This window comes from Abramis brama (assembly GCF_963993115.1).
Source record: "Abramis brama genome assembly, chromosome: 4".
Taxonomy (NCBI): domain Eukaryota; kingdom Metazoa; phylum Chordata; class Actinopteri; order Cypriniformes; family Leuciscidae; genus Abramis; species Abramis brama.
Genome location: NC_139966.1, coordinates 22,013,951 through 22,086,039, shown reverse-complemented (window position 1 = coordinate 22,086,039; position 72,089 = coordinate 22,013,951). Strand labels below are relative to the sequence as shown.

Sequence of the window (72,089 nt, the reverse complement as noted above, 5' to 3'; positions counted from 1 at the left end):
TATTTCAGTTGTTTTCCTCTGTGAACATGCACTAATGGATGTCTGACAATTTCGTTGCTTTTTGGAGTTTTCAAATTTAAAAACGTCAATAAAGGCTTGTTCGTTCTGTTCTCACGGAACAGATAGATTATAATATGCTTATGTATCGTCAGATGAAATCATGCAGGCGTTGGCGCTTTCTCCGTCCATGCAATAAATGCACATCCATGAATGAGCGCGGATTTTCTAGCGCATTTACTTGAACTTCATAGGCAATATATCTATGGTTTAACCCATTTGAGAGGCGGCCAAAATTAGAATTTAAAATGGACTGAAGCTCTCTACGAACTTGACGAGCGATGCCGCGCTGACGGACCATAGACTATAAAAAAGTGACTGACATGTATGCATAAATCACTGTCACACACACTGTCAGAGTAATATTAAGTTACTGCATAATACATTTTCAACTAGCAGAATAATACACAGTCTCACTTGTAGCCATGTCTTTTAACTATTATAATATTTCGAAGGGCAAAAACAGGAACTTTTAATTGGCTTTACATCATCAAGTGTCACTTTAGCGCGAGGCACTGTGCAGTCGCAGACTTGGTACTGTCAGTAGCATAACCTTATAGCATTACCCAGAGCCGTTAACAGCCTGAGCTAACTCGATCACGTCGAGCTATTTGGGCGTGATTTCTCAGCCTCTTTGCCCATTTTCTGTTTTCCGGGAGTGACGCAAGGCCAAGATGGCGACGGCCGGCTCCGCCCACTTTAGGCTTCAAAAATGCTCTTCAGAAACCTACGGGTGACGTCACGGACACTACGTCCATATTTTTTTACAGTCTATGGTTTAAATGCATAAAAAGTAGGAGGCTAAAGACTGCAATCTCTAGCGTCAGTCACAAGAGCGCCAATTGGGATCAGAGGAGTGAGGTTTACTCGTACAGCGACTACTAGCTGGCCTCTGTTTAATATACTGTATATGTAGTACCACTCCCATGTATGTACTCACTTTAACTTTTCAAAAACAATTAGTTATGTATAATTTTTTTGTTATATAAAATGTCAAAATATCATGTGGTGCAACCATCCAGAAACGTTGTTAAAATCACTCTAAATGTATTAGATTTATTTTCTGCACTATTTGGTATGATTTCAAAAGTGATTTGTAATCCTTTACAAAATTGCAAACCATTTGTATTTATATTTCCGCCATAATATACAAACAAACGTTGTCCAAAGATGTCCATTATATGAAATATCAATTGGCAAGGCAAGGCATGTTTATTTATATAGCACATTTATGGATAATAAATGTATATTTACACGGCTACTCTCGCCGATTGGTTACATCCAGCCGCAGCCAATGTTGAACACACCTTAAGGCAGGCATACACTGTGCGATTTTGAGCCGAATTCTGACCAGTGCGACTCTTTTTCGGGTCTGATTTTCAGCTTTGTCGTGCGTCGTTTGTCATATTTTCACTGATGAATTATTGCAGTGTTCAGACCAGTGTTGGGTGAAACGCGTTACAAAGTTACATGCATTAAAGGGACAGTCCACTTTGAAATTAAATTTTGGTATGTTTTAGCTTACCTCAAATGCATCCAAGATGTAGGTGTCTTTGTTTCCGCAGTAGTTTAAATTTTGATATTTTTAAGTCAAAGCGTTCTTGTCTGTCAGTCATATAATGCAGGTCTATGGTCACCACCTCAAAGAGCATGCACAGAGAAGTCCAAATTAAACAATTCCCCATCGTAAGTACACATTGATGGCCTAAGACACGAAACGAGCGGTTTGTGTGAGAAAACAAACAGTAATTATATCGTTTTTACCTCTTGTACACAAACACGTCCAAGTGATCTGAGGGCGCGCGCGCTCCTGGTGTGACGTGTGTGCGCGTTCTGGCTTAGTCTGCGCAAGCGCTGGAAAGTGTACAAGAGGTAAAAACGATATAAATACTGTTCGTTTTCTCACACAAACCGCTCGTTTCGTGTCTTAGGCCATCAATGTGTACTTACGATGGGGAATTGTTTAATTTGGACTTCCCTGTGCATGCTCTTTGAGGTGGTGACCATAGACCTGCATTATATGACTGACAGACAAGAACAGTCTGACCTAAAAATATCAAAATTGAAACTACTGCGGAAACAAAGACACCTACATCTTGGATGCCCTTGAGGTAAGCTAAAACATACCAAAATTTAATTTCAAAGTCAACTATCCCTTTAAAATACTTATCCACTGAAAAGGTAAAGTAAAGGATTCCCGCCCTCGGGCGTGCCAGCATTGCCCGAGTCAGATCCCGAGCCGACGTCAGTGTCCATCCCCAATGCCTTTTTTCTCGGACGTGCATAAGGAGGTCTCGAGGTCCTGGAAGGCACCACTGTCTTCCCGTAATCGCTCGACGGCCTTCTCCGCCTTTCCTCCCCTCGACGGGGCCACTGCCAACGGGTACACTGGGGTTCCCCCGGTTGAACATTCTGTTGCGATGCAACTGTGTCCTCAGAGCACTTCTTCTCGGGGTGACCCTAAGCACCCTTCCAAAGCCTGTAGGTTTTCGTTCATTCTCGTGGCAAAGTCCTACAGAGCAGGCGGACAGGCAGCTGCCTCACTGCATGCCATTGCCACTCTGCCGGTCTACCAGGCCCAGATGCTCAGGGACATGCACGAGGGTAGGACTGACCCAGGGCTCTTAGATGAGCTGTGTGCCGCCACTGAACTCGCTCTCCGGGAGACGAAAGTGACCGCACGCTCCCTGGGTCAGATGATGGCCACTAATGTAGTCCAGGAGTGACACCTCTGGCTGAACCTGGGCGATATGCGGGTTGCCTAGCGGACCCGGTTCCTCGACACCCCCATATACCAGGCCGGCCTTTTCGGCGGTGCGGTTGAGGACTTCGCCCAACAGTTCTCAACCGCTCAGAAGCAGACTGAGGCGATAAAAAGCATATCCTGCCCAACGGCCCGCTGCTGCCGAGGGCGCCCTCCCGCACGGCCCCAGCAGCAGCCTCCACCTGGGCCGCGTCGTGGAGGAGGCCGCAGGAAGGCCCGCCCTCTCCAGCCCCACGCCCCACTAAATGCCAGGCTAAGCGGCACTCCTGAGACGGGCCACTCAGGGATTACAGTCAGTTCTTCACAGGTGGTAGCAGGACCACTCCTTCCCCCGGTGGAGGGCCAGGGGAGAATCTTTTGTTCTCACCCCCAGGTGAGCAGCGCCATAATGTGGTTAAAGAAAGAACTGACTCCCCTATCCTTGAGCACACAGAGTTCTCGGACGATAGTGCGCGCCGCCCGCAAGTCCCGCCACTATCGCCCCCCCTCTGTCACAGAGTTCTAGGATGACAGTGTGCGCCGCCCACGGGCCTCGCCACTCTCGTCCCCCTTTGTCGCCAGACCCCTGGCAGAGCAGACCCCCGCGGAACGCTGGTCCTTCCCTGGTCTCCTTTGTCAGGACGCGACTAATGACCGTGCCCACACACCGGAGTGGTCTGCCAGGGGTCCGCTATGCCACCCACATCCGGGCCACAGAATTACAAAAATAAATAAATTTGCCACCTAAAAGTTAAAGATTTTTTGTGTGTCACGCATGTTTATTTCCCTCATATTAAATATGAAACGCATGTAGACCGATATTTTTCTAATGTCTGGACTCCTTTATTAAGGGAGTAGCTTATGGATATATAAACAGACGTTTCACTATTGGTATTAATGCATTTTCTGAGAATTTATATTTCAAGTTTTGACTGCAAATGTCACGTCCAAAACGCTGGAATTGACCAATTTAAAAAAAATTATCTTCAACTAGTTTTGTGGTGTAGGTCTACGTATTTGAAAAAAACGTACTTGAAGATGCTTCTTCAGGTTGGAGGTGGAGTCTTTGGACGCTGAAAGGAGGTTGGTTGCTGGCAAGCAGAGGTTGCACTGCATAGTTATATATTTCGTTCTCCCTTCTCCTGTGAAATAATGTGAAATGCTGTTTGAATTTCCAAGATAGAAACACATTTTTGCCCTGGCTCTGTTGTTCCGGCTCCATCTCTACCTCTAGCTCCCGCTGCTCCTCTTCCGACTCCATTGTGACTGATCACGCAAACCGCATATTTTTTTCGTTTTCATATTGGGGCTTCTGGGAAATGCATGGAGTTGCCTTAATTTATTTAGAGAGTGAAACAGAGAAGTATCGTCATGTAATCCATTGATTTCAACAGTGTAACTGTATTATAAATACCAACTATTTAAATTGTAACTGTAACGGAATACAGTTACTCATAATTTGTATTCTGAATACGTAACGCCGGTACATGTATTCTGTTACTCCCCAACACTGGCTGTGCACCTTAAAACTTGAACTACAACGGAGACACTTGGTGCATAGATCATAAACCATTACTATTGTTTATTTTAGGAAACTTTTGTCTCTGCTTAACTCGGGAGGAGAACACAAAAATGAGAAAGATTTGTTCATATGGAACGTAATGGTCTAAATAGCAATTAATATAGTCTAAATAGAATTCAATTGATCGTACTATTCAACAGCGGAGAATTATAGACGTATACTTAGCTATAATAATAATCATAATCAATGAACTTTACACAGTTATTGAATGGATTTGAATCAACACTGAGCGGACTTCAGCTGAACAATGACACTAGGCGCGTTTCCATTACAGATTTTCGCAAAACTTGTGATTTTTTTTCTAAATGTCAACAAAAAACTATTGCGAAATGACGCCGTTTCCATTAACCGATGTTATGCAACTAAAACTTCATTTTTTTCCTCTCGCGATGTTTTCCAACGGACATTGGTAGGTTTATGTACTAATCCCAGCCACTGCACTAGCCATTATTATTAATCGAAGGAGATGTATGTGTGTTTTCCAAGCATTAATGGTAAGGAACGACCCTTATAGTGAGCGGCACATATGCGGTGTTTCTGGGTGTTTCTCCCTCATATCTGCTTCGAGGTCTTGATTGTGGCATTTTTTTGAGGTTTAGAATCCATTATTCCTGTAATTCTTTTGTCTTATATGAATTTAATAAAGAACTCGGTCTCGTATTCTGTCCAAGCACACTTCGTCATCTACATCAGGTGACTGTAAATGCGCAAAAACTGTTTCCATTCCAGTGTTGCGAAATATTTCTTTTTCGAACTGCCTGAAAAACCACCTCATGCGAGCGTAAAAACTTTTTTGCAATAAATGGGAGGTTTTGCGAAAATTACGTGTTTCCATTAAGCATATTTTCAATTCGCAATTTCAATTTGTGCAATTTGTAGGGTAATGGAAACGCGGCTACTAATTTCTTGTAAGTGGTTGTTTCAGTCCTCCTGATGTTCTCCTGATATTTTACCTTTGTGGGCTTCTAGATCGTAAGTACCTTTATTTGACACGTACTTGCCAGCTTTGCAGGTCATGCATTCTGCTTCACACGGATCCCGACTGAGATGAAAACACAGGAATTTTCTCTGTAAATCATCTGTGAATTTACATTTGGGCTTTTTTTACGCTGTTCAGGAGCCATTTGCCACTGTTGACAAGCAAGCGCTGCTCTGTCTCTTGGCTGTTGCTGTGGTGCTGAGGGTAATGACTAATGATTGAGATGCAGTTTGACCAATGTTTGCGTTACGCACATGACCGACCAATGGTGGCGTGCGAAAAGGCGGGACCTAAAGCAATGCGGCGACTGTAGAAAGCAAAAGCCGAATCCTGGGCTTTTTTTTAGGTCCAAAAAGAGGACATGCTCAGGAAAAAGAGGATGTATGGTCACCCTAATATAGTAGGAGTTTAGTAGTATGCCATTCTGAACACAGCAATTCCTTGTGTTTAGCAAATGCTGGCAAATATAGTATTTTTATAAATTTTATAAATTTTTATAACATACATTTTTAGGAAGTGAGAAGAAAGGAAGTCACAATACCATCATAATGTGTTTGGGGCTGTTGTGTGTTCTTCTGCTGGTGGCCGTCACAGTCCTGTGCATAAAGCTCACAAAAGAAAACAAACCGCTCCAATCCGAGAAAGAGGAAAACTACTGGCTAAGTCTGAGTAAAAACTTGACAGAAGAGAGAGAGAAGTTAAGGAATGACTTGGCAAAACTCCAGGCCGAGCTTCACGAACATGGTAATCATTTTGGATTAATTGCACAAGCTTGAAATGTGCACACAGTCTTTTTTTCTTTCTTACATGTTAAAAAAGTTACTGCATTTATCAGGAAGTGTTTGCACCTGAAGGTTCCTCACAAACTGATATTTGACAGACTTCTGAGCCAGCATAACGATTAATTAATCTAAAACAAAATAGAGCGAACTTGGGTGATAACTAATTGAATATTTAAATAGTACAATAGTAATTTATTGCTAGAAATGACATTAATAGTAGGGATGGGCGATACCGATTATTTTCCTTTCGATACGATACCAAGTACTTTCAAGACCAGTATCGTCAATATCAACACCAATACTTTCTCTGAGTGATTGTAATGTATTGTGAAAGCCATCATTATTCATATTAAATAAACTGCAATCGACTTGACTACCTTTTTGTTACATTCATTGAAACTGACTGAACATTACTCATCAAATAAATTAATTTTATCAAAATAAAATATAGTCCTACAAAGCTATTATTACCAGAGCATGTGATCAGAGCAGGTCATTTAACCATTGTTGCCCAGCATGGCTATACCAGCTCAGCAAACAGAAGTCTACTACTGAGAAATTTCAGTTATTTGAGTGGACTTTGCTTTTCCAGTGCGTGATCGGAACATGATTGGAGCGTTTGGGCCGTTAACGACAAAGCAGAACGCGCAGCACAACCATGGAGCGGAACATTGAGCAGAGAGCACAGTGTGCCGACATGCACGCACACACACACACAGAACGGCCGCACACACGGAGCGGAAAAGACCCGCTCATGAAAGTTGCGCGAGAATGAAACCTGATCACCGAACACGGAGGGGCGGGACGGCATATTTTCGGCCTTTTCAATAGCAGGAAGTCATTAAAACGAGGCAAAAAAAAAGTGCTGCATTAATTGCGTTTTTTTTTTTACGCGTTAAACATCTCAAATGAATCGCAAAGATTAACGCGTTAATTCCCCCAGCCCTAAAATAAATATTTCTATGCGGCCTACTACTAGTATATAAATATTCTAAAATCATGTTTTGTTTTGTTTTTTTCAAAAAAGAAATCCCTTGAGGATCGATACTTCAATTTGAGAATTGATCCTTGCGATACAATGCCAGTATCAAAAATATCAATACTTTAGGATCGATCCACCCATCCCTAATCAAAAGTAGAAAAATTTGGTCAAAAACATACATTTATACACAAACTGATCACCAACAGCAACTTTCAGACGCGCCTTTATTTTTTAGTGCAACTGTCACGGAATCAAACGCACAGGATTGTGGGATATCCAAGGCAGCGAAAGGGTACACACTGTATAGGGACATGCCTTGTTGGATGTCCTACAGAGACAACATTTTTCAGCTTTTAAATGCAACATAGGTGTCCATGATTGTCATAATGGTGCGCCCAAAAAAACAACAACAAAAAAAACAGTCTGCTCTTTATTTACAGTGAGGAAAATAAGTATTTGAACACCCTGCTATTTTGCAAGTTCTCCCACTTAGAAATCATGGAGGGGTCTGAAATTGTCATCGTAGGTGCATGTCCACTGTGAGAGACATAATCGAAAAAAAAAAAATCCAGAAATCACAATGTATGATTTTTTAACTATTTATTTGTATGATACAACTGCAAATAAGTATTTGAACACCTGAGAAAATCAATGTTAATATTTGGTACAGTAGCCTTTGTTTGCAATTACAGAGGTCAAACGTTTCCTGTAGTTTTTCACCAGGTTTGCACACACTGCAGGGGGATTTTGGCCCACTCCTTCACACAGATCTTCTCCAGATCAGTCAGGTTTCTGGGCTTTCGCTGAGAAACACGGAGTTTGAGCTCCCTCCAAAGATTCTCTATTGGGTTTAGGTCTGGAGACTGGCTAGGCCACGCCAGAACCTTGATATGCTTCTTACAGAGCCACTCCTTGGTTATCCTGGCTGTGTGCTCCGGGTCATTGTCATGCTGGAAGACCCAACCTCGACCTATCTTCAATGAAGGAGGTTGTTCCCCAAAATCTCGCAATACATGGTCCCGGTCATCCTCTCCTTAATACAGTGCAGTCGCCCTGTCCCATGTGCAGAAAAAAAACCCCAAAGCATGATGCTACCACCCCCATGCTTCACAGTAGGGATGGTGTTCTTGGGATGGTACTCATCATTCTTCTTCCTCCAAACACGTTTAGTGGAATTATGACCAAAAAGTTCTATTTTGGTCTCATGACTTTCTCCCCTGACTCCTCTGGATCATCCAAATGGTCATTGGCAAACTTAAGACGGGCCTTGACATGTGCTGGTTTAAGCAGGGGAACCTTCCGTGCCATGCATGATTTCAAACCATGACATCTTAGTGTATTACCAACAGTAACCTTGGAAACGGTGGTCCCAGCTCTTTTCAGGTCATTGACCAGCTCCTCCCGTGTAGTTCTGGGCTGATTTCTCACCTTTCTTAGGATCATTGAGACCCCACGAGGTGAGATCTTGCATGGAGCCCCAGTCCGAGGGAGATTGACAGTCATGTTTAGCTTCTTCCATTTTCTAATGATTGCTCCAACAGTGGACCTTTTTTCACCAAGCTGCTTGGCAATTTCCCCGTAGCCCTTTCCAGCCTTGTGGAGGTGTACAATTTTGTCTCTAGTGTCTTTGGACAGCTCTTTGGTCTTGGCCATGTTAGTAGTTGGATTCTTACTGATTGTATGGGGTGGACAGGTGTCTTTATGCAGCTAACGACCTCAAACAGGTGCATCTAATTTAGGAGAATAAATGGAGTGGAAGTGGACATTTTAAAGGCAGACTAACAGGTCTTTGAGGGTCAGAATTCTAGCTGATAGACAGGTGTTCAAATACTTATTTGCAGCTGTATCATACAAATAAATAGTTAAAAAATCATATATTGTGATTTCTGGATTTTTTTTTTTTAGATTATGTCTCTCACAGTGGACATGCACCTACGATGACAATTTCAGACCCCTCCATGATTTCCAAGTGGGAGAACTTGTAAAATAGCAGGGTGTTCAAATACTTATTTTCCTCACTGTAATTATATAGAAAAGGCAGGAAATCAATGAAATTAGTTGATTTTTCAGGATTAAAGAGCTATTTTTCTAACATTAACAGATCAGAGCCCCAACCCTAAGTGGATGATAAATGACTTCAGTTCCTACTACATTTCCTCTGAGTGGAAGAACTGGACTGATAGCAGACAGGACTGTTTGCAGAGAGGAGCGCATCTGATGATCATAAACAACAAAGAGGAACAGGTGAGTGAGAGATTGTGTTTGAATCTTTACTGAAAACGGTTTAAGGTCTAAATAACATTTCATTCTACAGGATTTTATTGCAAAGTTTACCAGTGGAAACGTTGCCTGGATTGGTCTGACTGACAGTGATGAAGAGGGAGTCTGGAAGTGGGTTGATGGCAGTAACCTGGCCTCTGGGTGAGCAGTTTGCTTAATAATAATGTAAACCATACCTTTTAAACTAGCAGTGCGTAATGACGTAGCCACATCTGATTGGCTAATACAGAACACATTATGTATACATGTGAAATAACTGTTACAAACAATGTATTTACTTACCTAACACTAAACAACATGTGACACAAACACAGGCTGTTCTGTTGTTGTAGGTTTTGGTGGCCTGGGGAACCCAATAACTACATTCCAGAAGAGGACTGTGGTGTATTACAGTTTAAGTTGGCTGATTTTCCATGTCATTACACCTTTGTATGGATTTGTGAGAAGGATTTAGAGGTTTAACGAAGCTGTCAAAGCATCAAATCTGTACATCCAAAGTAATGCAGTAACCAAATTGATTTGTTGTACTGTGCAAAACAATAAGATAATAATATTTAATAATTATTTTTATTTGTATTTGATGTTTATTTCAATAATATTCATAGAAAAAAAATGAGATGATTTGCACTCATTTGTCAATGCCTTTTTTGTGTAATAATTCTCATATTGTCCTTATGAAATGAAAAGGGAAGTCAGATTTGATCAAAACAGCGGAGGTATCTTATTTTTGCATATAGTTTTACTCTGACACTGTGTCTGTGGTGTTTATTTGGCGTGCCTAAGAATTCCATTGGATGTCTCCGATGGACCCGATTTTTCCCTAAAATCGGACAGGAGGAGCTCTAGGACTGACCTCGTGTTCACTGCCCCATCAGTCCGCACCCCACAGAACCTCGAGTTTAATTGACACATCAAACTCACTACTCCACCACAGACCCAGGCCATCAGCATGGTTTCATCTCTCAATTTCTCCAATTAAGTAATTTATGTTTGTCTCTTATCCAATTCTCAGTGCCATTTGAGATTAGAATCAAAAGGAGGATGCAGAAATAAAATACAGTGTAATCAGTCGGACGCACAGTGGCACAGTGCTCATTCAGTAAATGCACAGCTAAACTGTCTTGAGTCTGGATTTGAATGTGACTACTGTAGGAGCACGTCTGATCTCCTCTGGAAGCTGGTTCCAGCATAATAGTTAAAAGCAGACTCGCCATGCTTAGAGTGAACCCTTGGTATTTCTAGCTGATGTGATCCTAATGATCTGAGCGATCTGTTGGGTTTATATTCAGTAGGGGTGACCCCGAATAGTCAAAGATTCGATGCTTCGATTGGAGGAGCCTGATTCGACTACCGATCTCACGGTCGAATCTTCGCAGAGGTGTTATGAAATGAGGATCATGCCACTTTGGCTATATGAGGGCGCTCAATGTCTGATTTCACATAGAACTACTGGTTTTCTGTCAATACGTTAATATTCAGCCTATTATGATAATGCTGTATACAGTGTTGTGTACTCGAAACTCGGACTCGGTCTCGGACTCGGTCTCGAGACCATATTTTAATGGTCTCGGTCTTGTCATGGACTCGTGTGCATTTTGACTCGGAATTGACTCGTACTCGAACATATTAGGACTCGGACTTATTCCCGAGTCCACTCGAGTCCCATTCAAAATATTTCATGATTGTTACTGTATGTTAATATTTCTTTAAATTGTTGTTTGATTGAAACGTCCAATGATTGCTGACTTTCTTGTGCGCAACTGCGCATGACTTGAGACTAACGTTCGCGCCACGCAAATGCAGCAGGAGCCTGGTCAGATGTGATGTGGAGCCTCTAGCTCAACTGGTAAACGTTATGTGGTCTTACTGTATAGAGTGGTACAACAATGTTTTGTGGACAAGAGCACATAAGCTTAAAGGCTAAAAGTTTTGTTACAGTTGAACATACAGGTATAGTGGTACAGTAATGTTATTTGTACTAGAAAATGTTATGTGGTCTTACTGTATAGAGTGATACAACAATGTTATGTGGACGAGCACTTACTGATTGTAATAATTGTAAGTAATAATTGTAATAAAATGACCTTTACACCACCTACTATGTGGCCTTTTTTACCATTACAGTGTACATGATTCCATGGCATATTTGATTTACTGTTTGAGTATGGTGCCAATTTTATTGTTACCACCAAAATATTTTACATATTCTTGAAGAAATATTAAAATATTCTTTAGGTCTGGTTTTTAGACCCAACCTTAGGTTATCCAACCTCTCTGGTCTCGGTCTCGACTCGACTCGACTCGGACTCGACTCTCTCTGGTCTCGGTCTCGACTCGGACTCGGACTCAACTCTCTTTGGTCTCGACTCGGACTCGACCCTCTCTGGTCTCGGTCTCGACTCGGACTCAACTCTCTTTGGTCTCGGTCTCGACTCGGACTCGACCCTCTCTGGTCTCAGTCTCGACTCGGACTCGAGTGAGCTGGTCTCGACTACAACACTGGCTGTATATAAAAAATATTTTTTAATGTACGTGAATAAATCCAGACACCCCGTGACAGATTTAAGTTTCACTTTCAATCCGTGACGACAGAGCGCGTCTTGGCGGCAAGGATTTAAATCTTTAACAATGTCTGGGATAAGAAAATCTAAAGTGTGAATGTACACCATCAGAAAGGATATTCTCCAAGGCTAGATTTAGCATCAGGAAAACCATGATCGCACATCGAACGTTAGTTGGTTTTCCACGGGACATTCTAAAATGCTTAACGTGAAAAAAGCTTTTTAGAATGTCCCGTGGAAAACCAACTAACGTTCGATGTGCGATCATGGTTTTCCTGATGCTAAATCTAAGGATGGCTGACGCGAAACAGTCGTTCCGAAGCTTTGCGAGATCCCGAAGCGCAGATGTGTCGAAACACTGATCCGAAGCGTGATTCGAAACACCCATGTCACGTGACTATGGCCAAACGAAGCCTCGAAGTGTTTTACTAAGTGTTTCATCAGGTGTGGTCCGCCGAATCAGCGTTTGATTGACAGGGTCGGGAACAGACAACACAGTCGCACATCTGGGTTTTTGTGAGAGGAGTTTGATTTTGAGATAGCGGATTTTTGATGATATAGTGACATAGTGCGATTTGATTAGTTATAGGCTATTTAGGCTTACATTTAAATTTACACAACACATTGACTGATAGGCTAGAGACAGACAGAGTATATATATATAGTGACACATTAGATACATAGATATAAATATATATAGACAGCTAGATTAATAGATAGATACATATATAAATACATAGATTATATATAGATACATATAGATACATAGATTATAGATACATATCTAGATAGATAGATAGATAGATAGATAGATAGATTTGGATAAACAGATAAAATGGAAGCTCCCCAGAAGAGATGCCATACATCTGTGGTGTGGGAGCATTTCCATTTAGAAACCCCAAATAAAGTGAAATGTGTGTATTGTGATCGGCAGCTAGCCTACTGCAACAATACATCCTCCATGATGCGCCATTTGAGGAGCACTCATCCTGCCATTTTGCGGGTGCAGAGGATGGCATTCCCCCTGTACCTAGGCCTGCTACTGACACTGCTGGGCCATCTCAGCAAGGTATGCGTTTGAAATATATTTATAATTGAAATATAATTACAAACTTTTGGGACACTGTTTAGAAAGTCCATAGCCCTATGCCCTACAACCTAATGTCCCAATCACAACTGCCAATCATGTTAAAAATAGCTTCAATGTGAATATAATATAATATAATATTGTGTGAATATACATTTTATAGGTCTACATATGAGTACCCAATATACTGCCAGTGACAACATCATTTTGGTTTTCCCATTTGTTGTAGTTCTACATTCCATTACATTTTTCTCTGCACACTGAGCATAAACTTAAAGCATAAACTGACCTTACTTACTGGAAAGAGAGAGCAGTAATCTTTCCTCATTTGTATGTCCTTGCTAAAAAATATCTTTGTATGCCAGCAACAAGTGTCCCTTGTGAGAGGGTTTTTTCAAAGGCTGGAGAAATTATCTGTAAAAAAAGAAGTAGGCTAAGTCCTTCCACAGCAGAGAAATTAATATTTTTGAATAAAAATCTCTAAAAAAGTGAGACATTGTGGCTTGATTTCTTTTATTAATATTCATTTTCATGACCAAAATAACATTATGCACAGTGAGGAGCCTACAGGTTACAAGCTTCACATATTAGAAAATTATAATAATAAAAAAACAACACATTTTTTTAATGGCTCGTCAAGGTTGTTTCAGATCAACACCTGCAAGTGACCACTAGGTGTCACCGTTGAGACGGGCGTCGGATTGATTCGAAGCCTCGAAACAATATGGCACATTTGGTTCAACTGTTTCATTGCTTCACGAGGCCTCGATCTGGCCATCACTAGCTAAATCCAGCCTTGGAGAATTGTACACAGCCGCTGTACATTGCGGCTTTGAAATGTTAAAGCTATTTATGAAAAATAAAGATATTTTTGCAGTGTTTCATCAGCAGAACAATTTCAGTTTCTCTCAATTGCTTAACCCTTGTGCATTGTTCAAATTCACTACCCTTTCGTTATGTTCGTGGCTGAAAACAGCCACTACTTTAAACTGCTGTAAAAATCAGATAAATATTTTCTTCAATTTTTTTTGCATAAATCTATTAAATCAACCTCAGTCCTGATCAAAACTACTAAATGTAAAAAAAAAAAAAAATCAGCTCTTTAATTTTTTTTTAACTCTTTAATTGCCAAATTCATAAATGTCACTGATTTGGGGAAAACACACAAAATGACTTATTTTCAATATAAAATGTGATTGTGGACTGGATTTTTTTTTTTTAACCTTTTATCACAGTCTTGGACATGTCAAAGATTAGAAACAACATTGGTTTTGATGCATTGTTAGTTTTTGTGCAGCAGATTTTAACTTTTTCTCTCTCATTTACTGTTTGTGGCTGTTTTTGCCCCATTGACTTCCATTATAACCACAATTTTTGATTGCAAAGCCATGACACCATATAATCATGCATTTTTGATTGTTGGTGGTTTTCCCTGTTGGGAAGAGGTAAAATTTGTCATTTGTACTGTTGATAACCAGGTGGCACCATTAACCCTTTAGATAGGCCTGTGCAAAAAAAAAAAGCTTAGTTTCTGGCTTTTACATGGAGTTATATGGAGTATAATAGCGCGTGTGTGTGTGTGCGTGTGTGTGTGTGCACGCGCCCGAGAAAATGAGAACTCACCTTGATGCGTCTGAGAAAAATCAAAATATGCACCTCAGCTCTCAGAACTACATGGAGTAAACAAAAGCAAAGTAAGTGTATTTATGCATCTGCTGCCTTTTGATGGTGAGAAATGCAGACTAAACAAAAACAAAGCAAGTGGATTTAAACACTTGCATGCAAGCCTGCTGGTCATTTGATGGTGAGAAGAGCAGCAAGCAACATGTTATGAATGCTCCGAGACACGAAGATTGATCCAAACACAGCTTTATTAAATAAGGGTAATCCAAACTCGTAATCCAGTAAACAGGCAGTGGTCAAGGCAGGCAGCAATAAACAGAGTCCAATAAACAATCCAGATAGGGGCAGGCAGAACAGAGTCAGAAACGGTAAACAGTCCAGGGTCAAAAACAGAAAACAAACACGGGAAAACCGCTCAGAAATGCAGACTAACCGTACAACAAGACTTTGCGATGAGTGAATGTGAAAACCAGGTATTTATGGTGTGAGTGAAACAAGGTGATGAGAAACAGGTGAAAGAGATGAGTGCTGATGAGTCCGGGCAGTGTGTTATGGGAAATGTAGTGTTTGAAGGAGTGATCACAGTCTAGTGTGGAGTGGCCTCTGGTGGCTCTTGAAGGCACTCCAGCTGGTGACCGTTACACAACATGAGAAAGGGCTTGACTTGAAGTGAAGTTTTAGAGATGATTATGCAGCCTGACCCCTCCATTCATGCAAAAAAAATTGAAAAAAATATTTATCTGATACATTTTTACAGCAGTTTACAGTTTTTCTCGATTGTTTACACACATTTTCTGAAAGCATGCCTCATACTCTACACACAAAAAAAAAAACACACACACAATGGGCAAAACCCCTCAATTCTCCTGCAAAATGAAACTTTACATTCAAAACAATGTTATTTCTTCTCAAAATGGTATTTTGTTTTCAAATGACACACACAAACCATCATATGAATAGACATTTATAAGAACCAGTTGAACACTGATGTGCTCAATGTAAAACACTGATGAATGGAAAACACTTCTTCTCCATTCATCATAATGACTTAGGCCTTTTTTTTGTTCAGTGTTACACTTACTACATACAGTACATACATAAGTGTGTTGTAAAATATTTGAGAATATTGTTTTTATACTCAGAACACACAAATACACGGTAACAAAACAATGTACACAGTGTACATCCCAACCAACACAAAGTTGTACATACAGTGGTCTACATACAAAGCAACAGAAGAATTGACTGTATACAGTTACAGTAAAAAAATAATAATAATCCAGTGTTGGCATCCATTGCTCCATTGAAGAGCTCACCTGTTGCTCTTTTATGCTAAAGCTCTGATTGCTAATTGTAAAACTGTGTGACGGGTGTTTGCCCATGTAATGAGTGCATATTTGAATGGCAGTGTGTTCCTTGTGAAAACAAGAGATTTTCTGCATGAAAATTGTGCCAAAAGCAGAGAATTGTGTGTAGTGTTTTGAGTGTAAAGCAGGAATTGTGCTTGTAGTTTAGCAGAATTGGTTCAGGGGGTTGGTGAATGAGTTACAGTACATGTTGTGGTCATTGTGTCTCAAGTACCAGTATTTGTGTGTAAACAATTGAGAAAAACTGTAATGGAATTTTTCATTTGTGCAACTGAAGTTGAAGTTTTTTCATGTAAAACATTAACATTATCCATGAATTAGTAAAAAAAATGTATTAAAAAACATGTTCTTATTATAACATGTATACAATAAATGCATTGTAAAAAGTGTAACTGTCAACATAATATAATACAAATCTCATAAAAAGTAAATAAACTAATACAACAAAACATATGTAAAAACATAATTAAAGCTGCAGTCCGTAGCTTTTTTGGGTTAAAAATTATCCAAAATAATTTTTTGAGCAATTACATAACCAGCCAGTGTTCAAAACTATCTGCTTGCCGTAGCTCGATTCAAAATGGTAAGCTTGTAATAATGTTTTTAATTCCAGTGGCACTGGTGGATTTCCGCGGGAAATCCTTTGCGTCATTACGTCACATCTGTACACATAAAGAAGAGTCTCGGCTCGTAGGCTATATTGAGTGTGAGGATGTTGGCGGTGGAGTGACAACTGGAGATTCACCCATTGTAAAACGCGAAAGACTTCGAACTTGGGAGAAAAAAAGAGACTGCAACCGGCCCATGCGAAAACAAGGACAAATATCGGAAGGGCATTAAAGCTGCCATTGGCAACATTTTTTTGATCATATTCAGTGAAATCGACACTATAATCCGACAGAACAACATAAATAAGGTGGTTTTAGAAAAAAACCTGAGCTTCTAACTCCACCTGGAGCGTGTTATTTGTTTTGAAAAATCCACCGCTCCCGGATCATTGGGTCCAGTCAGCGCAGGGGGGTGTGAGATCTGACTGTCAATCACAGGTCGTGCACGCCACAGATCCCACTCCCCCCTCGCGCACGTTACAATCACATGCACACACCTGAAGTTCGCGCAGTAACGGAGAGTGATGGCGGAAAAGATTCCAATTCCTCGGTTAACCTCAAGAGCTAGGAGGTCAAAAACAACCCAGGAAAAGAGAACACCTGTTGAAAAGAAAGAAGTAAAGAAAGAAAGCGACAGTGCCCGTAATAAAACCAGGATCAACATCGGATCGTCATTTGAAAGGTGGAGGGATTTACGTGATTTTATTGGGTTCAAGATGGATGCAGAGCTTACAACATTTCTTCTCAACAGGTAATTGTGCTTTAAATGACGTTGGCAATTGCAATCTATGGGTAGATTAGCCAGGGCAGCATACCTCCGAGTACTCCATGGTGTTGATCGATGCTGATGAGACGGGCGCGTTCACAGAAAATCTGGTACACACGCACTGACGAGCACGAACTCGATGGGAGGGTATTCTTGATAGTGGGGGAGGGGCATGAGAGTTGTAAACATTCAAAATTTTGGCTAAGTCCACTCAATCTTCCAGGGTTGCCGACTGCAGCTTTAAATGTAGTCACGCAATGCTGATGTTGTTAACATTAACAATTTGAGAACAAAGTATAATTTGCACGGTTTGATGTGATATGATATGATAAGTGATCGTTAGATTTAATCGGCGCTATTTACTGTTGGTAGAGAACAAAATTGGATGTTACTTACTTTTTCAGATGACATTTTCCGGTGAAAATTCTTATGTTGGTCATACTTCCAAAAAGTAAAATCTGTGATTGCGAATGATACACACCAGCAGCGCGGTGATTGACAGCCGTACATTCTCATAGTACATTCTCCTCAAAACATTGGATTCATCCACGCTGTGCCATGCTGAGGCACAACGCACGTAAAGTTGATAATTCCGCGAATAACTGCAATTGCAAATTTTGAACAGAGATGGCGACAAAGAGGAAAAAATTTGCGGAGTGCAGCTTTAAATAATAAACGATAATAAAAATAATAAACAAAGTAATTATTAAATAAAATTTCAAACAATAAACAATAGATCTAGTGACAATCTGTATAAAATTTAAGGTAAAAAACAAATAGTCAATGTAATATAATAGAATGTAATAAAACTAATTATTGCTATGATATGGTAACAAGGCATTGTTTTTTGTTCAAACAAAGGAATCTCATCCTTAGATTAGATGCATTTTAATATTTTGATTATATTTCACATCCAATGTACAAACGAATAAATTGGAATAGAATATCAAACACATACACTATATGGACAAGTATTTAGACACCCGACCATAACACCAAAAGGGACTTAATTCTAAATAAATAGACATTAATATTGAGTTGGTCTCCCCTTTGCATCTATAACAGCTTCTACTCTACTCAGAAGGCTATGTATTTAGTTATGGTCGTGTTGCCCAGTTTACCCTGTGTTCACTAAAGCGTTATAAGCCAGCTGAAAACGATAGGCGCTCTGCTGAAAACGCCTAGCTATGGGCAACTATCCCTCACAGCCTCGCTTTCATCCCTGTTAAATATCAAAGATGCCACAGCTGTGAATAAGGTCTATAAAGAACTTTTATTTTTAAGAGAGTACATCAACATTCTATGATAAACTCTGGCACAACTGGGAAAATAAATTTTGGGTCCTTGAAATTTCCGAACCAGATCATCTCTAAATGTTTGTGTAGTGGGTTCGAACGGTTTTCTGGCTACACACTCTTTGTAGTGTTAAGCTAAAACAGAGCGCCGGCGCACTGAATCGTTCTTTGTTTAAATAGTTAAAAGTTACTATTAGATTTAATGTTATTACCTTGACAAACTATACATCATTAAAAAGATATAAGACTCAAGTTTCAGTATTTCTGAGAAACTTATAGTGACAGTTATGTCTTAATTTGTGTCAGGAGTTATGTAGTAAAAAAATGAGTCGATACCTTTAATATGAATTATGAGCGTCAGCCGTTCCCATTCAGAAAAAAACTCCTGTGCTGTCGTCATGAAAGCGCTTCACAAAACAACGTCCCTCAGGGCTTTTAGCTCACAAATGTGCAGATTTGGAGAAATATTGATAGATTCACATAGGTTTATGTCAGATTTCTATAGAGAGGAATAATATTTATTGAATTTATACCCAAATGTGCCGATGTAATCATTATGAGCGCTAGATACTCTGATGTACTGTGTTTTCAATACACACTGGCAGCCTGAGGGCGCCCTATGCACATTTAGTCCATATATGGAACATGAAGAAGAGCCATGATCATGTGACATTCCAGGAAGTCCCTGACACAAACAAAGCTAACAGAGATCGTTGTAACATGCAGATAAAGACGTTTTAATGTAATGCTAATCGATATAGACTTTATCATTTTTCAGAATACTATAAAATAATATATTTTCTGTCTGATTTTTTTATTCGAGGCCAAATCAGATCACAGAAGGTTATTTAAAACACTCGACTTGCGTTATAAAGTAAGTTTGGAGCAAAAATATGGTTTTAATCTAAAAAATGTCATGTGTTGACACATTTGCGTTGTGGCAACGTCTGTGGCACGTTGCATTTCAACTATGGCAACGTCGCTGTCTACGTGCTCACAACATTAGGGTACAAGTGATTTCAAAATTTTTAGCAGGTTCTAATTTGATTTTTGGATGCTGTGAACATGTTTAGCTGAAAAGACTGCCACTCCAGTTTAGCATTTATTGTGTTTAGCATTTATAAAGTTGAAAATTCTGGCTACTATCGTTATTTTAATAATTTCTTTATTATTATTTTATTTATTGATCTGTCAGGGTTATCTAATCTAACTATTTGTGGCTTGTGTTTTGAATACATGTTCCCCTGCACTAGGCATTTTGCACACATTTGTGTAACGTGAAGTAACAGAGGAGACAATAGCAAGTAAAACTGGTTCTTTATTGAACAATACGAGGAACCAGACTCAGAAAATGTAGGAAGATAACAGGAACAGTCTCAGTCAATTGCAGGCAGGTCTCACGATCACTCTCAGCATCAGAAGGAAGAAACACAGGAATGGATGTGTTGGCAGCGCAGGCTTGCGTGGGCAACTCGAAGATGCATGGTCAGATGAGTGAGGTGAAATCCCAGTGAAGATGAGACGTGAAGACAAAACTGCAATGGTGAATCTCCCAAACTTAAAAAAACACAGGCTGGAGACACGAGGAATCGAGGAGGAACAGGAACAGTACGGGGAAACATCCACAAACAACGATCTGACAAACACAAGACGCACGAGGTGAGTATAAGTAGGCACTGGAAATGGGAATCACCTGCCGCTGATTCTCCCAGAGGATAATCAGCGACCTCGCCCACACACACACACGCACACATAACACAACGCAAGGAAGAGTCAATGAATTCATCAACCGTGACAATTTGCTCCTCATCTTGTGACTTGATTCTGATTTATTTCGTTTTGTATTTTTATTTATTAGAAAGGTATATTCTGTTCTAATTTAATATTGTAAATTAATTGTTTATTTTTTCGGTGCATCGATGTTGTGCTGTACCTTGAGCCTGCTCACACAGGTAGCCGATTTAATTTGATTTGCATGTGAAATGCAAATCCTGTCTGCAGTGTGGCCTTTCTGGAGTTATGTTATTTCTTAGTTTTATTGATCCAAAATGTTTTTATACATTTTCTTCTATATCTTTGTGTGATTTTCTATACATCGCCACTTTGAAATGTTAAAGTGTTTGCTGTCATGAATTGATGATTGGAAGAGTTTGATGCTGTGAGACGACTGTGTAAGAGAAGATGTAGGCTTTCCGCCTTTGTAAAGCCCAAGTCCAACAGCTTTTGTAAGCAGGTCCTCTTACTTCCACTTTGAGCTCATCCACAGCAGATCAAATTGCTCTTCTGACGGCTCCTCCAAACTGATCTACATCAGGTGTTTACTCCAGTCTTGTTGAAAACTTGATGCGGTTTTGGCTGAAAAGCCTCTTTCACACTGGGCAGCTGAAATAGGGCACCAGCATCATCTGAGAGAGAAGAAATTGTAAATTTGTTTTGTTCTGTTTTTTCAAATAAAATTATATAGTCCTGCTCGTAGGGGTCCTTTGTCAGCAGCCTTTCCCATAAGCCATGTGGGTACGTAGATGATCCCACAGTAGCTCCACAGATCTCAAGCTGCCTGGCGGACATCTTGGCATGGATGAAGGAACATCACCTGCAGCTCAACCTGGCAAAGACTGAGCTTCTCGTCCTCCCTGCCAATCCATCTCTACAGCACGACTTCACTATCCAGCTAGAATCATCAGCAATCACCCCATCAAGGTCGGTCAGAAATCTTGGAGAAACATTTGATGACCAGCTGACCTTGGACATCAGGAAGATCAGGCCTTTCCTAACTGAGCATGCAACACAACTTCTCGTCCAGGCCCTGGTCATTTCTAGGCTTGACTACTGCAATGCTCTTCTGGCTGGACTTCCATCATGTGCAACTAAACCTCTACAAATGATTCAGAACGCTGCAGCTCGTCTTGTCTTCAACGAGCCCAAAAGGGCCCACGTCAGTTCTCTGTTCATCTCTCTGCACTGGCTACCACTCGCTGCTCGCATCAAGTTCAAGGCATTGACGCTTACTTACAGATCTATCACAGGCTCAGCTCCCTCCTACTTTCACTCACTACTACGAGTCTACATCCCTACGAGAAGCCTACAATCGGTCAACGAGCGACGTCTCGTGGTTCCATCACAGAAAGCCACAAAATCACTTTCCAGAACATTCTCATTCACAGTTCCATGCTGGTGGAATGCTCTCCCCACCCTCATCCGGAATGCAGAATTCCTGGCAACATTCAAAAGACAGCTGAAAACCCATCTCTTCCGTGAGCACTTAACCTAAAAAAACAAAAACAATTCCTTTTCGTTTAAACCCTCGCTTATCGGGCTTATTCGTATTTTGAGCTCTTCTTGCGTTGTTTTTTTTTTTTTTTGCCTCTTCACGATGACTCGCTTAATTTGGTCCTAATTTGTAAGTCGCTTTGGACAAAAGCGTCTGCTAAATGACTAAATGTAAATGTAAGCCAGTGTTTGTCCCTGAAGTTCTGGCTTAGTGGGATTTTGAGCCCTTGCCATTGATCCTGAATAGTAGCTACGTATATTGACCCCTGCTCAAGGAGTTTTTGTTCCATTCATATATATATATATATATATGACAATACAGCCTGTAGTATGACTATAATCTGGACATTCTACATTTGCTATGCTGTCATTATCACGTGATCCACCAGCGTCAGTTGCGTATGATACACAGGTCTTCTACTCAAGCTGAGAATTTCATCCACATGGTTCATGACTCCCAGACTGTCACGGAATAGATGATCATGAGACGAGGATACAGATGCAGAGGAAATTAATTGATGACATGCAGACAGGGTAACAAACTCAAAACTCAGAGACTCCAGGGGCTCGTTCTTCGTACGTTGCTTATTACATCCGAGATCAAATGACACATCCAAGATGATTTCATCGTGCTAATCATAATCCGGCTAATTGAGTTCTTCGAACACACTTGCCGGATATGATTAGTATCGCTGGATTGAGTTATCCGAGATAACTGCGCGTTCATGCGCTGGCTTAAAAGGGGATATGTATCGATAGTAGAAACATTGATCAGCAACGCTGCTATTGGCTGCTCAGTGTGGCCAAAGAGCGCGCACAGTTTTTCTCCTCAGCAGAGCAAGAACTAATAGTCGAAGTTTATTCGGAATTTTAATGTTTAATCAAAACGCCAGGGAACACCTCAAAGTCTACAAAAGCCAGGAGAGAGGGCTGGCAAAAAGTAGCAGACAATTTAAATCCGTTAGAAGTGGCCATGTTAGATGTTTTTATCACTTATTAGCCTATGTTTTTGTATTTTAATAATTGCATAATTACTTTGTTCATTGTAATGTCAGAGTCACCACACTAGAACATGGGAACAAATAAAAGTGAAGTACAAAAATATTCTACATAATGGTCTATAAAAGGCACTGTTAAATAAATGGTTGTCTGTTTATAATAGCAACCAAGAAAAAAGCTGAAAAAAAGAAAAGATCTTAGTAGCCTACACTGTAAAATATTTTTTGCTGCATTAAATTAAGGCCATATAGTCATTTAATCTGTTGAATCTTGAGCAATGATGAATTGCTTTGACTTGTGAAAGTGAAAACTGATAAACTTATGTTAATGTAAAATATTTATTGAAGAATAGTTCAAAAAGAGTTATTGATCACATTTTTCCCAAGTGTAGTTCATTGTAATGACATTGTGTTTTCCTCTTTTGTGCACTTTTACAAAATACACCAACACTTGTATCTGTTCCCAAGAAAGTGGTGGCTGAAATATGTGCAGTAAGTGGACATTTTCTAACTTTCCAAAGGAAAGAAAGTATAAGACTTTGTAATGTCCATTTGTTTCCATTGCACTGGACAGTAAATAAACCCTCTCAGATAACTGTCATATTGAGGAACTAGCCTACCTGCAAGTGCATAAATAACTTTACTTAATTTACACTTGTATGCTTTATGGCTGCAATATAAGTTTAAGGATTCCACATCTACAGAAAGGCCTACAGAAGAGTCTGCACAGACAGAGGAGACATAGGCCTACAGGTGGGCAGTGTATAGCCAACTTTTCCTTTTTATTTGTTGCATGAGGCATGTGTATAATATCTCTTGTTGCAGGCACTTGACCACTGGCTTTTCTTTACAAAGAACAATTGAAATAAAACTCAAGGAACTAAGCATATTTGTCTTTTATTAAACATTTAATGAAAATGGTGGGGTTTTTTTTTTTTGGCAATGTTGTGTAATATGGCACATGCAACAATGTCACAGACCCTGTCAGGTGTGCAACCCTCAGACTTTTCAGACACTGAAATCTTCCCTTTAGTTAGCCAAAGTTAATTTCATTGTGTGCCCTTGTCCTGGCTAGAGCTGCATTGTAACTGTTTTGGGTCAGGGAATGGGGTCATAAAACACCTGTCTGCAGGAACATGTCATAATCACCTATGAAAAAATGCAGTTCTGTTAGGATCAGCATAAGTGTGTGTAATACAGTGAGCTTGATATTTAATTGTGGAACTTTCCTTACCACTTTCAAATAATGTGCATAAATGTGAATCTCTGAAAATTCTTAAGTCATGCACAGATCCTGGCCATTTTGCTTTCACATTTGTGATATGGAAGATTTGTCAACTGCCTTTTTTTATTTGATATAATATTATTAATCTGGAATATTAAGAATCACAATAACTGGGCTGCACATTTACATTGTGAACCCCCTTTCTGTTCACATAATCCCCTTCATTGAGGCCTTGATGGCAGTCTATGGTCTAGCCTATAAGCCTGAGTGACATATACTGTAATCAGCATGGTCATGATTGCATGATCTTCATAAAAAAAATATTTAAATAGTCTAACAAATAGTATAGTCTAATAAATAAATAAACTGCTTTACAACATTGTGGTCTAAAGTGGCTTGGAAATGCCACAAAAAAAACCTAAAACTGTTTTTTAAACCTAAAAGCACCAGGTAAACTCCTAATGACACGACAGACAGCACTTTCCATCAAGTTCTCCGCATCTCCAATAGTGTAAAGGAAAGAGCCACTCGCAAATAATCTTAGGGTACAGTTTGTGCTGTAGTTAAAGCCCAACTCCAACAAGTCAAAAATAAATGTGCGTTTCCAACAAATTAATAATGTAAACGACAATCTCACGAGAAAAAAAAAAAATATATATATATATATAAGATCATGCCAAATCGTCAACAATCAAATCCAGCTAACTGAGTTAGCGACGTACGAAGAACGGGCCCCAGGAACAAGAAACTCGGACAACAAACCAGCACAAGACTACAAACACAAGGAGGCTAAATAGGGGAACAAACAAAGGAGGGTAACGAGACAGACAGGTGGGACAAATAAACCAATAATCAGATAACAAGATGGGAGGGGCTAGACAATAGACACGAGCACATGGCCCAAAATAACAAAACACCTATGTGCAGCACAAGACAGGACAGACATGTGACACAGACATTGCCTCCATCTTCTCATTGCATATGCTTGTGATGTGGTTATTTGTGAGAAATTAAAGTAATATTGCCTATAAATTCCTAAACACCCAATATACAATATATATCTGCATTAATTCTGAAAAACTATTTCCAGCACAGTGGAAAATATTCCAAGACTCAGGGTTAAGCCTTACAAAAATGGAGGCAATGTGCCCTTTTTGCCTTACTTGAGCAAGAAAAAAAGAGGAAGGAAAAAGTCTTCTTTTTTCTCTCTCTCTTCAACCTGCCTCAGTTTTTGTGTGGTTTTCTGGGCACATGTTGTTTGGGTGATTTCACCATTTCTTGCTCAACCTCAAGCCAATAACTTTCAAATGAAAATACAGCTCTTTCTTCTCACGAAGGGGTTAGGCAGGAGATGGTGATCAAAACTTTTATCAAACTGTTTTATAGTGGAGATTGCCAGAGGCAATGTATCACTATTGTAATCTGCTGTACTTATTATTATTCTTTTTATTAGTGGTGCTTGCTATATGCAAAACATTACTAATGAAATCCCCCATAATTCTCCTCATTTCAGGGCCTGAGTTAGGCCACTGCTGATACTGTGTAAAAGTGGTTATAGAAAATGCCCAGTCTGATGAAAGTGTCTAACAGGAGTCAACGGTCAGTCTGAAAACATGCATAAAACACTTAATCAGTTTACCAGGCTTGTCATGATAACAAATCACAGGCAAGTTAAATTCCTAATTAAAACTACTGATTTGCAGATCTGCACTGAAAGCACAGTGGAAAATAGTCCAAGACTTAGAGTTAAGCCTTACAAAGACGACAGGAATGTGCCCTTTTTGCCTTACATGAGCAAAAAACAGAGGAAAAAGAAAAAATTTCAGTTAAATTCAGCTTGTTTCTATCCTGTCTTGATTCTCTGCCTGTTCTCTCGAATTTCTCTCTCTGCCTCAGCCCTTAACTGTTATGTTGTGTATGACCTTTAGCTGGATTTGGATTACAATTGTGGATAACCCTTTAAATAAATACTGCACTTGGATCCTCAACCTTTGTGTCTCAGATCAGTTTGTAACAATGTTCATTCATGTTTATTTACTATTAGCTAATAATAAGAAATAATCGGTTCACGTGCCGCTTGAACTGAGACGCTACAGTTAAGAGTGCTAAAACAGTATTTATTGTTTGATTTCGTAATAAAATTGCCAGAATTTGAAAGCTGACACTTCATATTAAGGAAACCGGCTATGTTTTGTCTGTCAGTGTCTGTGTCCTCTTTGCTTTGCTCTTTTTCACTGTGTGAGAATATGGTTGTGTGGCATGAGAGTAGGGTCAGTTGCGTAAGTCTCACATCACATTGAATGTGTGAGAGTTTGCAGTCCTACAGATGTTGTTTCTGTAATATCAGCTTGACTTGCTGAACCACAACCTCAACCCAACACATTTCAAATGAAAGTACAGCACTTTCTTCTCACCAAGAGATTAGACAAGAGAATACAACTTTTATCAAACTGCTTCATTAGCGGTGCTCGCCAAAGGCAAAACATCTCTATTTTAATCTGCCATACTTATTATTATTATTATTTGTGGTGTTTGTCATAGGTAAAATATCCCTATTGTTATCCACCATACTTCTTTCTCTTCTTCTTCTTCTTCTGCCCCAAATTCCCACGCCGTTTGTGCTATCGACATGAATGAGGTGTCAAATCGAGCGGCTCCTCGAGAAAAGGTCTTTAAATCAGGCCAGCAAGCAGTCAATCAGTAACCCTATAAAAAAGCCAAGCCCTAACAAACAGTTAGAGCCACCTAGTAACCATATAGGAAATGTCTATGCCATATCTTGGCACCAGAATGGCAGGTAGAGACATGGAGGTGGGCTTGTTTGACTAATGTATTGAGGGAAATATCAGGTGGCATGAAGCCTCTGTCATATCTCAGCACCAGAATGATGTAGGGATATGGGTGCGAGGCCTTTGTACTTTACTCACATTATCTTCACTTTAGAATTAATTATACATTATGCATTATTGACATTAATTATGAACCTTTATACTACAGGGCCGTTGAATGCTTGAATCTGATTGGTTGACGAACGTTCTAAGGTGTGCATTATTTTCAGGGAAACGCACGGCTAAAGTAGTTCCAGGCAGGTCTTGACCGCATTACAGTTCCATATCACTTCGCGTAGTTAACCGTAATAACGGAAAATAGGATACAATTCATAACAAGAAAAAAAACTTAGCCCCATGCGCTTGATCTGCAATTTTCAATGTCTAGCTTCACAATCAATAGAAACATGCAGTTTAATTTTAATAAATAAAGTATATAGTCCTATCTATAATCAATAGAAAATTAAACTGAATATAGGCTAAATAAATGGATAGTCCTGCAGCACGGATTTTTATTGCAGATAATATAACAAATAAATAATTATTGATAGGCCTACTTGTTAAAAGGGCTTTGTGTTTCATTTATTTGGCTATAGTCTACTGTCATCTGTCAATAATGAAAAAAAAAAGAATGAACGAATTAATTAAAACGAATTGAATTAATAAATAATAATATTGACGCACATGCTTTTCTGTCTCATTATTGCAACATCTCTCTCTAATAACTGCATTAATAACTGCATAATGAATGTAATTTGATACTTATGACTGATCATGCCCAAACGCGTGTTCAGCGTGTTCAGTCTGTGTTCAAAGTCGGTGTTTAAAATCTGCTGCAGTCGATGAAAACAGTCAGAGAATGTGTCAGCTAGTCGTGTGTGCCCAGCATTAGTCTGCTATCAGTGGCTCAAACCTCCGTTACTAACTCTAAAATGACGTTTTGGAATTAGCAACGGAGGCATGCATTAGATGCGTAAGAAATTAGTCCTACATACAAGAGCATTTTAATGACAAAAACTTTACAAACGTCTTGAAATACATGATCTGAACAATGTTTCGAGGTGTGGTAACTGTAGTATAAGCGGAATAATTGACTTCAGGCCGTTGAATTATTAGAAAAATAATGCACACCGAGGTGTAACGGCCACTCCGCTTCGCGTTGTGACCGCATTACCACCTCGGGTGTGCATTATTTTTCTAATAATTCAACGGCCTGTCGTCAATTATAAATTACGTATATAGTAGTTCTAGGAGGTATGAAATAAATAGTAGTTACTGATTCGCTCATAGTGAACTCTTGCATTCAACTGAGCGCTATAGATAGATTTCCGATGACGTCACATTTCTCCCGCAACTCCTTACGGCGCCATCTTGTGTGTCAAGTGGGTCAAGCGTTTGTGTTACGGAGCATGATAATATCCTGAATCGGCATTATTCTGAACATAAAAATCATACGATTATTCTCCGTTTGGCTGGAGTTAATGTTCAGTGCTGCTCTTGTGAACATTTAGAGGTTTTGTGCTCTGGAGATGTGACACTTTATCTAATCATTTCCAAGATGGGCTAGCTAAATGCGCTAACGTTAGCTCTCATCGGCTGTCAAATCGCTGTACCCAGGCGGCTACTATCGACACAGCCCTTGAGAGGTGTTGGCTGGGCAGAAGCACACTCTGACGATTGTCCACCTTCATCACTTTCTCTGTGGCCACATCAGCTGGTCGAGCCAGAGGCAGAGGCTACACCTGGAGCACATCGCTCCGTGCCTCTGCTCTCCATCTCTCTCCTAAGTTACACTAAATTAGTTCGGAGCGTTGTGTTGTTGTTGTTTTTTTACCCAGATGGTGTTGTCTTGACACTGAGTCTAAATGTACCATATAATAAGGGCTGTGCAGATATCAGCCGCCTGGCTACAGCGATGTGAACCGTCAATGCAGGGCTCCAGACTAACATTTCCACGAGGGAGAGAAAGCAAGACAGCGCTTAGTTTGGAGACGGTGAAGTCTTGTTTACATGTTCGCCTGGCTCCGAAGAGAGAGAGAGAGAGTGCGCGCGCGCGCGACCGGCTCTCTCTCTATCTGCTCGTTCTTTCAGTTAAACATGCACCCAGTTCATCTACATTACTCACCGATCAAATAAGACTTTAGCGGGACAAAAAATCACTTTGGCGGGCGCTAAAACAAGTTCAATGCAGGAGAATTCATGCGTGAATTTAACTGAGTAGTGTATGACCATGCACTCGCACAAATGCGACCACATAAAATTTTAACTCGCACATTCTAACAAAATAATTGTATGCTTCCAGAGACTTTCTTCTTCTTAATTCGTCAAAAGTGTACGCACTAACGGTGTGGATGAGATACTTGCCAATGTCCATTTCCTGAATATCGGGGTACACCGCAGAATTAGCCTACAGTCCTCTTTCGACATTGTGTAAGGATCCTTTCCATCGATATAACTCAATTTCACATCATATCTTGCCTTGCAAACATCGTCTAATGTGTCCCTGTAAATAACCTTCACCTTGTCGCCAGGTTTGGAGGAATTTGTCATCGTTATCTCAACACAAAAGAGTCAAAAATACTTTATATTAACTGGCTTTCTATTAATGCAGCACAGTGAATGAGCCGTGTCTCCCAGTGGCTTACTGACAGCTTTGACACACAACATGGCGGCGCGCCGCAGAGGATAATGGGTAATTCGAGAAACGGAAACCCATCTATTGCTAATTTGTTAATCAGGTTCTTGTTAGTTAATGTAATGTTAATATTGTGTCACTCCTTTGTTCCTCTGTAGTTATTCATTAATGACGGATCAGTATTCTAAAGTATTACCCAAAATAGTTTCAGTCTGATTTAATTTAGGGAACTAATTTCATTATAACTCTTGACTTGAGATCATCCACACATTAGACACTGTTTCACGGATATGGCAAGCAGATTTGATATTTATTGCTCTTTAATGCTCCATAATTGGATTTTGACAACTCACAATTTAAAGCTGCAGTCGGCAAGTCTGGCAGATTGAGTGGACTTAGCCAAAATTTTGAATGTTTACAACTCTCATGCCCCTCCCCACTACCAACGAGCACCCGCCCATCGTCAGTGCGTGAGTACCTGATTTTCTGTGAACGCGTCCGTCTCTTCAGCATCGATCAACACCATGGACTCGGAGGTAGGCTGCCCTGGCTAATCTATCCATAGATAGCAATAACCAAGGAATTGGAAGCTTGTTAGTAGATTTTCTCTCCGCCATCAGGCTTCATACAATCTTCAGGCGAACTTCAGGCGTGTCTTGTGCATGTGATATTGTAATGTGCGCGAGTGAGGGGGATCTGTGGCGTGTGCACGAACTGTGATTGACAGTCAGATCTCACACCCCCCTGCGCTGATTGGACCCGATGATCCGGGAGCGGTGGATTTTTGCAAACAAATAACACGCTCCAGGTGGAGTTAGAAGCTCGGGTTTTTTTCTAAAACCACCTTATTTATGTTGTTCTGTCGGATTATAGTGTCAATTTCACTGAATTTTATCAAAAAAATGTTGCCGGCGGCAGCTTTAAATGGTAAGAAAGATGATTCAAGATACCTGTAAAAACATCCTGACTAGTCAACAGTTTAAGTTATATGTAATGAAGTCAAATATCTTTAATTGCCTCATCACACACACTCAAAGAAAATTCAGTTTGAACTAGTCAGAATTACTTATCCATATACCTAAATTGTTTGTCCGTAATTAAATCTGCTGTGAATGATGTGCAATAGAGGTTGATGCCATTTTTTTAATCTTTCAAATTGAATCTCCAAAATAATGTAGAAACAACTTAGTATATTTTCAATATTTGTTTATTGGCATCTGTTTACTAAACACTATGAATGAAGGCCAGTATCACTGATACAGATCTCTATTACATGGATTTCATTCTCAATTTTTAATTTTAAGTGAACCTAAAACAATTTTCACATAAACCCATTGTAATAAATGTCATATTTAGCTGTGCCTTTAATTTATCAGGGCTCAATGATAAGTTTTTTTTCTTTTATTTTTTATAACCTGTACCTGCCCTGCTAAAATGCAAATTTCTTTTGTTGTTGTTGTTTTTGACCAATATTACCTTGTAAACAGATTTTCAGGTAGCTCTAACAGGTCTAACACTGTATTCACTGCATACATTATAAATTATATATAGATTCACCATTATTAAATATACAAAAGTGATTCAGTCAAGAGCAGTGAGTTAGTGATGGGCATTCCGGCTCTTTTTCGTGAGCCGGCTCGTTTGACTCAGCTCACTGAAAAGAGACTCACAAACGACTCTTTAAAAAATATATGTTTTAACTCGCTGAAAGTCCACCGCACAACTGTGCAATGTGAATATTCACATTTTTAATTGTCCATAACAACCCAAAAACTTGTCTGCTTGCCTTGCACTACTAATTAATGGGCAAAGTTATGACTGGCTATTTTTCTTACTATGTTTTTTTTATTTTTTATGTGGAAGTTATTGAGCTTGTAGAAGTTTAGCTCTTGCGTTCTTCTGAACATCTTGCGCTGCAATTGTCACAGGTTGACTAAGTATTTTGTTTGTTTTTGATCAGAGACATTTGGGCCTTACTGTGTGCAGTGTCATGTGTGATGGTGTTTACTGTGTGCATTAATATATTGACACTCTGAATTGTAGTGGTTATTTACTGTGCATGTGCATCAAATTTGTAGTGGGTTTTGTTATTTCTTAATCTGCCCTGCTTGACTCTTTATAGACACCTATTCATGGACAAACCTGGCAACCCGCTTCCTGTTTTATTACTATGCCCATATTTGGACTGTGCTTCCTCCCTGCTAATGTGACTTAATTAATTCATTAGAACTTGTCACCATGCTCCACCTTTCTGCCCATATTTGGACGACACTTCCTGTGATTTGAGTAACTTTATTATTGCCTCTGCATTGCTGCTGATAATGGCAATTAGTGACTAATTCTCTAACAGCTGGCCATGCCTAGTTTGAAGGAGATAAAAACTGGCTCTTTGGAACAGAGAGGGGTCTTGCCTGGTGGCTGCTGATCTGCTGCCATTTTCCATGCACTTCCCTGCTCTGCACATGAAGCCCAAGTTCCCAGTAGTGATGGGAAGTTCGGATCATTTTACTGACTCTCTCGTTCGATCTCGTTCATCAAAATGAACGAATCTTTATTTGAGTCATTTCGTTCATTTAAGTGGCTTTAAATGTTATACTTTTAACAGCCAAATTCCCCGAAAACATCCACCTACGCAGAAGAACCACCTACACACCCACCTGAAGAAATCATTATAATGCAGCCAAAGATAATTTACAGGGAACATAAATATTTAATTTACCTTCCGAGTCTTTGGTTCATTTGTCATGTGACGCACGCAATGAACGGATCGTTCGCGAACGACACATCACTAGTTCCCAGGCATCTCTGTTTGACCACCGGTATACTGCAGCTGGATTTTCTCAACGCTCTCTAATGTTGCCTAAAGGGCCGTAATTATATTTTATTACCACACATTGTGAATGTGTGTCCATTTTCTGTGGTGTTGGTGTTCATTGTGGTCGTTTGCTTTTAGCTTCAGCAATACCTATCTTATGGTTCCAGTGGCTGGCATTGTCCTGAAGACTGTGGCTATCCTCGAACCTCCCTCAACGCTCTCTGATCCTCAAACCTCCCTCAACGCTCTAATGCTGCCTGAAGGGCCGTAATTATATTTTATCGTACTACAGTGTAAGTGTGACCTGCTATCTGTGACGTTGGTGGTCATTCTTGGTGCTCTCTTCTAGCCTCTGGATTATCCATCTTGGGCTCCTGGGCCCAGTGTTGCTGTGAAGACTGCCTTGGTTACACCAGAATCTCCCTCAGCGTTTGCTGCCGAGAGTACCGTAACTTTCTCCTGTGGGTCGGACGTCTGCCGTGACCTTCTGGACGTGTTTGCTTGACTTTTTGGAGGGAGGACAGCTGGAGCGAATTTCCCCTACGTAACACTATTTCTAGTTAGTGCTTGCTGTCCCAATAAAGACTATTTGTTGTATCCACACATTGACTGTCTGTTTTGTTTCTGTGGCTGGGACCTGATTTATTTCATTTAACGTTGGTCAGTAGGTGACACAATTGCCCGATGTCATATCAGACCATAATCTGTCTCTCTTTTAAATGCCTATTCCACGAGTGGTAGTCTACGATTGGCTGTTTTAAAATATAACTAATATCATAACAAAATAACCCAGGCAGTCTCATCTACGAGACGTTTAGGCCTCCTCCAATACTGACAGCTGGGCTCATAGTTTGCAGGTTTGCTTAGTGGTAAACTTTTTTCGTTTGACTGATTCTACCGCCACCCGCCCGAATTTAATAAAAATATTATTTTTCGCCATGTCATCTGCCCGATCCGGGGTTTATCCGCATCTCTATTGTGTCAGTTGGCTCGGCCCTCCCTCAAGCAGTTTAATTGGTTGACATCGTGTGTATGATTGACAGGAACAGAATATGAGACTAATCAGACAGTCAAAACAAATGTGTGTGCACCTTTAGGCCTATATAATTATTGTTTTGTTGGTCTTTGAATTAGTCAATTATTTTAAATACAATTAAAATCATTCATTATTTCATTATTAGACTACATAATGATTTCATTTCTATAGGCTATATTTTTAAAAATAGAGTCGGCTCTCAGATATGCGAGCCAGCTCCTGACGTTCACCTACAAGAGGCGGCTCTTAGATCCGGCTCATTCGCAAACGACCCATCACTACAGTGAGTGATTTTCTCTTTATCTTTTGTTCTTTGTTTAACATTAAAGTGCCCCTATTATACTATTTTAAAGTTTCCTAATGTTGTTTTGGAGTCTCCTATAACAGGTTTACATGCATCAAAGGTCAAAAAACTGTTTCATTTTCTCATAATATACATTTGCACATCACCAGATTTTCAATGATTCTCAAACGACTCGTCAGATGAATCATTCTCTATAAATCCCTCCTTTCCATGAGCTACTCTGCTCTGATTGGCCAGACAGCTGTCTGTTGTTATATGTTTACCGCGTACTGCATGCATCGAAAACAAAAACTCCCATTGCCATAACAACGTCAGCTCTGCATGTCCTGAGGCTTCCTATACCGTAAACTAAAGACAGTAACGAACAATGACGTTGATTTTACCATTATGAATGTGAGCGCGAGTCCGAAAATGAAACACTGGAAGAACTAGTTATTCAGCCCGAACCTCCATCGCAAGGACGACTCGAGCAGGACGTTTCTCAGTGATACACTAACGTTACTCAGTTTGAGGTACATGAGATGTTGCAACTGTAATTCCTCAGCATCAGCATTAACAAGTGCATGTCCATCAACTGATTATTTTACTTGTACTAATTTATTTACCGAGTATTTTTCTCATATATTGCGGTGAAGACGTGGAAACTGTATCAATAACAGTGCATGTAAGTTATGCAATACATTAGCCGAACTCTAGAGTTAATGACTGATGTAACATAAACGTTGTTAAAACAAATCTTGCTCCATGCTTAATCTTTACTCAAACCAGTGAGATCGACAGACAATCTGCATTAATAGACACAGTTTTAGGTAATAGTGGCCCACAGCTGATTAGCAGAAGTATTTCAGTTAGACAGTAATAATGTGAGTTAGCCAGATAGCTGGAGACCTACACAATATAAAACTCAAAACTAAGTATTTTGAACACCATCTTTCAAAAGCAAGCGGTTTGCGAATCTTGCATTGAACTCTGAGATTTGAGAAGCAGTCGTCAGTAAAATAAAGGGAACACAGCAAAAGTTTAGGATTATACTGCTGTGGTATCATGGTAACGATGAATTTTAACCACTGATTCTTCACATGCTCGTCCTTGGGCAGTGAAAAAAAACTGGCTTTACCTTCACATTGTAGAGTGTTTGGGGTTTCAAGTTTTCCTTGGTGTCTGCGCACGCAATAAGTGGGCAGGCAATATGCTAATGTTTCGTCTTGACGTCACAACGAAACGGCTTATGACTCGTTTGAAAAACAATTCATTTCATTGACTCAGAGTTGACTCTTACTTTTGAAAGACAACAACTTTATATACGGTGCACTTTCAGATTTAAAACTTCGCAGGATGTTTACATTTACTTAGAGCTATGTTACACACTACATGAAAGGTCATTTTCAAAAATTCATAATAGGGGCCCTTTAATAACAGGCAGCAGTAGGTTTATTAGGCTGCTGTCACTTTAAGACCTGTCCCACATGACCCGGATCTGACGCACATCACATTTTCTCAACTCTTAGCGTGTATTTAACATTTTTTAACTCATTTAAGACTATGTTTATGAGTATACTCAACAAAACGGGCATTTGACAATTTTGTGTTTGTCTTGTCAATGCAAGCGTGAAAAAGAACTCTATGCAGCTCATTAGATTATTTATGGCAACATTATTTTAAATTACCCATGGACCATCATCAAGTAAATAGTTGCATCATACGCATTTTATTCTCTCGATTTAAACACATGTACAATGTCAACAACAAAATATTTAACCCACAACCATTATTTTGGCCTGTAACACTGACGCAGACATCCAATGTGAATTTATTAACATTCATTGAAGCATTTATTTGTCATTGAAATTTGCACACTGTCAAATTTTACATCATGATGGCAGCAAAGCAGAGTTCATAGTAACTGTGCAGAGAACATTGGATTTTACTTCAAATGTACATAACATCCTGTAGGTGGAAATGTACTCCACTCGCTCACTCATGAAATTTTAATGTCTAATACTTTTTAGAACTCTTTTTAATCCTTAAAAGATCCCACTGCAAAACAACTGAATAAAATTATGAACAACAACCATATGCGTTTGTAGCACTTGCATAAATGTTTTGCGAGAGTTGGCTACTCCTTTCCATCTGTGTGTGTAGGTTCAGTCTGTCTTTCGAAAGATGAATACAGCACCTCCACCAATCCAAAGGTTAAAATTTAACTAGAGAACTTAAGCACTGAAGAGTGAATCACGGTGAAGTGTCTTCAGAGACATGGTTGTGGAACCAGAGCATAGAAACTTCCATCTCTAGTACCTCCATTCCTGGGAATATGGCACATAAAGCCATTTCGCGTGTTGAAAAGCTTCCCTACAAGCCCATCACTCTTTACACTGTTGGGTGACAAAGAGCACATTAGAACACCAGCAGAGACGTGCACAACGTGACAATTCGTGAGCTTAGAATTATAAGGTTCTATCTCCGTTTAGGTTAGTTCTGAGATATTGAGCATCAAAGTTTTTACATCCCAGCTGGCAATGGAGAGATGGAACCTTTTTATTTTATTAATAACTACTAACAACATATTTTTTTACAAAAATAACACCACACAGGCATTAATAAACACCTAATGGATCAGATTATGTCAAAAACTCAATTTCGACCAAAAGTGGAGATAGAACCTTATAATTCTAAGCTCACGAATTATTGTAATCTCAATAAGATGTGTCATTTCTGAGATGGATTCAATTATTTTTCAGTTATCATAAAGATTTACTTTTCTTCAGATTGAGAATTATGAATTGCATTTGTATTGGCACTAACCTACACACGTAGTATTTGACTCCTGGAAACCTCTTTGATTCATCATACGAGACCATGTTCCCTTGTTCCCCATCCACCCATATCCAACCACGTCCTCCACACGGATCAACCAGAACCTGCAGATTATTAATACAGTCATTTCTGAAGAAATAGGAGAGGCGTTATCTCCTCGACTACAGTCTGTTAACTGTCCTGCGTGTAATTGTTATCCGTAGTGTTTTAAATATAAATATAATGTACTGCACTGAGTTACCTCATAGCTACTGGCCTGATTACTTTTCCCATCATATTCAAAGTTGCAGCTTTGAGAATTTACATATCCACTGTGCCACCCACCGTCTGGTCCGATCGCTTTGCACACTGCAAGTTGGGTTTTAGAACGAACAGCATCTGTAAAAAAACAAGGATTTCTGGGTTAATCAAAGTTTTTTGTAGCTTGAAGATATAAGGCTGTTGTCTTAGATGAGCAAAAAGATGAAGTGCACAACAACTTTAGTTTTCCGTGCTTATCAGTCCATTGCATTGTAATTCCATTATATAATTTTATAATTCCATTACATGGGATCAAATACAGAATTGAACTGTAAGAAGAAGCTCAGTCATAAAAATCTTCAAGCACATTCAGATTAAGAATCAGCCTAATCTAATGTGAGTGTAGAGTAAAAGAGTTTTCATACTGCTGGGCACATCTCTGGTCTGAACCCACTGGAGGTCCTGACTCTTGCAGCCACTGTATGGGTCTCCTTTCCATGGGCTCTCACAGGTGCAGCTACTGCCGTGATTGGAGGAGGACGAGCATTTGGCGTTCACTCCACAGGGTTTGACCTGACATGTGTCACGACATGTGCCAAAGGCTCCAGTGCAGACCTCATTGTCCTTACAAACGCTGTTTTGTGTGCAGTTGTTACACTGGTGTGGTATGAAGGAAGGACAGGGCGGTTGTGAGCATTTGTACTCAGATGGCTCAGGGTGTGTGGCGGAGCCCCAGCCAGATGAACATGTGGCCTTGCAGACAGTGGCTCCACCTTCAGATCTGCACTCGACTCTCCCGTTCACCTGCTCCTCGTAGCACACAGGTGAGGCACTCCACTGTCCGCCAGAGCACACCACGATCTCGGGGAAAGGCTTGTGTGATCCACCACATTTCAGTTTCACCTGCTGCTGGGCTGTGCTGTGGTAGAGCTTCTCGCAGTGGCTGTTCTGAAGATCCCCGGCCTTTAGAGGGCCACATCCATTTTTACTGAAGAGTCTCCACTGCTGTGAGACATAATCCTGGAAAATCTTCTTGAGTAAATCAATATTCTCTGATTTTCCAGTGACCAGTAGATATTTCGACCAAGCTAAAACAGCTTCCTTTTCAAGAGCAAACATGTAGCGCACAAAATAATCAATCTGATCACTGTAGTATTTTGTGCACTCTACTGGCTCTCCAGACTGACTTTGTGAGTCTTGGACCAGTGACTTGCGAAAAATATCCAGAATGTTGTGTTTGTCTCCAAATCCAGTGCCCATCATCATGTGGTGAAAGTCTGTGAGATAAAGTTGGAAAGAGCTTCCCCCTGTGAACTCAGCTCCAACTTCAGAAACATAGTGGCGTTGGGTTATTGTACCGTTTTTAAGTTGTGTATGCAGTGTGCTGATGTTTCGAAACTTCTCAGTCACATTGCTGTATTTCACAAAGATTTGTGTCCACTGGATGTCATGTCGAACAGACTCAACTATTTCTTTAGTGAAGTCCTTCAGCTCCTTCACACTGAAATAAATTGCTGTCAGATCAGGGACTGGTTTATAGACCATACCATTGATTTTATCTTCAAAATCTGTATAGTCAATAATACATGCTGGACCGCGGAACATCTTATGACACTCGCAGAACACTTGTGTGGTGTCCTGGATGGGTTTACAGTCTCCCTGCTTACAATTCACATCTGAGCCGAAACAGCTGTATTGAAGCAGATAAAGGACAGTGAGGATCATCTTGACAGTAGCCATGACAGCTTAACCTGTTCAAAAATGAAAGCATTAAAAGTATTATTAGAAGCATTGAACATGTGGCCTAGTGTCACTTGATTCACAATCTGCTTATAATGTCACACACTGTCTGTTCTTTGCTGTTAAAGTTGCACTACTGAAGATTTATTTTATTGAACCAGTGCATTAAAAAATCTTTTCTTAATTTACTGCAAAACAGACATAAATCATTATCATCATAACCCGTATAACACATTATGTACTAGATAATATCTACAGTTAGTGTAATGTTTGCTTCCCTTACTGAGTCTGCTTCTGCCCAGTGTTTTTTTCTTTTTCTTTACATAAATATCTTAATGGATCTGCCTATATTGTAATATTGCAGTAGAGGAGCAAATGAGATTTGAGCCAACTGTGCAGCATCTTCATTCAAGGAGTAATCCAAGGCAAAAACAGCATAGACTTACTCAATACCAGACAATGAACTGAGGAAACTAAGGGCCATAACACAAAGGTAAAAGAGAAACTAAACAAGACTCAGGTGAACATAATGTTAGTGTTGTGTTTCTGTTTAGTTTGTTTTTTCATTGGACTTGTCTTTCCATCATTATCAGTTCAGTTAATTCACCTGTGTCTAGTTAATTATCTGTTCCACCTGTGTTTCTGTAATTAGTGTTCATCAGTGTCTGTATTTAGTTCTCTCAGTTCAGTTAGTCCTTGTCCGTTCTCGTCTATGGTTAGTCATAGACAGAGTCATAGTCATAGTCATAGTCACGTCACGTCGTGTTTGGTGTATGTGAACCTTCTGCTTGTATGTGCCTATCAGAGTGAGTTAGTAAAACGTATGTATTGGAGCCATTGGCCTCTTTGTCTTCTTCGACCTACACCACACCCTGACACATAACTGGTAACCATAGAAACAAACAAGAACAGACCAGACACCATGGAAACCAGTCAAACAGTAACTACAGAAGGAATGGGAAAACAGAAAGATCAGGATGGACATAACATCAAAATAAGAGTCCTAAACCAAAAACCAAGACAGGATTTACCATTAGGGCAACTGGTCACTTGCCCAGGGGCACAGGACATCTAAAGGGCCCTGGGCACCGTCAAATATTATGTTAGATCACGTTTTAAACGCAGTCCTCACTTTCCTAATTATATACAGATTTTTGCAACCCGTTCGATCAAAATACTGTTAAATCACGTCAAAAACAGTCTGTAGCTTCCTGCGCAGCGAGCAAGGGCGAGCTGTCACGTCGACTCACGTGACTTGACGCTCTGAAATTTGAAATTAGTGGGAAGATGGAGAAGCAGTTAAGCGGGAGCGCTAAAAGAAAATTAAAAAGAGAAAATTTAAATTAGTCTACAATTTGAAACATGTTCCAAAAATAGCCAAATTTTTTACTTCAAATCAGTGCTCTCTGAGAAAAGGTGATAATGCTGAAATCCCTCCTTCACCTGTGGCCGTGGAAACAGCTAACGTTAACGTTAGTGCTAGCAGTCAGGCTACCACCAGTGTTGAAGCTAGCAGTGAGACATGGAGAACAACCAAGAGCAAGAGTTTAAAGACTCCTTGACGCGATTGCAACGCAAAGTTGATTCTGCACTAATTTGATCTAGTTATATATACAGGAATGATAATAAACCGGTTAACCATTAACCAATCGTAAGAACTATCGTTTGCTGCATGCTTAAAAAATACACTAAAAATATTCCACAATAAATTTGCCACAAATTTCCACATTTGGATCCCTCATCTCTGCCTGCCGTTTTTGATTCCTCCGTCCCGTGACACTTTCAACATTCGCCATGTATTTGGATGGTAAACTATTCTTTATTATAGGCTTTGTACTTCACTTACGTTCCAGTATCGACAGAAAAAAACATCCTCTTCACATGCGCAAAAATGTGCTTGGAAACATCACAGTGGAACGGTGCTTGCGCTGAATGGTACGAATTGTAAGGGAACAGTGGAAAGAGTTATTCACATATAGTCTGGAACAGGGTGGGAATTATGTAATTTTAGGGGCAAGGCCATTTGGCCTCCACCTTTTTTTTTTTTTTTTTGGGGGCACCAAGGCCATATGACAGGGCACAAAGGCCATCATACAATTCGATGGTTTTCCCATTCAGATTGATAGCATAACATCCTAATTTGGAATAAGACATGGATTATGACTTTTTTAATAAAAAAAAAACATTTTTTAATGAGAGAGAGAGAGAGAGAGCGCCATTACATCCAGAAGGTATACACCCTCACACAACAATAGAAACAACATAAATGCCAATAAAAGCATTCAGAAACACCACAAATGCCAATAAATTAATAATTTCCTGCATTGTCGAACGCTCTTCTTCATGTGTTTCAAATATGGACTATAATGTTCAGTAGAGCGCCCTCAGGCTGCTGGTATGAATTGAAAACACAGCACATCAGTATACAGCGCTCATAATGATTACATCGACGCATTTGGCTATAAATTCAATAAAATATTATTCCTGTCAATAGAAATCTGATGTAAACTGAGAATATATCAATATTTCTCCAAATCTGCACACTTTTGAGCTAAAAGCCGTGAGGGACGTTGTTTTGTGAATCGCTTTCATGATGACAGCACAGGAGTTTTTTATGAATGGGAGCGTCTGACGCTCATAATTCATATTAAAGGTATCGACTCATTTTTGCATTTCATAACTCCTGACACAAATTAAGACATAACTGTCAATATAAATTTCTCAGAATACAATAGTGGTCAAATACTGAAACGTGAGTCTTATATCTTTTTAATGATGTAAGTTATAGTTTGTCAAGGTAATAACATTAAATCTTATAGTAACTTTGAACTATAAAAAAAAAAAACGCTTCAGTGCGCCGACGCCGTTACCTCTGGAACCTTGCATAGGGCCCTTTTCTGAAAAGGGCACTTATCTACTAGCAAATAGATTTTGATATTTTTAGGTCAAACCGTTCTTGTCTGTCAGTCATATCATTGCAGGTCTATGGTCACGGTCTCAAAGAGCATCCACAGAGTCCAAATTAAAACAATTCCCCATCGTCCAAATTAAACAATTCCCCATCGTAAGTACACATTGATGGCCTAAGACACGAAACGAGCGGTTTATGTGAGAAAACGAACAGTATTTATATCGTTTTTACCTCTTGTAACACAGCGACGTCCAAGTGATCTGAGGGCGCGCGCGCTTCCTGCTGTGTGACGTGTGCGCAGACTGGTGCATAGATAGACATATAGATTTCGCCTTTGCTACGGCAGTTCATGAACGAATGCCGTAGCCAAGGCGAAATCTAGTGTATATATCTATGCACCAGTGTCGACAACAGAGTGTCGTTCTTCTGTTGGTGCTGACGTTACATGCTTCTTGCACTGCTGTTTTGATGCGTGAGATCATCGATGTGATTATGACACTGCACCTGCGCGAATCCACAAACTAATTGAAGTTCAGAGACTACTTGGGTGGAACTTGGACAGGGCCAGGGCACACAGGCCACTGTGGCCGTACGATGATTTTTTTTTCACAGGGCATGAAGGCCAAAGTGTAGGGCAACGGCGGCCATGGCCGCGTGGCCGCGGTATAATTCCCACCCTGGTCTGGAATGCCAGTGTGTTGTTAGACTCACCTTTTAAAGCAAAGATAGGCCATTAGGCCTAATAATTAAAAAGTCTGTGTGTTTATGAGTTCAGTCTTGAAAGGAGGCCAGTTGTAAGGCCCATTTGTTAAAATAATAAGAATCGTAGTGCATCAACATTAAATGTTGATATAGTTGATTATGACCCAATAAACATGATCTTGACTTTGAACTACATGCAACAGTGTAGCCAATGGTTTACTTTTACTCCATACACACTCATTGCCTGCTTCATGGCTGGTGATAATTTCACATTTTAGAAATAATCTCTGGTTTTAAGTTAAGGCTTCCCTAGCTGTCTGCTTTATTTCACTGTTGCAGTCAAAAGATAATTGAATGGCTATATTGAAACATTTAATAATTACTCTGTTGCCACCAAGTTCTTGAGTCTTGTTGCCCAGGGCACAGGAAATTGTTAATCCGGCCCTGCGTGTCAGATATGTTGTTGGAGTTCAATCTTGATGAATCTTAAAAGGTGTCGAAAAACAAATCCATTTTAATCGAGTGATTTAATCCAAGTGATTGCTTTGGACAGATTTAATTTTATTAATTTATTTGATTATTCAATTAGGCCAACTTAACAACCTGAAAAGCACTTTATTATTAATTGATATTTATTGCATTATTTTTTATTATTATTATTATTTGTTCTTATTTTATTACTAACTGATTACTTGTCTTTAGTAACAACAATTGAAATTTATATTAGTTAGGCTAGAAGTTTTTGCTCTGATATCAAAATTGGAATTGAGAAATATGAAATTTCACTGGTATCTAAAATTTGGTGTCATAAACCCTGTTCGAACAGGGCTAGTTTTAAGTTAAACATTTAAGTTATAATTCTTATCACTGGGCGTCTGTGATTTCATTTAGAGATTAAGACGGGACTAACAACTCAGTGTTTATTACACAGGTGGGTGTTTGTTTTCTAGATTTGGCCATTACAGAAGGTAATCTATGACGTATAGGTCTTAAGTTATTTATTGATATAATTTTAATTTATTCTAAAAACCCTATCTAAGTAAACTTCACGAGTTTAGAGAAGTGGCTATATTCATAATAAACCCACATAAGTGAGCAGAAAAATCTTGACAAGCATCTTACTCTTAATACACTGATATTAAAATGGTAGCTCAGGTAGGTCAAAAAAGCATTAGGATAATACAACATCAGCAATCAGAGACATTTGCATTCAGACGGGATTAGATTTCTCAGAGGACCGTCTAGTTTGCCAAAAATTTTTTTACAGAGGTTGTGTGAGAAAAACCCTTGGCAGATTCAGATGGGATTAAAATCACAAAGAACTTATGTGAAACAAGATTTTTTATTTATTTCCTTTTTTTTTATGGTGGGGGGCCAGTGAAAATTTTGGCAGCGCAAGTCAAAATGTGAACCATTGGCACAAACGGACCAGTAAAAATTAATCCTTAACATTAAGCTTTGCAAGTACTTGGATGTCTATAAAATAAAATACACTAAAATTTTGTCACAGGATCAGATGTAAAAACAATGACTACTAGACCACTAACTACCAGATTGCTGCAACATAAATGTTACTGAAAAGCTTTGAGCAACTGATCATTTTAAGAAAAAGGAATGATGTTGAGATACAAGAGAAAAACAATAAAACAGCAGAAACTCACCAGAAAACACGATCATACAGGTACAAAACCAGACAAAGACCAGAACCAACACTGGACTATTTATACAAAAGATAATGAATCACATGACAATAAAAAGAGGAAGACGAGGTTTAAAACAAAGCTTGATAATAGAGTTTGTGAAAGCATGAAACAGACACAATGACCTCTAGTGGTCATCTGGAATTCATGGCAGTAATTAAAATTCTAACTTCAACTTGCATATTCCTCAGTCTTTGACAGATAACACCGTCACCCATGGCTGCTGATTTCTGGGACAAGATTTGAGGTGTCAGAACATTTAATAAAGCTTTAAATTTTGCTCCACTTGGCCTTTCCTGATTGTGAACAAGCCATAGCTCTAACAAATATTAAAACAATGCATCTACACCAGACACTATCGGTGCGACGCGACAAATCCATTATGGTAAACTGCTGCCCCGTTCTATTTCGATTTCAGCGCTCTGACACAAAGGACAAATGGGTTTGCAACGTTTGCTTTATCCACGTCCAGTAGATGGTCTCTGTTGTGGCGCGGTCATCGTGGTGAAAAGTTAAGAAAATATGACGAGTCATATCCCGCCCTCAGTTTCACCAGTACAACACTGGGTAATGAAGAGAGAAACACAGTGTTGCCTGCCTCAAAATATTAGCCTCTGACAATATGAAGTGAAAATTTAAGAGGGCAAGCAGTATTATATTAATTATTTCAAATAAATCCTATAGAAATTTGCAAATCAAGGTCATGTCTGAGAGTAGCTTTATGTGGCTAGAATCCTCAAAAAAAAGTTGCATTGATAATAATAATAATCAGCATACTAGAATGATTTCTGGAGGATCATGTTCCACTGAAGACTGGAGTAATGATGCTGAAGATGACGAGACTCTGCATCATCAACTTCATCTTTGCAGCAGACACTGACTCGGAAAACACGTTTATTAATAAACAATTAAAATGTCTCCTTGATATTTTTTCAGACACAATCATAACTTTTGTCTGTGCTTTGTTGCCAGGTTTATGCACAGCCCCGCAGTATATATTTAAATAATTAAATTAAATATACGTGATATAAACGTGCAATTAGTCGAATAATGACTTAAATGAACAACTACTAGTGAACTAGAGAAATCTTTAGTCAGGGACAGCCCTAAAATATTGCTTATGTTCCCATCTTTGATATGCTCAAAAATATCCTGCAGCCATGAGGATGTATGAGACTCTATACAGACATAAAACACTCGGCCTAGAGCCTAGAGATGTGCATGTGCTGAGGGAACACAACGATGAGAAACATGCATTATCCAGGTGCATGACGTCTGCTCTTCTATGAAGATGATTTCATAATGGTTAATCGTCTTAGTTCTACTAGAAAGACCCGGGAGGCAAAATAATGTAACAAGTATGCATTTATTAACAGCCCAGCAAAAGCAAGTATTATGATATAAGTTATTTGATGTAGCTCGCAGTCCGAGGGTAACGGATTCTGCATTTCCAGCCTGAAGACAAAAGCAGGGGTGCAGCCGACCCTCTGGGAGGTATGAGGTATGGACCATCCTGGTGGTGGTGGGGAGGATGGAGGGGAATGTAGGCGTCAGTATCTGCGAACTCAGACATATGTAAGTACCGATCTTTTATACTACAAGTATTAGAGCACGATTGGATAGATGAGAAGGTAATAAGTGACATAACAATTGAATCTTCCCAGCAGAACTTATGCTAAAATTTCATTTTTAACAGAAATAAACACAAACTCTGTGCCATCTACTATACTGTTGGTAATGTAGATTTAAAATAAAGGTCTCAGATAAAGGATATTCACATGATAATTATTTCTTTAAGCAGCATATGGACATTATTATTATTATTCTAAAACTTTTATTCACATGGTTGCTGGATTTAGCATATCCTTTAACCTATTAGCCAGCAGAAATGAAAAATGCCCAGAAATGACATACCCAAACTAAAACAGTTACAGTTCATGAACCCTTTGCACTAAAAGCACAAGTATGATCTCATTTGAAAGCTGACACTCGGCAGTTTATTGTAAATTCAGAATTAATTATTGTCATAATGAACAAAATTGTTATAAATAGCTTAAAAGTTTTGTAAAGTTATTAGACATTTATTTTTATGAAATATCCTCATGAAAATAAAATTGAAGTTGGCATTGTATCAATCTAGAAATGCACTGCAGCTAAAGCCACATGTCTGACCATGTTATATTTAAAATCTGAAGATGATAAGTCTACAACTATGTATTTAATTAAATGTTTCTAAAGATTGTGTCAAATGACTTTATTTTGATTAGATTCTAAAATGCTACTGATGTTTAGTCATCATCTAAGCATCTATTCAGTCTATTGTCTCTATTGTTTTGTGGTGCAGACGAGCCCCATTCAGCGTCAGTCTCTCCTGCACACATTCACACCTTCACACCTCTCCAGACTGGTTATGGCTCTAAATATGCTTTTCTTTTGTCTGCATTATAATTACTAACGACTGGCTATTCACGCCGTTTCAATCCCTCATTTCTTTTATCAAAGTTCTCACTTCACATTTGCAACTGTATCAAATGGCCTTCTTGAAAAAAAGAAACATTTCAGTAAGCATTACTATTTTTTTTTTTTTTTTATAAAAATAACAGCTAGGTGGCAGGTGCATCTTGGGCTAGGTAGCATGTTAGCTTAGCACACCATCAATACACGACAATTTATGAGATTAAAACCATGTTTGTGCTCCAAACTTACTTTATAACGCAAGTCGAGTGTTTTAAATAACCTTCTGTGATCTGATTTGGCTTCGGATAAAAAAATCAGACAGAAAATATATTATTTTATAGTATTCTGCACAATGATAAAGTCTATATCGATTAACATTACATTATAAATATAATCTATTATTATGAAAATACCTGACATGGCTCGAAGAACACAGATAAATCATATATCTCTGTTTGTGTCAGGGACTTCCTGGAATGTCACATGATCATGGCTCTTCTTCATGTTCCATATATGGACTATACTGTGCATATAGCGCCCTCAGGCTGCCAGTGTGTATTGAAAACACAGTACATCAGAGTTTCCAGCGCTCATAATGATTACATTGGCACATTTGGGTATAAATTCAATCAATATTATTCCTCTCTATAGAAATCTGACATAAACCTATGAGAATCTATCAATATTTCTCCAAATCTGCACATTTTTGAGCTAAAGCCCTGAGGGACGTTGTTTTGTGAAGCGCTTTCATGACGACAGCACAGGAGTTTTTTTCTGAATGGGAACGGCTGATGCTCATAATTCATACTAAAGGTATCGACTCATTTTTTCATTACATAACTCCTGACACAAATTAAGACATAACTGTCACTATAAGTTTCTCAGAATACAATAGTGGTCAAATACTGAAACTTGAATCTTATTTCTACCAGAAAGACTCGGGAGATAAATTGATATAACAAGCGTATATTTATTAACAGCCCAGCAAGCATAAATTTATAAAGTTCTTTAGCATAGGCCCTGTCCTTAGCGCGCAATGCGAGGGTAGCGGAAGCTGCATATCCTGCCTGAAGACGAAGGCAGGGGCGCAGCCGACCCCCCGGAGGTAAAGGAACCAATAGTAAGTAACCAATCTTTTATACTGCGAGTGTTAGCACATGATTGGTTAGAAGTGAGATAATACATGACGCGCTGATTGAGTCTTCCTGGCAGAACTTACGCTAAAGCTTTCATATCTTTTTAATGATGTATAGTTTGTCAAGGTAATAAAATTAAATCTAATAGTAACTTTGAACTATTTTAAAAAATTCAGTGCGTCGACACAATGGTGAAGCTTAACACTACAAAGAGTGGGTAGCCAGAAAACCGTTCAAACCCACTACACAAACATTTAGAGATGATCTGGTTCGGAAATTTCAAGGGCCCAAAAATTATTTCCCAGTCTACCTGCAAATATTGCACAAAAACCTTAAGTTTTAAAATATATCAACTTAGATTTAAAAATGCTTCTCTCACAGATCCTTTTAAAAGTATCATTACATGGACAAACAGCCCAAAGATGACATAGAAACAACACTTCATTATCCAGCCTACTATCAGGCTCTACAGTCTCCCAAAACCTGAAACAACAATGATTGTGATTTATTGTTAATAGATACAAATTAATAATCAGGTCATTAATAACTTATTGGAGACCTCATTTTTGAATAATCAGTTAAATTCAGTGATTTCTTACCCAGAGGTCATTGTGCTGCCATTGACCCAGTTCCTCTGCTCTGAACTCTTCTGAATTTTAGAAGATGCCAGTTGTGTCAGATTTTATCATTGAATGTTGATGTACCCTCTTAAAAATAAAAGTTCTTTATAGACCTTATTCACAGCAGTGCCATCTTTGATATTTAACAGGGATGAAAGCGAGGCTGTGAGGGATAGTTGCCCATAGCTAGGCGTTTTCAGCAGAGCGCCTATCGTTTTCAGCTGGCTTATAACGCTTTAGTGAACACAGGGCAACACGACCATAACTAAATACATAGCCTTCTGAGTAGAGTAGAAGCTGTTATAGATGCAAAGGGGAGAACAACTCAATATTAATGTCTATTTATTTAGAATTAAGTCCCTTTTGGTGTTATGGTCGGGTGTCTAAATACTTTTGTCCATATAAGTGTATGTGTTTGATATTCTATTCCAATTTATTCTTTTGTACATTGGATATAAAATATATTCAAAATATTAAAATGCATCTAATCTAAGGATGAGAAGTTGTTCCTTTGTTTGAACAAAAAACAATGCTTTGTTACCATATCATATCAATAATTTGTTTTATTCTATTCTATTATATATTTTTTTACCTTAAATTTAATACAGATTGTCACTAGATCTATTATGTTTATTATTTGAAATTAAATTTAATAATTAATTATGTTTTGTTGTATTAGTTTATTTACTTTACATTTTACGAGATTTTACGAGAATTACCCTAAATGTGCAAGTCAACCAGCTGGTTGAATTGTGTGTCTGCTTAGTGAATGGGTCATCTGGAAAAAAAACCTGGAAAAGTTGCTAAATGAGGTGTCAAGAACACAATTTTAGCAATAAATCATTTTTTGCCAAAATATTTCTTAGTGTGACTGTTATAGGGTTAATGTGTTTTTTTAATTGTTCTGCTGATGAAACACTGCAAAAATATCTTTCCAATAGATTTCAGTAGACAAAAACACTCGACAATATGAGCTGTGGAAAATTATATAAGATCTAGGAGCTTTACAGCTTTTGTTTTTATTTTATTTTTTACAGCGGATGCCATAGAAAACACTGTAAGTCTATCCCTCACAGCTTCGCTCTCATACCTATCATGGCGCTGCGCTGAATTAGGTATACTGGCATCTATGATTCCTTGAAGAACCTTTAACATCCATGGAACTTTTCTATTACAAAAATGTTCTTTATAACTGACAAAGGTTCTTTAGAATTTTAAAATGTTCTTTATGCTAAGAAAAAATGGTTCTTTTAAGAAACCAAATATGGTTCTTCTATGGGACCAATGCGAAAACACCCCTTTAGAACCGTTATTTTAAATGTGAAGGTGCAGCAACGTTTAGTCTGCTTGTGTCAGTACCTGTATACCGAAGTGGTTATTTCAGCACTGATCCAAATAGTAGGAAATTAATGTTTCATCTGTTCTGAGCCAAATAATGAGAAAGAACCAAATTGCTTACCACAGCTATGCAGACGACACACAGATCTACTTAGCCCTATCGCCTAACGATTACAGCCCCATTGACTCCCTGTGCCAATGCATTGATGAAGTCAACAGTTGGATGTGCCAAAACTTTCTTCAGTTAAACAAAGACAAAACTGAAGTCATTGCGTTTGGAAACAAAGATGAAGTTCTCAAGTTGAATGCATACCTTCACTCTAGGGGTCAAACAACTAAAAATCAAGTCAGGAATCTTGGTGTGACACTAGAGTCAGACCTTAGTTTCAGTAGTCATGTCAAAGCAATAACTAAATCAGCATACTACCATCTGAAAAATATTGCAAGAATTAGATGCTTTGTTTCCAGACAAGACTTAGAGAAACTTGTTCATGCTTTCATCACCAGCAGGGTGGATTATTGTAATGGACTCCTCACTGGCCTTCCCAAAAAGACCATAAGACAGTTGCAGCTCATACAGAACGCTGCCGCCAGGATTCTGAGCAGAACCAGAAAATATGAACATATCACACCAGTCCTCAGGTCTTTACACTGGCTCCCAGTTAGATTTAGGATTGATTTTAAAGTATTATTACTGGTATATAAATCATTCAATGGCCTAGGACCTCAATACATAGCAGATATGCTCACTGAATATAAACCCAGCAGATCACTCAGATCACTAGGATCATATCAGCTAGAAATACCAAGGGTTCACTCTAAGCATGGCGAGTCTGCTTTTAGCTATTATGCCAGCCGCAGCTGGAACCAGCTTCCAGAGGAGATCAGACGTGCTCCTACAGTAGTCACATTCAAATCCAGACTCAAGACAGTTTAGCTGTGCATTTACTGAATGAGCACTGTGCCACTGTGCGTCCGACTGATTACACTGTATTTTATTTCTGCATCCTCCTTTTGATTCTAAACTCAAATGGCACTGAGAATTGGATAAGAGACAAACATAAATTACTTAATTGGAGAAACTGAGAGATGAAACCATGCTGATGGCCTGGGTCTGTGGTGGAGTAGTGAGTTTGATGTGTCAATTAAACTCGAGGTTCTGTGGGGTGCGGACTGATGGGGCAGTGAACACGAGGTCAGTCCTAGAGCTCCTCCTGTCCGATTTTAGGGAAAAATCGGGTCCATCGGAGACATCCAATGGAATTCTTAGGCGCGCCAAATAAACACCACAGACACAGTGTCAGAGTAAAACTATATGCAAAAATAAGATACCTCCGCTGTTTTGATCAAATCTGACTTCCCTTTTCATTTCATAAGGACAATATGAGAATTATTACACAAAAAAGGCATTGACAAATGAGTGCGAAATTAGATTTTTCATTTGTTTTAATATCATCTCATTTTTTTCTATGAATATGCAAATAAAAATAATTATTAAAAAAAGTCTCTTCTTATTGTTTTGCACAGTACAACAAATCAATTTGGTTACTGCATTGCTTTGGATGTACAGATTTGATGCTTTGACAGCTTTGTTAAACCTATAAATCCTTCTCACAAATCCATACAAAGATGCAATTACATGGGAAATCAGCCAACCTAAACTGTAATACACCACAGTCCTCTTCTGGAATGTAGTTATTGGGTTCCCCAGGCGCCCAAAACCTACAACAACAGAACAGCCTGTGTTTGTGTCACATGTTGTTTAGTGTTAGGTAAGTAAATACATTGTTTGTAACAGTTATTTCACATGTTGTCAGGTTTGTGTAGGGAGCCGAGGACGAAGACACAGGAACTGCGGTTTAGGTAATTTATTTACAAACTTAACTTCTATGAACATACAGGAACAAGGGAAAAGAAACTCCAGGACTTGAAACACACAACCATGAAATGACGACGACCAACAAACACTGAGGGAAAACACAGGGCTTAAAAGAACTGGGACTTATGAGATAATTAACAGAACACAGGTGATGGGCATTTCTAATCAAACAGACAGGGAAAAACTAACAGGACTAAACCAAAATCACAAAGACAGGGGGAAACAAGATCACAGAACAGAACTCAACACATCAAAACGTGACACATGTATACATAATGTGTTCTGTATTAGCCAATCAGATGTGGCTACGTCATTACGCACTGCTTGTTTAAAAGGTATGGTTTACATTATTATTAAGCAAACTGCTCACCCAGAGGCCAGGTTGCTGCCATCAACCCACTTCCAGACTCCCTCTTCATCACTGTCAGTCAGACCAATCCAGGCAACGTTTCCACTGGTAAACTTTGCAATAAAATCCTGTAGAATGAAATATTATTTAGACCATAAACTGTTTCCGGTTAATATTAAAACACAATCTCTCACTCACCTTTTCCTCGTAGTTGTTTATGATCATCAGATGCGCTCCTCTCTGCAAACAGTCCTGTCTGCTATCAGTCCAGTTCTTCCACTCAGAGGAAATGTAGTAGGAACTGAAGTCATTTATCATCCACTTAGGGTTGGGGCTCTGATCTGTTAATGTTAGAAAAATAGCTCTTTAATCCTGAAAAATCAACTAATTTCATTAATTTCCTGCCTTTTCTATATAATTAAATAAAGAGCAGACAGTGATTTTATTTAGTTTTTATTTATTTTATGACAATCATGGACACCTATGCTGCATTTAAAAGCTGAAAAATGCTGTCTCTGTTGGACATCCAACAAGGCATGTCCCCGTATACAGTATGTACCCTTTCGCTGCCTTTGATATCCCACAATCCTGTGCGTTTGTTTCCGTGACAGTTGCACTAAAAAATAAAGGCGCGTCTGAAAGTTGCTGTTGGTGATCAGTTTGTGTATAAATGTATGTTTGTGACCAAATTTTTCTACTTTTGATTAGGGATGGGTGGATCGATCCTAAAGTATTGATATTTTTGATACTGGCATTGTATTGAAAGCATCAATTCTCAAATTGAAGTATCAATCCTCAATGGATTTCTTTTTTGAAAAAAAAACAAACAAACAAAAAAAAAACATGTGCTTTTATAATATTTATATACTAATAGTAGGCCGCATAGAAATATTTATTTAAATAGGAACGTCATTGAGAACGATTTCTTCTTCCGTTGTGTCTGTGCTGTTTATTTGATGAGTAATGTTCAGTCAGTTTCAATAAATGTAACAAAAAGGGAGTCATGTCAATTGCAGTTTATTTAATATGAATAATGATGGCTTTCACAATACATTACAATCACTCAAATAGAAATATTTCATATAAGTATCGGTGTCGATATTGACGATACTGGTCTTGAAAGTACTTGGTATCTTATCGAAAGGAAAATAATTGGTATCGCCCATCCCTACTATTGATGTCATTTCTAGCAATAAATTACTATTTTACTATTTAAATTAGAGTTGAGCCGGATACTCGGCTGAAACGAGTATCCGGTACGGATAAAGCACTTGCCGAGTACGAGTATTATACGAGTAATACGAGTCAATATCTGTGCGCACACTCTCACGTCTTCAAAGCGATGTCTTGCTCTCTCTCCCTCGCGCAATTTATCAAAATCAAATGACACGATGGTAAACTATGAAATGTGTTCTGTGTTGACACAATCTTGTGCGATGTCCTAACTGCTGGGATTATCACACAACGCGTACACGTCCGACTCGCAAAGTAATGACTCCTTTGAACCGATTCACTTTAATGAATTGTTAAAACAACAGATCTGTCCAACACTGAACTAACAAGACGTCTGAATCGGTGTATAACAGACCAGTAACACTTTACAATAAGGTTCCATTATCAAACTCTCTCTCTCTCTCTTACTCACTCACACACACACACACAAAAATAATCACACTGATCATAAAAAAATTAAAAGTTAAAAAAAGAAAGTTATGTTGAGATGAAAACTCTTGTTCATTACATTTTACTTCATAAGTGCAACCGCATGTGTTGTATTCATTGTTGCAATACTTGTTCTGTATATAGTTTGTTTGTTATCATGATCAAAACCACTAATCTGAAGCTCAAAGCTGATGCCGTCATGTAAATAGTTTTCTAATCAGCAATAAATATAACAATTTCTGATCAACCCATATCAATTGCATGCTTAAAATAACATACCAGTTAAAGCCCCGCCCATTTCAAGACAGCCCGACCCACTTCCGGGTTAAATCCCGTCCACAGTTAGGCCCCGCCCAGTTCGAGTACAGATACAGATACAGATAATTCATATGGTTAACAGATACAGATACAGATAATGCTGTACTCGCTCATCCATAATTTAAATATTCAATTAGTTATCACCAGGGCCTGAAGTTAACTTTTTTGACCACCCGCCACAGTGACTTTTTACCAGCCAGTTTTTTTTTTTTTTGGCCTCATAAAAGGTGAAAAAAAGGAATTGCACAAACATTTGTTCTTTAACTTGTAAGAATACACATTTAAGTGCTGTCAAGTTATTAACGAGATGAGATCCATACAAGTAATAATAACTCTTAGAATACAGATATAGACCAGCTCGTAAACAAATCACACGCGGCTGTGTTGATGGCTGGGTAGTCTCGCGTAGCCAGACCTTCAGACTGACGGCTGAAGGTCTGGAATTCATAGCAGCTTTCTTTGGCCAAGGCCCGCCCATAAGGCCGTTTGACCGACGTTTCGTTCAGCGTCACGTTTCGGGGCGTGGAAATGTCCCCACAACAACAGACCGGCGTGCAACAAGTCAGTCAGCATAGAAAATCAAAGAAGGAGAAGAAAACACTAAGTGCCTCAAACAAAACTCCTGGACATCTCTTAAAGAGTCTATGCCGTGAACCTCGCATACTTTTGAGAATCCTACGTTTAGCTGATCTTGATAAATGCTCATTGTCACTCATGTAAACACAACAGTTTTTCTTCCGCAATCACACGTCTGCGCTTTGTTTCCCGGCGGACCGAAAATAAACGCGACACTCGCGCCCCCCGGAAATCCGATAAAATTCAACCAATCAGATGACGACTTCAACATTCCTGAAGTGTTTCCAGTTAAGTGTACCATATGCATCAGACGTTTAGCCAACGTTCCGTGGGCGTGACGTCTGAGGCTGAGACTAATGGCTGGGCAGCTGTTAGTTACAGCGTTCAGGAACCGTTAAGCAGAACTAAATTAATATTGCTGGTAAAGTTACCGGGTAGGCTACCAGACATTTTCTCACCGGTTCCCAACTCCCAACATCTGTGCAACTGTCATTGTAATGTAGCCTATGTCAGCGTTGCATTATCTCATCTCATCTCACCAACAGTTTACTCACACATTCAAACGTAGTCAGAGAAGGGCCTCATCGTTCTCTCCGATCACATATAGGCTACGTTCCGAAACACTCAAACTGCGCTGCTTTCACAGATGCTTTCTTTACTCCAGTAATGTGCCGCCACATTTTTTAGCACAAAAATCCAACGAAATGGCTGACTTCGTTTAGATGTCAAAGAACAACAGTTGTAAAAAAAAAAAAACCTTCGCAAAGACCCGGCCCCTTTAGTTACTGTTGCTATGTCCGACAAGCTACACCGCGCTCAAACCATGATCTCACGCAATGAAAAACACATCGCGCAGCAGAGCGGACACTGACAACACGCTGACAGACAAGACAGTCCAGGTTACTTTTGATATTAAACAAAGTCTCAACGTTAAAATTTGGTCATTTTTAAAGAAATTTAGACAATACCGTTTTGTGGCTCTGTAATGTGTCTTGACAGATCGCTGTGGTGCCTCAGTTAAAGCTGCTCGTGAACCGATCATCTCTTCCTTCTAGTTAATTTATAGCATCAAATAAACATGAATGAACATAAGAAGGAATGTAGTTTTAACTGCGGAAAGATGTCAGTAGGCCTACTCAGTACACTACTTTTCAAGTTCAAATCCTCCAACGTTGAACTCTCCTGACTGCTTTGTCGGACAAAAAAGGCGGATTATGATTGGCCAGATCGCCTGTCAATCAAACTCCCCGCGAAGGGTCGATTCTCATTGGCTACCTGCCAATGTGGCAGGTAGATTGACAGTGTTACCCGCCAATTGCAGAATTCACCCGCATTTGGCGTGTGGTCGGGTGTTAATTTCAGGCCCTGGTTATCACCCAAGTTCGCTCTATTTTGTTGTAGATTAATTAATCGTTACGCTGCCTCAGAAGTCTGTCAAATATCAGTTTGTGAGGAACGTTCAGGTGCAAACACTTCCTGATAGGCAACTTTTTAAACTTTTAAGAAAAAAAGAAGACTGTGCACATTTCTAGCTTGTGGAATTAATCCAAAATGATTACCATGTTTATGAAGCCCGGCCTGGAGTTTTGCCAAGTCCTTCCTTAACTTCTCTCTCTCTCTTCAGTCAAGTTTTTAGTCAGACTTAGCCAGTAGTTTTCCTCTTTCTCGGATTGGAGCGGTTTGTTTTCTTTTGTGAGCTTTATGCACAGGACTGTGACGGCCACCAGCAGAAGAACACACAACAGCCCCAAACACATCATGATGGTATTGTGACTTCCTTTCTTCTCACTTCCTAAAAATGTTATGACATTGGATGTGTTCAAAATGGCATACTATTATACTATTCTTACTATTTCAGCAGTATCCAGTATGTGTACTGTGCCTAGTATGCACATTTTCTGTATGCATGGAATACTCAGATGAGCTACTACAGTATATTTGCCAGCATTTGCTAAACACAAGGAATTGCTGTGTTCAGAATGGCATACTACTAAACTCCTACTATATTAGGGTGACCATACATCCTCTTTTTCCTGGGCATGTCCTCTTTTTTTTTACCTAAAAAAAAGCCCAGGATTCGGCTTTTGCTTTCTACAGTCGCCGCATTGCTTTAGGTCCCGCCTTTTCGCACGCCACCATTGGTCGGTCACGTGCGTAACGCAAACATTGGTCAAACTGCATCTCAATCATTAGTCATTACCCTCAGCACCACAGCAACAGCCAAGAGACAGAGCAGCGCTTGCTTGTCAACAGTGGCACATGGCTCCTGAACAGCGTAAAAAAAGCCCAAATGTGAATTCACAGATGATTTACATGTGATCCGTGTGAAGCAGAATACAGTACCTGCAAAGCTGGCACGTATGTGTCAGTGTCAAATAAAGGTACTTGCGATCTAGAAGCCCACAAAGGGAAAATATACAAGAGAACATCAGGAGGACTGAAACAACCACTAACAAGAAATTAGTGTCATTTTTCAGCTGAAGTCCGTTCGGTGTTGATTCAAATCCATTCAATAACTGTGTAAAGTTCATTGATTATGATTATAATTATAACCAATTATACATCTATAAATCTCCGCTGTTTAATAGTACAATCAATTGAATTCTATTTAGACTATATTAATTGCTGTTTAGACCATTACGTTCAATATGAACAAATCTTTCTCATTTTTGCGTTCTCATCCTGAGTTAAGCAAAGACAAAAGTGTCCTAAAATAAACAATAGTAATGGTTTATGATCTATGCACCAAGTGTATCCATAGTAGTTGATGGCCATAAGTTTTAAGGTACACAGCTATTGGTTTGGAACAGAACATTATAAAGATACATTTCCTCAACGATTACAGGTCTCTGTATGATGACCAATCTGTTTTGGGAAAATGTGCACTTCAACAGATCTAAAACTTCAAATTATAATTTCGATGCTGGCCATATGATCCAAGGGTCAAAATAAAGATTTTCCACAGGGCAATTTTAAAATAAGATAAATAATAATATCTGTTGTAATTGTTTAAACATTAAGAATGTTGTGTACACAAATGCATATACAATTTTTAAACTAAGTGATTTTATTAACTATCTAGATACATTGGTCGTAGCCTTAAAAAAAATTTCATGTGGTGTGACCATGATTTATCTTAAAATTATTAATTTCCTTAAAGGGGAAATGAAGCAGTCAATCAAGTTTACATGATTTACAAGATGGATTTCACTATAATCAACAATTATATAAAAAAACATGACAAATGTAAACATATGAAAGAAAAAACGTTATATCTTTCGCAGCCAGGGCGAAACACCGTGGTGTAGACAGTTTGATGTCGGGATATTCCTACATTCAGCCAGGTTTATTAAAGCCAACCAACCCTGTGACGTCACATGTTAGAATACTGCACAATGGTGGCGCCCTGGCCGTGAAAGATATAACGTTTTTTCTTTTATATGTTACATTTGTCATGTTTCTTATATAATTGTTGATTATAGTGGAAATCCATCTTGTAAATCATCTAAACTTGATTGACTGCTTCATTTCCCCTTTAACATTTATTTTTTACAAGTGCTCAATAATTAAAATGTTTGCATTTCTTTTGAGTTTTTGTAAATAATGATCTCGTATTTTTTGTCATAATTTCAACTGGTTTATTAAATGTAGTTAAAAGACTTATTTTTCCTTAAACTGATATTTTTTAAAAATATATATATATATATATATATATATATATATATATATATATATATATATCAGTCAATTAAAGGTGCAGTGTGTGGTTTTTAGTGGCATCTAGTGGTGAGGTTGCGAATTGCAGACAACAGAAGTTACAGCAGCCGACAGGAAATGATGTCATCGTCTGAGACAGCAGAGAGTAGCCAGTTCAGCAATGAGGTTTCTATACAAAGATAAATGAAGAAACTATGTTTACTTAATTATTCAGTAAAATGATTTGTTATTGTGCATATTATTGTTACTTGTTCATCTTTCTGTTAGTGTTTTATTCGCTGACTTTTGGTAGTTTCTTTGCACAAAGAACAACATGGTGACGAAATGCGTTTGTCCGTTTAGGGCTCCTGTACTAGAAACATGTCGGCGCATTTCAATCCCGCGGTGTATGTAGATAGAAATGGCTCATTCTAAGGTTAAAAAAAAATAACGATTCATTATGTAAGATCTTTATACACCACTGAAAACATAGTTATGTATATGATATTGCATTTCTGTCAACAGATCCCCCTAAATAATACACAATCCACCTTTAACCATACTGTATCTGTTACGGTGTGGGTTTTGTTTCTTGTTCTTGTCATTAAGGTGGGCATACACTGTGCGATGTCTGTGAATTCAGCAAGGTTACCTTCTCACACTGAACGAGTAGATCGCATGCGATGTAAAGCCAAAGCTCAGGATTTATGTGCTCACACTATAGACCCTTTTACAGTTGGTAAACATGGTGACGTATTTGTGTGGGCGGGGCTTAGCTGGAGGCAGAAAGATCCCTCTGGCCGCTTCACTCTAACCCTAACCCTAACGTTAGTTTGCCAGTTTTGTTAGCTTGTTTTTTAACAATGACTGGAGAAAATCCAATTTTATCTTAATGTGCAAGGTCACTCACTGTCCAGGGCCGCGATTGTTATTTGCAAAAGTTAATTTTAACGGACGGAACCAGATTGGCCGACCCGTACACTGAGTTAATGGATGGATGATCTGACAGGATTAACGTCAACGCTACCTCCGGTTGAGAAGCCTGCTCTACACCTGCCCGATAGAGAAACTGAGCGTAAAGAGAAACTGAGGGCATATACATCTTTAGATGCCTATAACTATGTGCTGAATGGTCACGTACAAGACGTGTGGTACGATCCGTAGTTCTGCCTAGCCAGCACCAAGGCCAGACACAAAGACGACAATGTAAAGAGTGACATTACGGTGCAATTGTAATTATGTGAATATTTTCTTGACATAAAAATTCCAGATACAGCATATTAATTTTTTAACTACCGTTAAACTTCAAATAATAGCCGAGTCCCAAATAGACGCCTGTCTCTTTTACACGCCTGGTGTGGCTACAGGTTTGGATAAATAAAGGCCGGTCTCAAATAGAGGCCTGGTCTGTTTTTTAGTTTCGGGTTGTATCTAATCTTCTAAAACCCGTCAGATCGTCTGTTTAAGCCAGTTCTATGGTGCAGATTGCGCACGCAAGAGAGCCCTGTGCATCTGGACGGGAGCTGTTAGCGCAAGCAAGGCAGGCAGAGAGAGTTAGCGCCGCGTCGCGTCTATGACAACTCGAGGTATCGCACACCGAACGCGCACTTTGTCAGTTTATGGCCAGCAATATTGTTATGTTTAAGGACATTATGGAATTAAGATCATGTCTGTACTATGTTGTACTGTACAATTAAATACAATCGTTGCTAGTCTGCAGTCTGAATTCACTTTACCTCAGAGCGTCCGTTAACTGAATGAATTGAGAATATCACCTGAAAATCCGATAACATCAGCAATTTTCATTCAACCAGCTGATTTCTGTAAATGAATGTAAAACTAAATGTATATTGCAGCACAGGGTGAAGTCTCAACACACTAAATTAAAGGCCTGTCTCATATAGACGCCTGTCTCAAATACAAGCCGGTGCAGTTCGGCGATTTGGGAAAATAAAAGCCCGGGCTATTATTTGAAGTTTTACGGTATGTATTTGATTACCCTTTCTTACCAGGTTCTTCAAAAAGTCTGGTCCCAATCAATCAAAACAACAATCATAGATGATTCACAAATAATCACAATCATTTAGAAAACATTATGCGATAAAATGTCAAATTGGAGCCTGTACTCCGTCGATTCTAGAACCCAACAACACAACAAGATGACATTTAATAATAATAATAGTAATTTAAGCTCCTTATTATGTAGTCGAATCTGTGCTAGTTTGTATTGGCCACCTCCAGTTTTCACTCTGTTTTGCCTCCAGCTAACTGTGACATCGGCGCAAAAGGGGTCTATACGGTCCAAACGTTGAGCTGCGACTTCACTGCTCACACTATACGTGTGAAATATGCGTGAAAAACAGTGAAATATCAGTGCGATAAACCCCCGTGCCGGGTTGCGCCTATAGACGATATCATGTATCAAGAGATATTGTCAAAACAAGCCTCAGCTATCAATATCAAGATGATTTAGCATTTCCAATTTATGTATTAAATTATTATTAGTATTTTTATATTATTAGTATTTTTATTATTAGGGAAGGCCTAGGCTACTTTTATTATTAAACTGATAGGCTATTATAATTAATTTTGCCACACAATAATTTCATAGCGCATCACCGCATAACCAACGCGCCGTGAGGATAATAAAATATTACATATAAGCTTCCTCCTTATTAAAAATTGTCTACAACATTTATGTCGATTACAATGAATTATAGGCATATAATTAATTATTAACAGTCTACAATATGTCCGAACCAGTGTTGGGTAAGTTACTTCAAAAAAGTCATTAATTACTAATTACTAATTACATCATCAATATTGTATTTAAAATACTTCTCTAATTACTTTGTCTGAAAAGTAATTTAATTACTCATCAAGTAATTAAACAAGTTACTTCTTAAAATCCATATAAACATTGACTGGATAGACAATAGAAATTAAACTCTTTTAATAATTAAATATGAGTCAAACATGGAATAGTTTATCATTTTAAAGCATTTAAGCTTTATTAAAACATACTATAATACTTAAACATTTTAGTAACAAATGTAACCTTTAGTTAAACAGAATTCCTCTGCTACATATCTGAGTAACAAAAAAAGCTTAACTTAAGAGAAGTTAAATGACATGCATCAAGCTGTAAACATGAAACTTGCTTTCAAAGCAACGAGTACCATATTATATTTCATACATAATGTAGCCTATGTAGTCATGTGTTTCAACAAAATTAACTAATTTCTAATTCACTGTAACGTTTAGTTAACGAAAAAAAGTCACACGAGTCAGAATTCGGCTCAAAATTGGATGAAAATCACACAGTGTATGCCCGCCTTTAGGTGTGTTCGACATTGGCTGCGGCTGGACGTAACCGATCGGCGAGAGTAGCCGCGTAGATATAGATTTATTATCCATAAGTGTGCTATATAAATAAACTTGCCTTGCCAAATAATATTTCATATAATGGACATATTTGGACAACGTTTGTTTGTATATTATGACGGAAATATAAATACAAATGCTTTGCAATTTTGTAAAGGATTATAAATCACATTTGAAATCATACCAAATAGTGCAGAAATTAAATCTGAATAAATTTAGAGTGATTTTAACAACGTTTCTGGATGGTTGCACCACATGATATTTTGACACTTTATATAACAAAAAAATTATACATAACTAATTGTTTTTGAAAAGTTAAAGTGAGTACATACATGGGAATGGTACTACTTAAACAGTATATTAAACAGAGGCCAGCTAGTAGTCGCTGTGCGAGTAAACCTCACTCCTCTGATCCCAATTGACCGTTCGCAAAGACCCGCCCCCCATAGTTACTGTCGCTATGTCCGACAAGCTACGCCGTTCTCACGCCACACCATGTTCTCACGCAGTGAAAAATACATCGCGGAGCAGAGAGGAGACTGACAACACGCTGACAGACAGGACAGAGCAGGTTAGTTTTCGGTTACGTTTGATATTAAACATATTAAACAAAGTCTCACCTTTCAAATTTGGTCATTTTTTAAAAGAAATTTAAACAATAAATACCGTTTTGTGGCTCTTTAATGTGTCGTGACAGATCGCTGTAGAGCATCAGTTAAACCGATCGTCTCTTCCTTCTAGTTAATTTATAGCCTCAAATAAACATGAACAAACATAAGGAGGAATGTTGTTTTAACCACGGAAAGGCGTCATAACACTCCGTTTTTCAAGTTCAAATCCTCCCATGTTAATCTACTAACTCTCCTGACTGCTTTGTCGGACAAAATGGCGGATGGCGAAGTATGATTGGTCAGATCACCTGTCAATCAAGCTCCCTGCAAAGGGTCAATTGGTGCTCTAGTGACTGACGCAAGAAACTGCAGTCTTTAGCCTCCTACTTTTTATGCATTTAAACCCGTTCTTAACTGGAAAAAATGCACTCGGACAGATGTGCTGAATTAATGTAGCATACTACACTGAAACTGTAGTATACTATTTGTTGTATATTGTAAACTATTTCACAAACTATTCTTTAAAAAGTAGTAGGCAGCATGCACTGTGCAATAAGCAGTAAGTAGAAAGTTAGTGTGCCATTTTGAACATAGCCATTATCTCAGCACAGCTTCTTCCATTTGCCACGGCACAGATATATTGGAAGTATATAAGAAAGGTAAGATGATACGTTCAGATGTGCATTGAAGAACATAATCATACTTATCTGTTTTCTCCATTCCGCTTCAGAATGGTTGAAGTCATCTAACTCATGGGGTACTTCTATAGCATTCGTACTAACAAACGTAACCATGGTCATCTCTTGTCTTGCCATCGTTGGTTTCCCAGTAGAATTTATATCTTTGGTTTAGAAAGAATGTATTTTGACATTTATAAAAAAAAATTAGAAAGAGAATACTGTTTTTAGAAGGTGAGAATAAAAAGTGTGAACTTTAAGAGAATGTGGCATCCAAACTGTGAACAAAGCGTAGTTGAAAAAGAATCGCTGATGACAATTTACTAAATTTAAGTTCTAAATTCTGAATATTTCCTTCTCCATTTCTTCTTTTTAACAGTTTCATCATCGTACTTTGTAAATGGCCCAGCACCAGCATAAAATAACACAAGGAGTACTAGGGGTTTAAAAAATACAATTTTGCTGATTTTATCACATACAAGTCAAAAAAATTATTGAAATAGTTCACATTTTTTAAATGGAAACAAAATCTAAATTATTGTAATTTTTCAATGCGAAAAAAAAGAAAAAAATCAAACAACAATATAATATAGTCCAAACTGTTTCAAATTATACAAAAATACCTTTCAATCAGTCCATCTTCCATCCTTTAATTTTTAGTGACTGTCATGCATGCACTTGGAACTTTCAACGCAAATTTAGTTTAGTTTGTTTTTATTTGATAGGGACAAAGCATGTTAATGAACATTTGTACAAAATACACAATGTAAACAAGCTGGATTATAGCAACATTGCAAATTTACGTCCGTAGTCCCTAGGCAGGTACACACAAGAACAAATACTCAACTATACAAAAAACACAATACCCAAAATACATTACAAAAATACCTAAGAAAAATGTTTACACACCTGATTTGTCATAAGCCACTTCTTTAGATGTTCTTTAAAAGTGTGATAAGTTGAACATTGTCGTACTGACTGCGGTAAACTATTAAAATATTTGCTCCCTATCACAGATAATACTTTCTGACCAAAAGATGTTCACCTATATGGTACTTCACAATCCCTTCTACTGACAGACCTGGTACCAATACCACAATCTGTCCTCTGTTTTATGAATTCTTTCAACGGAGGTGGGGCAAGCCCATGCCAGACCTTGTAAATAAAACATGCATAATTGAAATTTTTAGTGTTTTATTTGAATTTTACAGTGATGAAATGAGAGGGGTTTTTTATCCAACAATTTTATCGCCTTCTTATACAGTGTTTCTATTAACTTTAAAGTTGTCACCTGTGAATGACCAACTATGAAACAAAACTGAATATGTGAAAAAATCATTGAATATAAATACAACCTTGCAGCACCAACTGTCAAGAATGGCCTAATGTACTTAAAATTCTTTAAATTAAATTTTACAATATTAGACAACTTTACATGGCTTTTAAAAGTGAGAGTAGAATCCAAAGTAACCCCAAGATACGTAAACTCTGTAACAACTTCAAGTTCCTCCCCTCTCAGAAATACATTTGAATGTGTCATCTCTACTAACCGTTTTGAAAACATCATACACACAGGTTTTTTGTGTGTGTGTTCAATGCTAAACCTGTCCTGGTAAGCCAATCCTGTATATTGGTCATAGCAAAAGTCAAAGTAATCGAGGCTTTTTCAAAATTCTTAGCATGGGTAAAAATGACTACATCATCTGCATACAACTGAACATTTACATCTTTACATACTCCAGGTAGATCATTAATATAAAGTGAAAATAGAATTGGTCCTAAAATAGAACCTTGTGGAACCCCTTTGGGGCAAGCAATATAAGAAGATTTTATACCATCAATACATACACATTTCAGACCTGCCAACCTGTACGCATTTTGCGTAGCGGATACGCATTTTGACTTCAAAGTACGCTGATACGATTTGTCACTCTAAACTACGCAAAAACCAGGGGCACGTTCAAGTTCAAAACGGTGCGCAACGTTTTGCTACGGTTTCCGGGCTGTACGGTTTCCGGGTTCATGTTTCCTGGAAACGGCGTGCACCGGTGTGCAACGGGGTTTGAGATACGTTTTCTCTTGTTTGGTGGGTGTGTCAGAACTGCCGTCCAATCAGCAGCAACATGTATATAAAGCACGTGGTATTAAAGTGAACTCGCACAATGGGTTCAAGGAAAGTAATTTACAAATGTGTTCGATGCAGCTCGGTATACGCAACAACTGAGGATATTAGAAGACATGTTTGTCGTAAGTTAGTTTTATTGTAAAAATATAGGATATCAACATAATGATGTAGCCTAGTTGTTTATATTTTTAGCTTCATTGCAAGTATATGACATTTGGTATAGAAATAAACAATGGCAATTAAGTGCTTTTGCTAAAAATGAGAAAGAAAATACAGGGTATTAAAACAGTATGAACTACAAATAAAGTCAGTATGTGAGGCTAAATAGATGTGTTTTAGTCTGAATTAGGTAAGATGTGTGCTTCAGTTTCAGCAATCCCTTCACTCGATTGGGATGTTCTCTTTTGTTCTGGGCGGCAAGTGCAGTAACTGTAACATCGCGCATATTTTGTAGTATTAAACACATATTTATACCGACTTCATCAGGCTCCGAAAATTCTTCACAAAGAACACAAAGAATGGCCTTCTCAGCTGCCATAGTTGCAACTCTTGCGTCATCAGAACAGTGTGTTCAACGCATCACCGTTTCTGTTTAAAAAACGTTGTGCAACGTTTTGTCGGGGCTGAACGCAACCCTGGTGACGCCTCTGTGCACGCGCTGTCCTCAAATCAAGCAACAGCAAAAGAAGAAGAGTTCGACCAATCATAGCGCTGGGTTCATTCCCCAAATAGCAAGCGAGGATGATTGACAGATGCGTAAGGCCTATCATTAAAAAGAGACTGAAAATCGACACCAATAAAGATTCCCGCTCGATCCCTTCCACTCCCGCGGCCGCCGTATGACTGATTTCATAAGTGAGGACAGTACAGTACAGTACTTCTCCTGAAGGTAAACGGCCTGGGGTCGATGTGGGAAGTTGATTGTTGAGTTAACTTAATCTTATGGATTCGATGATCACACATATCGCATGGATTATCTTAAAATACTCTGTTAAGTTATTCATGGTCACTCAGAAAAGACATCATTCAGTCATGCAAATAATAAAATGCTCAAGTAATGCTGAACTATAAATCTTGAAATCGCTATGGCTTAACGTTAGTGATTATGAAAGTGCTGTGATTTATGGATTAGCCTAATGATAAGCGCGAGTCTGGAGAAACAGGCGTTTATTTATTCATTAATTTTCATTGTTGAGAAACGTAGCCTATGTGTTACGTTATTGTGTTAATTATAACTAAAGTACCTAATTATGTTACATTTTTATTTTGTATGAAAACTAGCGCGTTAGTTACTTATGGATTAAAAAGTTCCGTTGTATGAGTGCTGCACGAGCTCTCTCACAAACACGGACGCGCGCACACAGAGAGAGAAGATCATTGTAAAATGAAAATTGACTGGCTAAGTTTAAATTTTGTTTTTGCTTGTTTTTTTTGTCAAAAAGTATTTTGTATTATCCATCCCTGCTTTTAAAATTCGTTAAATGACGGACGTTTTACTGTTAATACAGCCCTCATTATATGTCGGATTCGGAACTTATAGCCTAGCCTACTTTATATTATTTTTAGAATAAGTGGTTCGTTATGCTATTATTGGACGGTTATGCTATTATTGGACGCCTGTCTATTCATTGTCAACTGTTTTCTATAAATATGTTTGTATTGGCTAACATTTATTCAGCTAATGCGTGTCCTGTTTAAAATGTGCAATGTTCAAATGCAAAGACAGCACGTCACAAATAGCCCTTTTCCCTGTGGTATTTAGTATCATATTTGGATATTGGAAAATAAATGAATTAGCCTATCTTAATTGTACACAATGTTCCTATGTTTTTATCTTTTTTTTCTTTCTTTTTTTTTTTTACTGTGTTCTAGGGGTTTCTTAATTTTAGACTAGTTGGCCAGCATACATTATATGCAATGCAATGAAATTGTATAATGCCCGTGTGTCGTCGTCCAAACCGCCCATACATTTTTAGGGACTATATCACAAAAGGCAGTGGTTTTAAATGAATTTAAAAAGTGTTGCTTTGTTAGTTTTCTTGAAAAAAAAATTACATTATGATCATACAGCCCTGTCAACAAGTTATAATGCTTTAAAATTCTTTCAGGTTTATTTGTAAACAATAAATCTATTTTAGTTTTAGAGTGAGGGGTTATTCTAGTAGGCTGTTCTATCAGTTGTGTAAAGTTAAAATAGTCAAAAATTTGTTTTACATTTTTTCTTTCCTTCCTTTCATTCCAATTAATATTAAAATCTCCCATGATAATTACTTCCTTTTTCAAATCACAGTGGTTAAGAAGTTGTTTCAATTGGTCATAAAAATCCAACTTTGCTGAAGGTTTATGATACATACAAATTAAAATGAAAGACATTTCGGCAGAAAGTGAGATATCCACACCAACACACTCAAGACCAACTTCACTTGGCCATTCAATTTGATTATATTTTAAAGTGCTTTTTACATACAATAAAACCCCTCCACCCCTCCCCTGCTCCCGATCTTTTCTAAAAACATTATATCTAGGCATATTTACTACTGACTCTGCGGAGGAACGATTTAACCAAGTTTCTGATAATCCTAGAAAGTCAATATTGGAATTACAGAGTAAATGTTCAAGTTGTTCGCGTTTAGGAGTCATATTCCGGATGTTTAAATGTCCGCCAAACAATCCTTTCATTTTACATTGTGTATCCCAGACAATTTTAGCCTGATTCAAAGTTTGGAAAAAATGTGTTGATCGATGCCTTTTCATTACTGGATTCCTTGGTTTGAAGGATCTGTTCAAATGTACGTTCAAACAGATAGGTGTTGTAGGTAACCGAGTCAAACACTCACCACCAACAGGCAAACAAATGCACTGGATCCAGTCCACTCCGCGGAGTCCGCGCAAGAACGCCTCCACGGTTAGACACACCAGCAGCAGCAATGTTCGGGAACCCCAAGAGAACTGGCACCAACGGTCCAGCAGAATCAGGCCACAACGCCGCCCGCGCCGGCAAGGAATCCACACACAAGCCAACCGCACCAGAGAGATCAAACCACGACACGGGAGGCTGAAGCCCATGGGACACCAGGAGTAGAACTGACGCGGCCAAACCAACGAAACAGCTGTCATCAAAGTTTGCACAGCCATCACCACTTGATCGTGCCGGAGATTGTACACAGCCAAGGGCAATTTTTCCAGAGGGTTGTGGACCAGGATTAAGTTCTATATCTCCAGCCAAAAGTAATATTAATGCTAATTGAAAATATCCCAGTCGCAAGTTATTGTTAGATGACAATACCTTCTCGTGAGTCACTGAGGTACAAGCTGACTTTACATTCTCATTAGTGCGTGTTGACTCCTCAAAACCAGGGGGAAAACGCCATCGTTGCTTTCTTTAATATATCGATGTCGCAATGATAGTACCAATATTATTAGGATATACAACATTACAGTCCAATTTACAAAAAAGGGTTTTACTGAGAGATTAAATTTTGTTGTCGATTCTGATGAGAAAATAGGTGGCTTTATTGAACCACACGCAGCACCTGCCAGACGCGTGTGATCTTTAGCCACCTTTTTTTTTTGGTCATTTTTTTTATAAAGTAAGCAATTAAGCACTAAATAAGCATGTGATGTCACTTCACACTGCAAAAATAATGTGGGTTGTTATTACTCACTGCCCTCGGAGGAGGCAGACCCAGCCTTGGCACTGCTCTGTCCAGTACGCACCCTCCATGCTTACGTAGACAGAATGCAGTGTTTCAGGACTTCAGACCAGCTCTTTGTCTGTCATGGTGGGAAGCTGAAGGGAAAGGCTCTCTCCAAGCAAAGGTTGTCTCACTGGATAGTGGACGCCATTGCTTTGGCTTACCAGCAGCAAGATCGACCATGCCCCCTTGGTGTGACGGCCCACTCCACCCGGAGTGTGGCATCCTCTTGGGCTCTAGCGCATGGCGCCTCGCTAACAGACATCTGTAGAGCTGCAGGCTGGGCGACACCTAACACAGCCTCTGGGCGACCCCCACGTGTGTAGTCCACTGTAAGCCTCTCTGAGCATGTGTCTTTCCCTCGGCAAGCCACCTTGCCACCCCTGGGTTTGAAATATTCCACCTGCGGCTGGACACCCCAGTGATTCTCAATATGCAGCCCCCTGGGGTCATGTGTATTCCAAGTCCCCCCCTTCGGGCTGGGCATAATTGCATATTTCCACTGATATATGCTTCCCAGTGTACCTTGGTACCTTGGCATAATTCCAGCAGCCATTAAAAACTGTCCCTTTCATGTTAATGTTGTTTTTTCATTGTTTACATGTTTAAATATTCTGAGAATGCATAGTTTAGTTCTAATGTTTAATGTTTAAACTGCAATAAATGCATTAAAACTTTTTTTTTTTTTTTTGGCAGCCATTTTGTTTTTATTGTTTATGCCAAAACAGTGATGTTTACAACTTGTTATACGGCAGAAATGGATTCAGCACCTAAAAATCATATAGAAACAACACTTGAAGTACTTTTCCTCAAAAATGCCTACTGCATCTTATCCAGGGCTATTTATCTATTTTGGGACTCGACTAGTAGTTCAACCTTTGCTCAAGAAACAGGGTTTGGATGAAAACTGTCTTGATAATTATCGGCCTGTCTCTAAGCTTTCATTTTTATCTAAACTTTTAGAAAAAGTTGTATATTCACAATTAATTTCCTTTTTGAATGCAGCTAAATTAACAGAACCTCTCCAATCTGGTTTCTCTGCCCATCATAGCACTGAGTCTGCTTTGCTTAAAGTATTCAATGACATTTTGCTTGCAGCGGATAGTGGTAAAAAATCAGTTCTGCTGCTTCTTGATCTTACAGCAGCTTTTGATACAGTTGATCATGATATTCTTCTCTGCCGGTTAGAAAATTTGTTTGGTATTGGGGGTATTGCTTTGCAGTGGTTTAATTCTTATCTTAGAGACAGTTTTTTTCTGTTGAGTTGGGTAAGTTTTCTTCGTCTGTTGCTCCTATTATCTGTGGAGTGCCTCAAGGATCCATTTTAGGGCCACTCCTTTTTAATTTATATATGCGGCCTTTGGGAGACATTATTAGGAGACACAAAGTTGCATTTCATTTATATGCGGATGATACCCAGCTGTACATACCATTGAAAGCTGGTGATACCATTCAACCTTTATTGGCCTGCCTAGGGGACATTAAAAATTGGCTTTCCAACAACTTTCTTAGACTTAATGAAAATAAAACGGAAGTAATCGTTTTTGGCCCCTCTAAGTTGAGAAGTTGTCTCATAAATGAGCTCGGCAAGCACTTCCCCTCAGTCTCCTCCCAGGTCAGGAATCTTGGTGTCATTCTGGACTCTGAACTTTGCTTAACTAAACAAATTAATACAGTTGTCAAGAACAGTTTTTATCAGTTACGGATCATTTCGAGACTGAAATCATTTTTAACTTTTAATGATCTGGAGAAAGTCATTCATGCTTTTATCACCTCCCGCCTCGACTACTGCAATTCATTATATTTGGGTCTTCCTCAGTCATCCATTGCACGCTTACAGATGGTACAAAATGCTGCTGCAAGGCTGTTGACTGGGGCAAAGAAAACAGATCACATTACACCAGTTTTGGCCTCTCTTCATTGGCTTCCTGTCTATTTCAGAATTCAATTTAAAATTTTGTTGTTTGTTTTTAAAGCCCTCAATGGTCAAGCTCCATCTTATCTCTCAGATCATCTTATTCCTTTTTCATCCCCCAGATCATTAAGATCTTCTGATAGAGCTCTCTTAGTTGTCCCTCGTTCACGCCTAAAGACAAAGGGTGATAGGGCTTTTTCTATTGCGGCCCCCCGTCTCTGGAACCAACTTCCACTGGACATTCGCCTTGCAACGTCTATCACAACCTTTAAAATGAAGTTGAAAACATATTTTTATTCCCAGGCATTTTAAATTTGTGATTTTATCTATGTTCCATTGTTTTATTGTATCGTATGTTTTGTTTATTTTATGTTATTCTTTGACTTTGTTCAGCACTTTGGTCAGCTTTGCTGTGATAAATGTGCTATATAAATAAATTTTACTTACTTACTTACTATATGAACTGAATGGTTTATTCCACATTTTCTGAAGATATTAGATTACTCTATATGATGAACAGTTTGAATTTGTTCTTTTAATCACTTATAAGCATTCATCAACTCACATCAGTTGTGGTAAATAGAAGCTCAAGCATGTTCGCTTGACGTGCAAGAACCAATGAGGTTCATTCTCGTGTTACGCAGCACGTTTGAGCTTCAGCAAGAACCAATGAGGTTCATTCTTGTGTTATGCAGCACGTTTGAGCTTCGCAAGAATCAATGAGGTTCATTCTCATGTTTCTCCAACCAACTTTCTAAATTGTTCAAAGCATTTGTAAGGATACTGATTTTTAGAAGGCAGCTGTCTGACTGAGATGGCAAATGGGAACATGGTTTGAGAAACATTACCAACAAAGTTAGGGAATCAGCCCACCACTTGGAGAAGCCTGGCACACAACATTTTCAATATCAGCCAAGCAGTCCACCTTTGAATTCCTGTAGTTGCCCTTGAACAGGCCAAACATGGAGTCATGAGCAAACTTTGTATGATAAGCCACGATAAATGAAAGCGTGATCCTCTGAAGCTTACCTGTTATAACGTGCCAAAGAAGGTATTGAACCAGTGCATTGTTTTTATTTTCTCCTGAGCAACTGTCTGCATGTAAGTGCAAGCGGGTCTCCTTCACACCATAGCTCTCAAAAAAGTAGTCCAGGAGACTGATCACACAGTTGGCCCCTTTGCCAATGGTGCTTGCCTCATCTAGAAGAAAGATCACCATCTGTGGAAGCCCTTCTGTTACAAAGCCGAACACAGCACGATGTCGAGGACAGTATTGTCCATTTCCAAGTGACTCGTCCTGAGTGACAGCAACTCTCCCTCCTTGAAACATGAAGAACACTCTTCCCCATTGAAATACTTGCAGTTGCAAGAGAAACCTATTTTCAGTTTAACATCTGGACTTCCAGCAAAAGAAGTAATTTCTTCTTGTTGGTGTTCCCTCTTCAGATTCGCCAGACTAGCAAGGGGTTCAATCACCAAAACTGGCTCATCATCATCATCATGTTGGTCACTGCCTGAAAATGCAGGGAGATATTTTTCAATTCAAAGCATGAGACCTAAAAACATGATGGCATAATGTGCAAGAATTGGGTAGGGGCTAATTCCTCATTTAAAGTGGATAATAAAGCATTTTATATGAAAATATCAGTTTTTCAGTTTAGTCAGACTGGATCTGATTAATTGAGGGGAGGGCAGAGGGACAAGAAACAGGTAAGGCT

General features: G+C 38.8%; 2 protein-coding genes and 1 long non-coding RNA gene across 4 annotated transcripts in view; 1 reads left to right on the top strand and 2 right to left on the bottom strand.

The window, feature by feature from the left end:
• Positions 1-11,503, top strand: part of LOC311081152 (C-type lectin domain family 17, member A-like) — a 12,946-nt gene extending 1,443 nt beyond the window's left edge. The window contains exons 3-6 of one of the 2 annotated variants that reach the window (XM_084111570.1): positions 5,875-6,105; positions 9,227-9,369; positions 9,440-9,546; positions 9,738-11,503. In XM_084111570.1, coding sequence (XP_083967696.1) covers positions 5,875-6,105; positions 9,227-9,369; positions 9,440-9,546; positions 9,738-9,867 — 611 coding nt within the window. In that variant the 3' untranslated portion in view covers positions 9,868-11,503. The remainder of the gene's footprint in view (positions 1-5,874; positions 6,106-9,226; positions 9,370-9,439; positions 9,547-9,737) is intronic. The other variant, XM_084111571.1, reaches the window with a different exon arrangement.
• Positions 11,504-35,512: 24,009 nt separating this feature from the next.
• Positions 35,513-43,978, bottom strand: LOC311081139 (uncharacterized protein). Its single transcript, XM_084111551.1, has 5 exons — positions 43,895-43,978; positions 37,306-38,631; positions 36,882-37,018; positions 36,629-36,744; positions 35,513-36,198 (listed from the first exon to the last, which is right to left on the bottom strand). The coding sequence occupies exons 2-5, from the start codon at positions 38,618-38,620 to the stop codon at positions 36,072-36,074; spliced, it is 1,695 nt and encodes a 564-aa protein (XP_083967677.1). The 5' UTR covers positions 38,621-38,631; positions 43,895-43,978; the 3' UTR covers positions 35,513-36,071.
• A 7,950-nt stretch (positions 43,979-51,928) lies between these two features.
• LOC311081175 lies at positions 51,929-62,761 on the bottom strand. Its single transcript, XR_014605823.1, has 3 exons — positions 62,663-62,761; positions 55,828-56,060; positions 51,929-52,053 (listed from the first exon to the last, which is right to left on the bottom strand). It is a non-coding gene; the product is annotated as an uncharacterized lncRNA (long non-coding RNA).
• Positions 62,762-72,089: the final 9,328 nt, after the last annotated feature.

Coding starts and splice junctions, on each gene's coding strand:
- LOC311081139 (XM_084111551.1), bottom strand. CDS start 38,620: ATGGCTACTGTCAAGATGATCCTCACTGTCCTTTATCTGCTTCAATAC. Junction 37,019..37,305: donor GACCAGAGATGTGCCCAGCA/GTATGAAAACTC, acceptor GTTTTTTTACAG/ATGCTGTTCGTTCTAAAACC. Junction 36,745..36,881: donor ATCAGGCCAGTAGCTATGAG/GTAACTCAGTGC, acceptor AATAATCTGCAG/GTTCTGGTTGATCCGTGTGG.